Below are 70,818 nucleotides of genomic sequence, written 5' to 3'. Positions count from 1 at the left end.
ATGGGTGTCTGACATTGAAGGAACAGTGATGCTGTTTTAGAAACATGTCTGATCTGAGAGACAGTTTCGAGGAGTGGCACCGAGTGCGCTAAGTAGGCACTGTCTGTGTAGATATTAAGGGGTTGATTGGGAAAGGCAGATAAAACTGCAATAAGAGCCTGTAATTCAAGAAGTTGGGCAGATGTACATTTCGTCTGGAAAGTGACAGTTCTATCAAGGAAGGTGTAAGCAGCTGTTCCTGTGGATGACCCATCAGTAAAGACAACAAGAGCATTGTGTAAAGGCTCCCTTCTAATAATACGAGGAAACACAAAAGGATGTAGTTTGCAAAACTGAACCAATTTATTTGGTAGATAATGATTATCTATATCACCTGTGAATGAGGCACAAGCTATAGGCCAGGTGTCAGTATTTTGTAACAGCCAATTGACCTGAGATTGGGTGTAGGGTTGAATAACCTTATATGACTCTATTCCAAAATATTTTCTAGAATCTTCTCTCCCCAAGATAATCAGGTCAGCTACTGCATCATAATAAGGCAATAGCACTTTTTTGGGTGAGGAAGGAAGATGAATCCCCATAATAGGATTATCTTGCCAGAAAAGACCCGTTGGAGTGATGGAAGTATTAAATATAATGAGCGTTAAGGGACGAGAATAATCAATATTGGTAACAAATTGACCTGCAATAGCATCCTCCACCTTTTTAAGAGCAGCTAATGCATCAGGAGATATAGTCCTGGATGATCGTGGATTAGGGTCTCCTTTTAATATCTCAAACAATGGTTTTAACTCCCCTGTGGTTAATTTAAGGTATGGTTGAAGTCAATTTATATCACCTAGAAGATTCTGGAAGTCATTAAGTGTATTTAAACGATCTCTCCTGATTGTTGCCTTTTGATTAATAATCCTAGGCCCATTGAGCAGGAAACCTATTTAAGTATAAGGGTCTTGTAACTGAACTTTTTCTGGAGCAATTTGTAGTCCTACTGCAGTCAGCTGCTGTTTAAGCTGTGTGAGACATAGTAATACCTGTTCTCCTGATTGTCCTGCTATGAGTATATCATCCATATAATGAAGAATATACATTTGTCTCCAAGAATCTCTAATAGGCTGTAAGGCACAAGCAACAAATTTTTGGCATAAGGTTGGACTATTAGCCATTCCTTGTGGCAATACTTTCCACTGATATCTTTTCATAGGTTCTCTAAAATTTATTGATGGTAGACTAAAAGCAAATCTTTTTTGATCATCTACATGTAGGGGGATGGTAAAAAAACAGTCTTTGAGGTCAATAATTACCTTAAAATATCCTTGAGGGATGGCTACAGGAGATGGCAGCCCTGGTTGTAGGGCTCCCATGAGCACCATAGTGACATTGACAGCCCTTAAGTCCTGTAATAATCTCCATTTACCAGATTTTTTCTTAATTACAAATATAGGAATATTCCAAGGAGAATTACTCTCTATGATATGTCCAGCTGTTAGCTGTTCCTGCACTAACATTCGAGCAGCTTCAAGTTTTTCAGAAGTTAGAGGCCATTGATGAACCCAAACTGGTTCATCTGATTTCCAAGTTATTGGATCTTTGGATCTGCACACAGTTGGGGTGCAGGCATGTCAATGACCGAAATCAAAAATTTCCCAAGCCTTTTCTGTCTATTTGTCCTACATTGGGAATGGGATGTAAAATACCATTTTTGGCCTTTCCTAGCCCTTTTCCTGGTGTATATCCCTGAGATAGCATTTGGGCAGCAACCGTTTCATTGGGGCTGCACATGATTACTTTCATCTGAGATAATAGGTCTCTTTTCCACAAATTAACAGGCAATTGAGGTATGATATAAGGCTTAATGAGACCTGTGTTGTTTTCTTTGTCTCTCCAAGTGAGGTATTTAGAACTCTGCTTTGGATTTGTACTTTGACCAATACCCCTAAGATTAGTCATAGTTTCTGTAGTAGGCCAAGAAGAAGGCCAATCCTCTTGTTTAATTATGGTCACATCTGCTCCTTTATCTATTAGACCTGTAAAGGACTTGCCATCTAGCCATAAGGTCAAAGAAGGTTTTTGATCAGTTATGTGTTGTACCCAATATACATTAGAGGATCCAAAACCTCCATTTCCTCTCCTAGGATTTTGAACTGGGTGTTTGGTTGGAACTAATGGTAACAGTATCAGCCGTGCTATTCTTTCTCCCTGAGTAACAATAATAATGTTGTTATCTGTTTTAGCCATGATCTTAATTTCTCCCAAGAAATCTTGATCTACAACTCCTGGGAGTACTTGTAAACCTTTCATGGTAGAACTACTTCTTCCTAAAATTAAGCCAAAATAACCTGAGGGCAATGAGCCAAAAATTCCAGTATTCAAGGCTTGAGGGCCCATGTCAGGAGTTAAAATGACATGGGAGGTGGAACTGAGGTCCAATCCTGCGCTCCCTGGGGTTGCTCTACTGAGGTCTGAAATGGATTGTTGTTGCTGCTATTGGCTGGAATGAAACTGACTGCCCCATATGCTTGTTTCGGGGCCTGAGGCGGGCCCCTCCTCCCGTTTCCCTGATGTGGCGGAAGGGGATTTCCCTGATTGTCTCTTTTGGACTTGCATTCATTAGCCCAATGTTTTCCTCTCTTGTACCTAGGGCAGAGACCAGGTATTTTGGCCTCAAGAGTTTTTTGTAAATCTGATCTGCAGTCTTTGGCAAAGTGTCCGCCCTTGCCACATTTAAAACAGGCCCTTTTGTTTTTGTCTTTATTATTAAGAAAGTCCCTCACTGTCTGTCCACTAAAAGCAGCTACCATTGCTAAGCCCTGCTGATAAGAAGGTCCTATATCTGAGCACAGACGAATATATCCTGTTAAATCTGTCTTCTTTCTGTATGGTCTTATAGCGGTTTGGCATGCGGGATTGGCATTTTCATAAGCAAGTTGTTTGACATAGTCAAGACCTGCATCAGAACTGCCAAAAATACTACCAGCCGTTGTTATAAGTCTGTGAACAAAGTCAGCAAAGGGCTCATCGGGGCCTTGTTTGACTCCTGTAAGAGACATGCTGATGTCTCCCTTAACAGGCAATTTTCTCCAGGCCTTAGTGGCTGCCGCCTGTATCTGAGCATATGCTCCAGGGTCATACTGCAACTGATTGTCTGTGGTTTCATAATCACCTACTCCAGGCAGCATATCAAAAGTCCACCCATTTCCTGCCTGTTGATTTCTTTTAGCTGTCTCTTTGCAATTTTCAAAATATTCAGACTTCCAAAGCAAGAAGTCACCTCCAGTCAAGGTGGCTCTAACTAAAGTATTCCAATCCTGTGGTGTTAACCAATTTTCTGCTATGGAGTCTAAAATAGTAAGGGTGCATGGCGCTGTAGCTCCGTACTGAGAAACAACAGTTTTTAATTCTTTTATGATAGTAAAATCAAAGCCAGTGTGGTGCCTCCAGGGTTGTCCCTGGTTATCCCTTGTCTCAGTAACAGGGAAAGCACTTAGTGGAGGGGGTTTTAAATCCCTGTTGATTAAGGGAACTCCTCCTCTTGGACACTGTTGTCCAGATAGAATTTGAGGGTGAATATCCCTTTTAAATCCATCAGGACTGGGCACTGACTCATTGCCTGTCTTTAATTTTTGTAACCTGGTAATCAGAGCTTGGTATTGTTCCTCTAGATTTATTTGTTCCTCCAAATGTTTAATTTTTTCTTTAAGGTCTTCCTTTGGATCTATCACCGCCATTGCCATAGGAGCAGAGGGTGTGCGATAGGGATATGGATATGAGAAAACGGACTGTCCTTGTTTAAGGATTATGATATTTTAAGGCTTCCTCATTTATGAGGTCCAAATCAACTTCCTCATCATCTATTTTATTCTCGTTTGAAGGGTCTTTAAATCGAGTTAATGAAGGATAAATTTTAGGTGGAGCTTCGTTCTGATGTTGAGTTTTCTTTTTAACATCTGTGCCGCCTGCATCTGGAAAAGGACTTGTAACTTAATCATCTTCACTCTCAAGGGAAATAAGATCTCCCTCCCCCTTATCCTCGGAGGGCTCTCCCTGAAGATCCTGTTTTGATGCTGCTTTTAAAATGTCCTCTGTCTGAGTAACTGCTGCCGCTATATCAGAATCATTTGTTGTTTGTTCTAAAAGTTCCTTTATGAGACTCCAGTAAGCAAAAGCTGTAATAGGAACTTTATCTGGGCCAAACGTTCTGTGAAAATCTCCCAAAGCATCTCCCACCCTATTCCAACTTCTTATATTAATGTTTCCTTCTGGTGAGAACCACGGACAGGTATCCTTAATAAGGTCAAAAAACTTACAAAGATCATTACTATTAACCTTTACTCCCCGTGTCTTTAAAGCTTCTTTTAATTGCTTAACAAAAACTTTATGCTTACTTAATTCTTGTCCCTTTAGGCGCTACTGTACCTTTAAGAATGGCGCAGCAGGCTCCCGCTGCGATCTTTGTCAAACTGACTTTCACTTTTTTTTTTCCTTCTGCAGAACACTTAGATGCCTCTTCCCTCGCGAACTCCCCCGTATCCAGAGCCACACCGTTGGGCGCCAATTGTCCCGACCCGCAGGACTTCAACGGGAACCTGGAGGGGGGAGCGGGGATTGGGAGAGACAAGAGACACGGGAAATGGAGACAAGACAAAAGCCTGATCAAGTCTCGTTTATTAGGGGAATAAACACACTTAATATAAAGTACAACAGCCAATCAGGGGAAAGCGCGGGAAGGCAAGACTAGTCCTCGCGCCAGAACTCAAATAAGGAAGTGTAGTTGTCCAGTCATGAAGCACCACGCGATCTAGTCTGATGCACCTGGTATAGTCTGACAGTTGTGTGTGCAGGGAGAGGCACGCCCCGCCAGCATCTGGCAGGCACCTTCTTAGCTCAACATGAGGCGAGGCAGGGCGCGTGACCTGCTGGCTCTGGACAGCCAAGGAGTGGGATAGCTGGGTCAAATGGTGGGTCCATTCCAAGCATTCTGAGGAATCCCCATACTGCTTTCCAGAGTGGCAGCACTAATTTGCAACCCCACCAGCAATGTATGAGTGTACCTTTTTCCCCACATCCTCGCCAACACCTATTGTTACTTGTGTTCTTGATAATTGCCATTCTAATTAGGGTGAGATGGAATCTTAGGGTAGTTTTGATTTGCATTTCTCTTATTACTAGAGATGTTGAACATTTTTTCATATATCTGTTGATTGCTTATAGATCTTCTTCTGTGAAGTGTCTGTTCATTTCCTTAGCCCATTTGTTGATTGGGTTATTTGTATTCTTGGTGTAGAGTTTTTTGAGTTCTTTATAGATTCTGGAAATTAGCTCTCTATCTGAAGTATGAGTGGCAAAGATATTCTCCCACTCTGTAGGCTCTCTCTTCACATTACTGATAGTTTCCTTTGCTGAGAGAAAGCTATTTAGTTTGAATCTATCCACTGGTTGATTCTAGCTTTTATTTCTTGTGCTATGGGAGTCCTGTTAAGGAAGTCTGATCCTAAGCAAACAAGTTGAAGGTTTGGACCTACTTTTTCTACTGTAAGATGCAGGGTCTCTGGTCTGATTCTGAGGTCCTTGATCCATTTTGAGTTGAGTTTTGTGCAGGGTGAGAGATAGGGATTTAGTTTCATTCTGTTGCATATGGATTTCCAGTTTTCCCAGCACCATTTGTTGAAGAGGCTATCTTTTCTCCATTGCATATTTTTGGCACCTTTGTCTAGTATGAGAAAATTGTTTTTATTTGGGTTTGTGTCCATGTCATCTAGTCTGTACCATTGATCTACCTATCTATTTTGATGCCAATACCATGCTGTTTTTGTTACTATTGCTTTGTAGTATAGTTGAAGTTCTGGTATTGCGATACCCCCTGCTTTGCTCTTTCTACTGAGGATTGCTTTAGCTATTCTGGATTTCTTATAATTCCAGATGAATTTCATTATTGCTTCCTCTATTTCTGTAAGGCACACCATTGAAATTTTAATTGGAATTGCATTGAATCTGTATAGCACTTTTGGTAGTATGGCCATTTTGACAATATTAATTCTGCCTATCCAAGAACATGGGAGATCTTTCCATCTTCTAAGGTTTTCTTTAATTTCTTTCTTTAGTGTTCTGTAGTTCTCATTGTAGAGGTCTTTCACCTCTTTTGTGAGATTGATTCCCAAGTATTTTATTTTTCTCGATGCTATTGTGAATTTCCTAATTTCTCTTTCTGAAGATTCATCACTTATGTATAAAAATGCATTGGATTTATGAGCATCAATCTTGTAACCTGCTACTTTACTGAATTCACTTATGAGTTCTAAGAGTATTCTGGTGGAATTTCCAGATTCCTCTAAATATATAATCATGTCATCAGCGAATAGGGATAGTTTGAATTCCTCTTTTTCAATTCCTATCCCTTTAATTTCTTTGGTTTGTCTAATTGCTCTGGCAAGAGCCTCAAGAACGATGTTGAATAGAAGTGGTGAAAGAGGGCATCCCTGTCTTGTTCCAGTTTTTAGGGGGAAAGCTTTCAGTTTTTCACCATTTAGAATGATATTGGCCATGGGCTTAGCGTAGATGGCCTTTACAATGTTAAGGAATGTTCCCACTACCCCAATTTTCTCTAGTGTTTTGAGCATGAAGGGATGCTGTATTTTATCAAATGCTTTTTCTACATCTATTGAAATAATCATGTGATTCTTAACTTTTAGTCTGTTGATATGGTGAATGACATTTACTGATTTCTGGATGTTGAACCAACCTTGCATCCCTGGGATAAAACCCACTTGATCGTGGTGCACTATCTTTTTAATATATTTTTATGCGATTTGCTAAAATTCTGTTGAGAATTTTTGCATTGATGTTCATTAAGGATATTAGTCTGAAATTTTCTTTCCTTGATGTGTCTCTGTCTGGTTTAGGTATCAGTGTCATATTGGCTTCATAGAATGAGTTTGGGAGGGTTCCCTCCTCTTGTATTTTATGGAATACTTTGAGAAGTATTGGAATGAGCTCTTCTTTAAAGGTTTTGTAGAACTCGGCTGAGAACCCATCTGGTCCCGGACTTTTCTTTGTTGGTAGGCTTTTGATGACCTCTTCTATTTCATTGCTGAAATTGATTTATTTAAGTTGTGTATGTGCTCCTTGTTCAGTTTAGGTAATTCATATGTCTCTAGAAACTTGTTGATGCCTTTGAGGAGGTTTTCTGTTTTGTTGGAGTATAGATTTTCAAAATAGCTTCTAATTATATTTTGTATTTCACTCGTGTCTCTTGTGATATTTCCTTGTTCATTCCGAATTTTAGTAATTTGAATTTTCTCCCTCTTTCTCTTTGTTAGTGTGGCTAAGGGTCTATCAATTTTGTTTATTTTTTCAAAGAACCAACTATTTATTTTGTTAATTTTTCCGATTGTTTCTTTTGTTTCAATTTCGTTGATTTTGGCTCTGATTTTAACTATTTCCTGTCTTCTACTACTTTTGGTGTTGGTCTGCTCTTTTTCTAGGGCTTTGAGCTGTAGTGTTAAGTCGTTTATTTGTTGATTTCTACTTCTTTTGTTGAATGCACCCCATGAAATAATCTTCCTCTAAGTACTGCTTTCATAGTGTCCCAGAGATTTTGATATGATGTGTCTTTGTTCTCGTTTACTTCTAAGAATTTTTAAATTTCCCTCCTGATGTCTTCTGTTATCCATTCATCATATAATAGTGTATCATTTAATCTCCAGGTATTGGAGAAGTTTCTGTTTTTTATTCTGTCTTTTATTTCTAATTTCAATCCATTATGATCTGATAGAGTACAAGGTAGTATCGCTATCTTCTTGTATTTGCTAACAGTAGCTTTGTGGCATAAGACATGGTCTATTTTAGAGAAGGATCCATGTGCTGCTGAGAAGAAGGTGTATTCATTCTTTGTTGCATGATATATTCTATATAAGTCGGTTAAGTCTAAATTGTTGATTGTGTTATTGAGATCTATGGTTTCTTTATTCAATTTTTGTTTGGACGATCTATCCAGCGGTGAGAGAGGTGTGTTAAAATCACCTAGTATTATTGTGTTGTGGTCTATTTGATTTCTGGACTTGAGAAGGATTTGTTTGACGTACATGGATGAGCCAATGTTCGGGGAATAGATATTTATGATTGTTATGTCTTGCTGATTTATGCTTCCCTTAAGCAGTATGTAATGTCCTTCTTTATCCCTTCTGACTAGTTTTGGCTTGAAGTCCCCATTATCTGAAATGAGGATGGATACTCCAGCTTTTTTGCTGTGTCCGTGTGCATGGTATGTTTTTTCCCATTCTTTCACCTTTAGTCTATGGGTATCTCTTTCTATGAGATGAGTCTCTTGCAGGCAGCAAATTGTTGGATTTTTCTTTTTAATCCATTCTGCCAGTCTATGTCTTTCGATTGATGAGTTCAGGCCATTAGCATTCAGGGTTATTATTGTGATATGATTTGTATTCCCAGTCATTTGACTCATTTTTGTGTTTTGACATGATTTGGTTTCCCCTTTATTTGGCTATTCCTTTAGGCTAGTTCCTCCTGTTGCTGATGTGCATCGTTATTTTTCATCTCTTCCTCATAGAATATTTTGCTGAGAATGTTCTGCAATGCCGGCTTTCTTTTTGTAAATTCCTTTAGCTTTTGTTTATCATGGAAGGATCTTATTTCATCGTCAAATCTGAGTGTAAGTTTTGCTGGGTATAAGATTATTGGTTGGCATCCATTTTCTTTCAGGGCTTGGTAAATGTTGTTCCAGGCCCTTCTAGCTTTTAGGGTCTGGATTGAAAACTCTGCTGATATTCTTATTGGTTTCCCCCTGAATGTAATTTGATTCTTTTCTCTCATGGCCTTTAAAATTATGTCTTTATTTTGTATGTTAGGTATTTTCATTATAATGTGCCTTGGTGTGGGTCTGTTGTAATTTTGTATATTTGGAGTCCTATAAGCCTCTTGTACTTGGTTTTCCATTTCATTCTTCAGATTTGGGAAATTTTCTGATGCTATTTCATTGAATAGATTGTTCATTCCTTTGGTTTGTTTCTCTAAGCCTTCCTCAATCCCAATAATTCTTAAATTTGGCCTTTTCATGATATCCCATAATTCTTGTAGATTCTGTTCATGATTTCTTACCATCTTTTCTGTTTGGTCAACTTTGTTGTCAAGATTAAATATTTTATCTTCAATATCTGAAGTTCTGTCTTCCAGGTGTTCTATCCTATTGGTTATGCTTTCTATGGAGTTTTTAACTTGGTTTATTGTTTCCTTCATTTCAAGGATTTCTGTTTGGTATTTTTTCAGTATCTCTAACTCTTTATTGAAATGATCTCTTGCTTCCTGTATTTGCCCTTTTAACTGTTGTTTGGTGCGATCATTTAATGCCTGCATTTGCTCTTTCATCTCCTCGTTTGCTTCCCTGATTGTTTTAATTATGTACATTCTGAACTCCCTTTCTGACATTTCTTCTGCTGTGCTGTCATTGGGTTTTATTGATATAGTATCTAGGTTTGTTTGGGACATTTTCTTTCCTTGTTTTCTCATATTGGTCAGATGTCAGTGGGACTTTGTGATATTTCAGAATTCTTCTATTGGCTTATATTGTCCCTGTAGATTTCCAGTGTATCACCTTCCTGCCTTCAGTAGCCTGAAGTCTTAGAGTAACTTGATAATGCAGTGCTTTCAAGGAAAGCTGCCCCTAGTCCTCTGCTGGTTCCAGGACTTGGAGCTGGCTCTGTGTGCAAAGGCTCTCACTGGGGGGTCTGCTCCGAGAAGCTAGCCTGGAAAGGCGCTTCCCGCCGGAGGGGGCCGGACTGTGGGCTGCTTGGGGAATTCCCTGGCTGCCCTGTCCTGGTCTCTGAAGCAAATTGTGGGCAGGAACTCGCCGCCCTGGTTCAGGGACTTGAAGCTTGGTTCTGTGCAGAAAGGCTCTCACTGGGGGGCCTGCTCTGAGATGCTGGAGAATTTGGCCCTGTGGGAGGAGCCCACCGCCGGAGTGGGCAGGGCCACCTGGGGAGGACTGTTGCTGCTCTGCCTTACTCTAATAAGCCACCTAATTCCGGGCCTGCTGCCCAGGCAGCGCTTCACTGCTTCACCGGGTGGGGGAGACTCACCCTGAGGCTCTATTTTAGTCTGAGTCTCTCAATGCCTCCCCTTCTTGAATCCTGGGTTCTGGAGCGACTGGAGATGCAGTCACCCTATAGTCCGCCATCTTAGATTGCCCCCTGGAAAAAGCCTGCAGTCGGAGGGGCCAGGGGCTAGGTCCACCTGGAGAGGTCTCTGGCTACCTTGCCCTGGTCCCAGAGGCTGCTTGCAGGCTGGAGGTCTCCGCTGACTTGGGGACTTGTGGCTGGCTCTGTGTAGAAAGCGTGTGTTGATTTTATATCCTGCTAGTTTGCTAAATTCATTGATGAGGTCTAGAAGTTTTCTGGTGGAGTTTTTTGGATCCTCTAAATAGAGAATCATGTCATCAGCAAATAATGACAGCTTGAGTTTCTTTTCCTATTCGTATCCCTTTAATTTCTTTAGTCTGTCTAATTTCTCTGGCTAGCATTTCAAGGACGATGTTGAATAGAAGTGGTGAAAGAGGACATTCCTGTCTTGTTCCCGTTTTTAAAGGGAATGGTTTCAGTTTTTCTCCATTAAGAATGATATTGGCCATGGGCTTAGCATAAATAGCCTTTACAATGTTCAGGTATGTTCCTACTATCCCTATTTTTTCTATTGTTTTGAGCATGAAGGAGTGCTGTATTTCATTGAATGCTTTTTATGCATCAGTTGAAATAACCATATAATTCTTATCCTTAAGTCTATTGATACGATGGATTGCATTTATTGATTTACGGATGTTGAACCAAACTTGCATTCCCAGGATGAACCCCACTTGATCGTGGTGCACTATCTTCTTAATATGTTTTGGGATGTGGTTTGCCAGGATTTTGTTAAAGATTTTTGCATCTGTATTCATCAAAGATATTGGTCTAAAATTCTCTTTCCTTGATGTGTCTTTGTCTGTTTTGGGTAATAGGATGATATTAGCTTCATAGAACGAGTTTGGTAGGGTTCCCTCCTTTTCTATTTCCTGGAATAGTTTGAGAAGTATTGGAATGAGTTCTTGGAAGGTCTTGTAGAACTCAGCTGAGAACCCATCTGGTCCTGGGCTTTTCTTGGTTGGTATACTTTTGATGGCTTCTTCTATTTCCTTGCTTGATATTGATCTGTTTAAATTGTGTATGTCCTCCTGGTTCAGTTTGGGAGGATCATATGTCTTGAGAAATTTGTCAGTGTCTTTGGTATTTTCTATTTTGTTGTAATACAGATTTTCAAAGTAGGTTCAAATTATGTTTTGTATTTCTATAGTGTCTGTTATGATATTTCCTTTTTCATCCCGAATTTCAGTTATTCGAGTCTTCTCTCTCCTTTTCTTTGTTAGTGTGGCTAAGTGTTTGTCTATTTTGTTTACTTTTCCAAAGAACCAGCTTTTTGCTTTGTCAATTTTTTGAATTGGTTTCTTTTGTTTCAATTTCATTGATTTCAGCTCTGATTTTAATTATTTCCTGTCATCTACTACTTTTGGTGTTGTTCTGCTCTTCTTTTTCTAGGGCTTTGAGCTGTAATGTTAGGTCATTTAGTTGTTGACTTTTTATTCTTTTCTTGAATGCACTCCATGCAATGAATTTTCCTCTTAGTACTGCTTTCATAGTGTCCCAGAGATTTTGATATGTTGTATCATCATTCTCATTTACATCTAAGAATTTTTTAATCTCCTCTTTGATGTTTTCTGTTATCCATGTTTCATTCAAAAGCATATTATTTAGTCTCCAGGTGTTGGAGTAATTTCTGGTTTTTATTTTGTCATTGATTTCTAATTTCATTCCATTGTAATCTGATGGAACACAAGGTGGTATCCCTATTTTTTTGCATTTCCTAAGGGCTGCTTTGTGACATAACATATGGTCTATTTATGAGAAGGTTCCATGTGCTGCTGAGAAGAAAGTGAATCTGCTGGTTGATGGATGGAATATTCTATATATGTCTGTTAAGTCTAAGTTATTGATTATGTTATTGAGTTTTATGGTTTCTTTGTTTAGTTTTTGTTTGGAAGATCTATCCAGTGGTGACAGTAGTGTGTTAAAATCAGCCAGAATTAATGTGTTATAGTCTATGTGATTCCTGAAATTGAGAAGGATTTGTTTGATATACAGGGATGCACCATTGTTTCGGGCATAAATATTTACTATCGTTATGTCTTCCTGATTTATGATTCCTTAAGCAGTATGAAATGTCCTTCTTTATCCCTTCTGACTAACTCTGGCTTGAAGTCCACTTTATCTGAAATAAGAATGGAAACCCCCGCTTTTTTACTGAGTCCATGTGCATGGTAGGCTTTTCCCTCCTTTCACATTTAGTCTGTGGATGTCTTTTCCTACGAGATGAGTCTCTTGAAGGCAGCATATTGTTGGGTCTTTTTTTCAATCCAATCTGCCACTCTATGTCTTTTGATTGATGAGTTTAGGCCATTAACATTCAGGGTTATTATTGAGATATGATTTGTATTAGCAGATCTGCACTGCTAGAGGGGAAGATACATGAACAACATGAAAAAACAAGGGAAGAAAATGATCCAAACAAATCTAGATTCTATAGTAATAGAATCCAGTGATACCATGGTAGAGAAATGTCAGAAAAGGAGTTCAGAATATACATAATTAAAATGATTCGTGACCAAAAGATGAGATAGAGCAAATGCAGGTAATGAAAGATCATTCCAATAAGCAGGTGAAAGAGCAACTGCAGAAAGCAAAAGATCATTTCAACAAAAAGATATAGATTCTCAAAAACAAACAAACAAACAAACAAACAACAAAATCCTTGAAGTGAAGGAATCAATAAACCAAATAAAGATCTCAATGGAAAGCATCACCAAAAGACTAGACCACTTGGAAGACAGAACCTCAGACAATGAAGACAAAATATTTAATCTTCAAAATAAAGTTGCCCAAACAGAGAGGATGCTAAGAAATCATGAACAGAACATCCAAGAACTATGGGACATCATGAAAAGACCAGGTTTAAGAATTATCGGGATTGAGGAAAGCACAGAGATACAAACCAAAGAAATGAACAACCTATTCAATGAAATAATATCAGAAAATTTCCCAAACCAAAAGAATGAAATGGAAAATAAAATATAAGAGGCTTACAGAACACCAGATGCACAGAACCACAACAGATCCACACCAAGGCACATTATAATGAAGATGCCTAACATTCAAAATAAAGATAGGATTTTGAAGACTGCAAGAGAAAACATCAGATTACATATAGGGGGAAACCAATATGGAAATCAGCAGATTTCTCAGCCCAGACTCTAAAAGCTAGAAGGGCCTGGAACAACATATTTCATGTTCTGAAAGAACATGGTTTCCAACCAAGAATCCTACACCCAGCAAAACTAACCTTCAGATTTGAAGATGAATTAAAATCTTTCCATGATAAACAAAAGTTAGAAGAATTTACAAATAGAAAGCCTGCACTACAGAATATTCTCAACAAAATATTCCATGAGAAGGAAATAAAAAACAACAATGTAGGTCAGCAAAGGGAGGAAATACCTTAGAGAAAAACCACTCAAAGGAGAAACCAAGTCAAGTTAAAAACCAAAAATATGCCAGCCCATTCTTACTACCACCATAGACTTGCTAACTTTCCTTCACAACGAAGCTGATCAGGCCTTAGGCTTGGAGCCTGCTGCAGGCAGCAGTCTTGGTGGAATACAATACCTGAAAGATTCTTTTGAGTGTATTTTTACTTTGCATTTGTGATCAGTTAGGTTTTCTATGTATGATTGTTGTGACAGCTTGCCCTATTTGACTCCATGGAAATGCTACAGGCCAGGCTACATGAACAATGATTAAACAGATTCCCTTTTACCCTGAGACTCCATGTCATGTAGGAAATGCTTCTCCTGGGGAACACCCGCCTCTGTCTCCACCAACTGTTGCTTAGCATAGCATGTTTGGCAACACAAAATGGCAATTCTTATATAATGTAAAGTTGTTCTCCTTTTAATTCTTATTTTTCCTAATCAATGTACCTGTCAACAGTGATTGTCTAGATGTTAGTGACCATCCTTTAACTTACACCTAAGTAAGGTCATTTTGACCCATTTTCCCCTTCTGCTTGTGATTTCAGATCTCATGATGTTAGTTTGAAATTTTGATTCATAGCAACAGACACTTATGATTGATGTACTGACTTATGGTATAAAACCCCTACGACCTTATGGTTTGGGCTGTTATCTCAGAGATTTTGGGTGCTGTGTGAGACAGTCAGCCAGCTGGCTAATAAGGACTCTCCAAATTGGACTTCTCAGTGGTGATAGGTCTGTTTAAAATTGCCGCCCAGAACAATCGTGATATTAATTTTTCTGTTTTTATTATAATTATTAGCGCATATTAATTTTTAGTTCATATTAATTATTATAATTATTAGTGCATATTGAATAGTGGGTTTCATTGTGACAATTTCACATATGCATGTAACATAGTTTGATCATGGCACCCCCTGTATTTTCCTCTTTCCCTTCTCCCCCTGGTCTCCATTCCCTTCCCTGGTCATCTCTTTTCTACTTTCATGTCATCTTTTGTCCCCCTAGATTTCACATTTGAAAGGAAACAACGTGATACTTGTCTTTATGGGTCTGGCTTATTTTGTGTAACATGATTACCTGAAATTTCATCCATTTTCCTGAAAATGACATGATTTGCTCTTCTTTAAGACTGCATAATACTCCAGTGTGTGTGTGCGTGTGTGTGTGTGTGTGTGTGTGTGTGTGTGTATAAATAGAGATGGACAGATAAAAATATTACATTTTCTTTGTCCACACATCTGCTGATGGGCATCAAGGCTGACTCCATAATTTGGCTACTGTGAACAGTGCTGCCATAAATATGCAGTATCTCTATAAAACTCTGACTACAAGTCCTTTGGACAGATACCCAGGAGTGGTATCACTGGCTCATATTTTTAGTTTTTTCAGGAACTTCCCTCCTATTTTCCATAGGGGTATCCCTATTTACATTCTCGTCAATAATACGTAAGTGTTCCTTTTTCTCTGCATCCTCTGTAATGGTTTTTAAGTTTTTGTTTTCTTGATAATAGCCTTTCAAACTGGGTGTGATGGAATCTCATTGTAGTTGCAATTTGTATTTCGCTGATTTCTAAAAATTTTGAGCATTTTCTATGTTTATTGTCCATTTTGCTTCCTATTTTGAGACATGTTTGTTCAGTTCTTTTACCCATTTATAAATTGGATTACCTGGTTTTGTGTTGTTAATTATTTTGAGTTCTTTGTATATTCTGAACACTAATTCTTTGTCGGGTGAATAGTGGCAAGATTTTCTCCCATTCTGTAGGTTTTCTCTTCACTGGGGTACCTCTTTCCTTTGCTGTGCAGAAGCTATCTAATTTGATATAATCCCGTGTGTCAATTTTTGCTTTTATTTCCTGTGCTATTTGGGTCCTATTAAGGACATCGTTTCCTATACCTGTATCTTCAAGTGTTTCCTGTATGTTTTCATTTAATAGTTTCAAATTTTTCCAGTCTTGATAAAGGTCTTTGATCCATTTTGAGTTGATTTTTGTGCAGGTGAGAGATAGGAACTGAGTTTCGATATTCTACCGGTAGAAGTCAAAAGTTCCCAGCTCCATTTGCTGAAGATGGTCTGTTTTCTCCAAGAAAAGAATCAGATGGCTGAAGATGTGTGTGTTTATTTCTGGGTCATCTATTCCATTCCACTGTTCTCTGTGTCTATTTTTTTATGCCAGTACCATGCTGTTTGGTTACTGTGGCTCTCGAGTATTTTTTGGAAATTAGGTATTGTGATGCTTCCAGCATTGTTCTTCTGATCAGGATTCCTTTAGCCACTTAGGGTCACTCATGCTTCCATGCGAATTTTAGGACTGCTTTTTCTAGTTCTGTGAAGAATGCCATTGGTATTTTGATGGGAATTGCGTTGAATCTATAGATTCTATAATTGCTTTCAGAAGTATGGCATTTTAATAATACTAATTATCCTAATCCATGAATACGGAATGTCTTTCCATCTTCAAGTGTCTTCTTCAATTTATTTCTTCAGTGTTGTAATTTTCATTGTAGAGGTCATTCATTTCATATGTGTCTAGAAATTCATCCATTTCTTCCAGATCTTCAAATTTATTGATATATAACTTTTGAAAATATTTCTTAATGATCGTCTGGATTTTAGTGTAAAATATCTCCTTTTTTCAACTTTGATTTATTTATTTGAATATTGTCTCTCTCTTTTGATCAATTTGCTAAGAGGTTGTCAATTTTCGTTTATCTTTTCAAACAACTAAGTTTCAGTGATCCTTAGTATTACTTGTTTAGTTTCTATTTCATTTATTTCTATTCTTATCTTTATTGTTTCTTTCCTTCTATTGATTTTGGGTTTGATTTGTTCTTGTTATTCTAAGGACTTAAGATGCATCAAGTTATTTATTTGAGATCTCTGCTTTACTAGTGTAGGCTCTCATAGCTATAAATTTTCCTCTTTTGCTATGCTAAGTTGTGTTTCAATCTTCATTTAATTATAGGAATTTTTTGAATGGCCCACTGCTAGTTCAAATATGTACTGTTCAGTGTACATGTCTTTGTATAATTTCTTTTGCTGTTGATTTCTTCTTTCATTCCATTATGGTCTAATAAGATGCAATAAATTATTTCAAGTTTTTTTTTGTATTTGTTAAACTGTACTCTATAGCCTAAAATGTGTTCTATTTTAGAGAAAATTCAGTGTGTTGATGAAAAGAAAGTACATTCTGTGACCAGTGGATAAAATATTCTGTAGAGCTATTAAATCATTTGATTTATATTGTAATTTAACTCTTGTTTCATTGTTTTGTTTTGTCTGAAAGATCAATCTATTTTGGTATTGGGGTCTAGTTCTCCCTTTAAGCCTAGTAGTATTTGTTTTATCCAACATCCAGTGCATGGATTTTTGTGATCATTTTATCTTCTTAATGGATTGTCCCCTTTATCATTATATAGTGACCTTATTTGTTCTGACTGATTTGGGTTTGAGGTCTATTTTGTCAGATATAAGCATAGCTATTCCTGCTTTATTCTGGATTTCATTTGACTGGAATATCATTCTCCATCCATTCCCTTTCAGTCTGCATATGTCTGCCAGTGGGGTGAGTTTCTTGTAAACAGCAAACAGTTGAGTCTTGTTTTTAATCCACTTAGCTAATCCATATCTTTTAATTGCAGAATTTAGGTCATATATTCAGGGTTATCATTGAAAGAAATGTACTAATTCCTATGATTTTTCTGTTTAGACAAATTTATTTTTAAAATGAATTGATTTAAAGACAGATCTTAAGTAAACAATATCGACAGTTCCCAATTTACTTTGGTTCAATTGAAGATTTTGTGACTTTATAATGGTGTGAAAATGACACACATTTGGTAGAAAACACACTTCAAATTCCAATGTTTGATCTTTTCCCAAACTTTAAATTTTGAATCTCCATCTTTTCCTGGGTTAGCTATATGTGGTTCAATATTCTCTTATGGTGCTGGACTATAGTATGAACCACAGCTTTTGGTTTGCCATGCATTCAAAAGGAGAACAACAAACACCTTTCAGGGTACTGTGCTGCTAAACTTTCATATTCAGTTGGTCAGATATATTTCCCATTCATGATGCATTTGTCAGGACATAACCCCATCATAAACTGAGTAACATTTGTAGTACAAAGGAGATGAGGATTAAGCCACAGTCATGTGAGTGGTTCAGGTGTGAATAAAACTTGGCACACTGAGTGATAGTGGACAATAGATTTCCCAAAGATAAAAGAACCTTGATTTTGCACACATGTAAAATCTCAGCTCAGGTCATCAGCTTCATGGAAGGGTCACACCCACCTAAAGGCTGGTGGGTCCAAGGGCTGATGAGAGCGCTCACACAATCAAAGCTTTGCTGGGCATGAAAGTCAAACTCACTGATTCATCTACTTATTCATTTATGAGATCTGCCAGTCCACAAAGGTGTGACTTGGGAAGACTTCTAGAAGTAGGAGTTAACTTTTCCTAGAAGGCTGAGTAACACCTGAGTAACTTCCTGGAGATGAAGTGTGGGTGTGGGAAGAATGTGGAGAGCATCCAGACAAGGTGAGATGCATGAGCAGCTTTAGGGAAGGGGACAGGGCAGACCCCATGGAGAAGTGAGCATGGCCACATCCCCATAGGCAGGTCTGCCATGCCAATGCACAAGTCTTTATCTCCTGGGGAGAGGGGAGATCTGGAGGGATCTGGCTCTGTCTGGGAAAGGGAGGTTGCCATGGTTGCTTTTTTCAACAAATACTTGCTGAGCACACAACTTGTGGCACATACTGGTTGGGGTGCTTGGATACAAGGTACCTGGTCTACTGCCAGGGTCACTTATGACACCTGAGTGTGCCTGAGTCATTCTTCAACTAAACACTGACAATAGCTCACAGTAGTTCTTCAGTCATAGACCAGGGTCCCCTCTGGGGCCCACGAAGCCCCACCTACCTCTCCAGCCCGCCACCTCCGTCCCTGTCTTAGTTTGCTGCTCTAGCAATGTGAATCCTCTTTCACTTCCTCATCGGGCCAGCTCTCCGCCTTCGGCCTTCGTGCCTGCTGTCCATGCTGCTCAGGAGACGCCCCTCCTCTCCCACCCGGACTTCTTCCTCGTTTTTGTTTCTTTTTAAAAACAGAATTAACTTTTTTGTAATGAGGAATGAAAATATGGCTGTGGAGGGAGAAAATCAAATTGAAAAACATTTAAGATATGCAAAGGTCATTTTAAAGCAGTGATTAAAAGGAAGATGAGTAAAACATTAGACTTAGGCCCACTTTTTTTCTTGTACATTTTTATAGGTGCATTATAATTTTTTTTTTCCTGCGGTGCCGGGGATTGAACCCAGGGCCTTGTGCTTGCGAGGCAAGCACTCTACCAACTGAGCTGTATCCCCAGCCCTGTGCGTTATAATTATACTATAGAATAGTGGAATTTATTGTTCCTTGTGTATAACAATATATGACAATATAATTTGGTCAATGTTATTCCCAAGTACCTCCCCTTTCCATTCCATCCCCCTCTCCTGGGTCCCTTCCTCTGTTCTACTTGTCTCCCTTCCATTTTCATGAGATTCCCTCCCCACATCACAAACACACACTTATACCCCCTTTTTTTCTCTCTCTCACTTCCACATGTGAGAGAAAATAAACAAACCTTGACTTTCTGGGTTTGGTTTATTTCATGTAACATAATGCTCTCAAGTTGCATCAATTTTCCTACAGATGACATAATTTGATTCTTTCTTATGGCTAAGTAAAATTCCATGTGTGCATATACCACGTTTTCACTATCCATTCATCCACTGACTGACCTCTGAGCTGGTTCCATAGCTTGGTTATTGTGAATTGTGTTGCTATAAACATGGCTGTACATGTATCACTGTATGCTGATTTTAATTCTTTATTATAATGCCAAGGAGTGGTATGGCTGGGTCATATGGGGGTTCCATTCCTAGTCTTTTTTTTAAAAAAAAATTTATGTGTTCTAATTAGTTATACATGACAGTGGAATGTACTTTGATACATCATATATAATGGAGTGCAATTTCTCATTCTTATGGTTATGCATGGTATAGAATCCCACCAGTTGTATATTATATTTATCCACAAGTAATAATGTCTGATTCATTCTACTATTACTATCCTTCCCATCCCTATACCCCTTCCCTCCCTTCAATCCCCTCTACCTAATATAAAGTAACTCTATTCTCTAGCTCCCACCTATTGTAAATTAGCATCCACATATCAGAGAAAACATTTAGCTTTTGGTCTTTTGGGATTGGCTTATTTCACTTAGCATGAGATTCTCCAGCTCCATCCATTTACCAGCAAATAGCGTCATAGTTCTTTAAGGCTGAGTAATATTCCATTGTGTATATATACTACATTTTTAAATCCATTCATCTGTTGTACCTAGGTTGGTTCCATAGTTTAGCTATTGTGAATTGAGCTGCTATAAACATTGATGTGGCTGCATCACTGTAAAATACTGATTTTTAAGTCCTTTGGGTATAAACTGGGAAGTGGGATAGCTGGGTCAAATGGTGGTTCCATTCCAAGTTTTCTGAGGAATCTCCATACCACCTTCCAAGATGGTTGCACCAAATTGCATTCCTACCAGCAATGTATGAATGTGCCTTACTTCCCACATCCTGGCCAACATGTATTATTGTTCATATTCTTGACAATTGTCATTCTGAATGGAGTGAGATAAAATCTTAGAGTAGTTTTGATTTGCATTTCTCTAATTGCTAAAGATGTTGAACATTTTTTCTTGTATTTGTATATCTTCTTTTGTGAAGTGTCTATTCAGTTCCTTAGCCCATTTATTGATTGGGTTATTTGTTTTTTGAGTTCTTTATATATCCTGGAGATTAATGCTCTATCTGAAGTGCAGATGGCAAAGACTTTCTCCCATTCTGTAGGCTCTGTCTTCTCAGTATTGATTGTTTCCTTTGCTGAGAAGAGTTTTAATCTGAATCCATCCCATTTATTGATTCCTTTCCTAGTCTTTTGAAGAACCTGCATACTGATTTCCATAGTGGTTGTACAATGTAAACAATGTAAAATTGTTCCTTTTGCTCTGCATCCTCTCCAGCATTTATTATGATTTGTATTGGTGATGGCTATCATTTTAATTGGAATGTGATGACCTCTCAGTGTAGTCTTGATTTGCATTTCTCTAATCACTGTTGATATTTGTTAGACACTTGTGTTTCTTCTTTTGCAAAGAATCTGTTTAGTTACTTGCCCATTTATTGATTAGGGGGGTGGTGTTAAGTTTTTTGAGTCCTTTATCTGTTCTGGATATTAATATTCTGTCAGAATAATAGCTAGCAAAGATTTTCTTCTATTCTGTAGGTTCTCTCTTCACACTCTCAATGATTTGCTTTGCTGTGCAGAAGCTTTTTAATTCAATGCCATCCCGTTTTTTGATTTCTGGTGTTATTTCCTGAGTCTTAGGGATTCTATTGAGGAAATTGTTGCCTGCACCTCTGTGTTGGAGTGTTAACCCTGTGTTTCTTCTAGCAGTTGCAAAGTTTCTTGTCTAAGTCCTGGATCTTTGCTCCATTTTGGGTTGACTTTCATGCAAGGTGAGAGATAAGGATCTAATCTCATCCTCATACTTATTATAACCAGTTTCCCAGAACCGTTCTTTTAAAAGCCTGTTTTTTCTTCCAACATATGTTTTTGGCACTTTTACAAGAATGGGAGGACTGCATATGTGTGGGTTTGTCTCTGTGTCTTCTATTTTGTGCCCTTGGTCTGTGTGTCTGTTTTTATGCCGTGTGGTTTTGTTACTATAACTCCATAGTATAATTTGAAGTCAGGTATTGTGACCCTCCAGCGTTGCTGTCTTGGCTTAGAATTCCTTAGGCTTTTTCAGGTCTTTTATTCTTCCAAATGATTATTAGGACTGTTTTTTCTAGTTCTATGAACAATGTCATTGGTATTTTGATGGGATTGCATTGAATCTGTATATTGCTTTTGGAAGTATGAACTTTTTAAAAAAATTTTTAGATGTTGATAGACTTTTATTTTATTCAATTATTTATATGTGGTGCTGAGAATTGAACCCAGTGCCTCACACATGCTAGGCAAGCACTGAACCACTGAGCCCCAGCCCCAGCCCAATATGGACATTTTAACAACATTAATTCTGCCTGTCCATGAACATGGTCAGTCTTTCCATCTTTAAGTGTCTTCTTCAACTTTCTTCAGCATGCTATAATTGTCATTGTAGAGGTCTTTCACCTACATAGTTAGATTAATTATTGGGATCTTGTTTTTAGGCTACCGTTAATGGGATTGTTTTCCTGATTTCTTTATCAGTGAATTCATTATGGGTGTATAGAAAAGCTATTGATTTTTGTATGCAGATTTTGTATTCTGCTACTTTGTCAAAATTGTGTGTCAGCTCTGGCAGTTGAGTGAAGAATTTTGGATCTTCTAAGCATAGGGTCATATCATCTACAGTGATAATTTTATTTCTTCCTTTCCTATTTGTATCCCTTGTTTTCTTCTCTTGCTTAGCTTCCTTGACCAGAATTTCACGTACTACATTGCATAGGAGTGGTGAGGGTGTTTATCCTTTCTTGTTCTTGATTTTAGAGGAAATGACTTCAGTGTTTCCTCATCCACTATGCTGATGACTTTAGGCTTGCGATCCACGGCCTTTATCATTTGAGGTAGGTTCCTTCTATCCTTAGTTTCTTCAGTGTTTTTCTTATGAATGGGTGCTGAATTTCGTTGAAAGCTTTCTCTGTATCTTCTGAGACGACAATGTGATTTTTTTCCTTATTTTATGTGGCGAATCACAGCTATTGATTTTCATAGGTTGAACTATGCCCAATTTCAATCTGAAAGTTGAATTGGTATTTTATATAACATTAATTGCCCTGGAAGACATACCTCTATGCCGCTCTAGTTAATAGTACGGCATTAAAAACCCACGACATCGCAGCATTCGGAATTGTCTCCAAAGGTCACATCCCTGTGGCAGGCTTTCCTCAGTCCCCAGACTTAATGAGACCCTGCTGCCACGTTCTCTCAACCTCATGCTCACTGGACCTGGGATCACGTTTATGGCTCTGGTCGTGGTCGAGTAACCACACCCGAAGGGTTTATGGGTGCTTGTCTTCCCCACTGGATGCTGACACCAGGAAGGCAGGAACCACGTCTGTTTGCATCATAAGAGGCCCAGAGGCGGCAGCGCCACGGAACCTTGCAGGAGGGACTGCAGCCTTCGAGGGTTGAAGGGGACGTTCGGACCCTCCAGCCATTGTCGTACATGGAGGTCAGGGCTGCCTGAATGATCTGGAAAGGTGGAGGAAGGTTCTCGAAGAGGTCAAGATGGACCAGGAATTTAAAGATGAGTAGGAGCTTGTCAGGCAGGAGGAGGGAATTCCCACGAAGCTGGGCAGCGGCACTTGTTGTGTAGAAAACAGCGGGTCACCTCAGGGGCTCGAGGGAGGGTTGGAAGAAGGCTGTGACCTCTTGACCTCACTCCACTGAAGGACTGTGTGCCAGGAACTTCCAACCCGGCCTCAGGTAATTCTCGGAGCTCCTCGGCCTGGGAGGGTGCGCTCATTTGCTCCCTTCCAACGAATAAAGACGCCGAGGCCCAGAGCAGGTAAGTGACATGCCCAGGCCACCAGCCACCAAGTGACTTTCCTGGTTGTACCGTGTCCCCAGCTGCATGCCTGAGATGACCCCTGATGGTTTCTGTGTCCCTCTAGTGTCCTCTCACATCCCCTTGGGCTGGGTCAGGGGAAATGTGATGTTCCGAAGAGCTCAGCTAGATTCCCAGCCCGGGCTCCAGGGCCTCCAGGCACCCAGGACAGATGTGCTTTCTGGTTCTGTGTGTGCCAGAGCAAACTCGGAGAGGGCTGAGCTGGGTTAGCCTGGGATCCTGCCCTTCCCGCCCAAATCAGACCACACAGGCTCTGGCTGCCTGCGGCTGACCCCGAGGCCGCAAGAAAGCCATTCCCTCTGAGCCTGTTTCCCACATCTGCCTCATGAATGTCCATTCTGGCTGCCCGCAGGGCCACCGTGAACAGAACATGAAGGGCACAGCCAGCTGCAGACTGCTGACGTGCCCAAGGGATGATGATGGCCGCCCACTCTGGCCTCTCAGTGCCGAGCCTCCCAGGATGGCCTCCTCCCAGACACCCCAGGACTCACTGCCTGAAGCCAGACCACCCTCAGCTGGGGACATAAGTAGCCCTGGTGCCCCTCGGTGGCCACACATAGATCCTGCAGGGTCGGTTTTCCAGGTTTGGGGCAGGAACCCCATTTGCTAATTAGTTCAGTTGTGGAGCCTGCTTTTGATCACAACCAGGATCTGTGGGGGGGGGGGGGGTTGTGTGTGGGGGGTTTGTGTGTGTGTGTGTGTGTGTGTGTGTGTGTGAGCGCATGCGCCTCAAATAGACAAAGCTGCAGTGACTCCTAGCTGCCACCCTAGGTCACCCTCCCAGGCTGCCCCTGGGCTGGTCCCACTCTCCACATGTTTTGCTGTCCACCTGGAAGCCTGGTCCCCTGTGAATGCTCTGGATGTAGATCATGTAGCAAATACAACCAAGTCTCACATTCACGACTCACAAAGGGGAACTAACACATGGTGCTGTCATCCCAGAGCCCCCCAGGGGGAAATCAGGATCCTCCTCCCAGAAAGGGGAGGCTCAGAGAGGGAATGTGGCTTTCACGAAGATACCTGTCCTAGGATGTGAACTCAGGTCACTCTCACACCAACCCCAGGTACTTGCTGCGGCTCACACCTTCCCCAAAATATCCACCAACAACCAGCAGACTTGGCTTGGGGAGAAGTGGTTGTTTATTAAAAAACAAAGGCCCTTTGCCTGCCAAGGAGGGGACACTGGCAAGTGGGGGAGTGTGGTGCACGATCCCCAAATCCCAGAGGGTAGAGAGGGATCTACAGGAGGCCATGGAGCACGGGAGTCCCAAGAGCCCACGGTGGCCCTCACTGGGTGGCCTTGGGAGGTAGGGACCAGAGGGATCAGGTTAGGATGTGCCCGGGGCCTCTAGCCCACCGAGGTTCAGCCTTAGGCCATGGTCAAGCTCTGCAGCAAGCAAGAAGCCCCTTTATTTACCAGCAGGGTTAGTAATCTTCCCCAAGAAGATCATGGAAGGTGTGAATTTCTCATAAACCATCATCATAAAGGGCCTGTTTATCCTGACATTTTGCGGAGTCTCCATGGGCAGTGTCTGCGCTCCAGAGCCTGCCGCCCCCTGTGTCCCCTTCTCATCCATCTTCAGCTCAGCCTTGTGCACCGCCTGCAGGAACCAAGAGCCAGACACTCAGAGGTCATGGTGGGCAGAAGCAGAGACCAGAGAGGGAGACAACTCAGCCCAAGTTGCCCCAGCACAGCTGTAACCGTGCCAGGGCTCCTGGCTCTTCAGCTGTCATTGCTGAATGATATTTGACAAATAGATTCAGGGGAAGAAGATGTTGTGTTGGGGTTGGGGGTCTGTGATAAGAGGAGGCAGAGGGGGTTGGCTACCCTCCCCATGAATTTCAGGGGACCCTCAACCATGATTATGGCAGGAAGGGTCTGTGGCATCTTAGCTCAACCTGATGGAGGTGGAGAGGGAGCCAGATTCCAGATGTCTCAGACCCCAGATCCACTCTGGGGCCTCAGCATCTGTGACCAGGTGACAGGTTCTGGAGAACGGATGGGCCCCTGAGAGTCACTGATTCCAACAATTTTCCTTGCAGGAAACTGGCCAGTCTCCTCGGCTAGCATCATGGTTGCTGGCGTACCTCACTACAGAAAAGAAATGAGCCACTGAACGTGGCCAAGACCTGTGGTCAGGGGAAGCTGGTGGCCTTAAACATTTGGGGAAGTCTCAGAATTGACGTAGGAAAACTCAAAAGCTAGAAATTTCTATCGACTGTGTGTTTCTTCTTGCTGGTTGGAAGATAAAGCTGAATCTGTCTACTGATTCTAAACAATTGGCCCAGCTGGGTCCCAGGATCCCTCCCAGGGTAGCCAGAGCCTCCCTTCACCCACTGGGCACCAGCCCCTCCCCAAGAGCTGCTGGCACCTGCTGCCTTTGGCCACACCCCTCCCTCCCATGGACCATGCCCCACACTCATGTCCACCTCTGAAATCCTTCCCCCTTTTAACCCGAAAGTAGGCATGCTGGACAGCACACAGGACATTTAGTTAAATCTGAATTCAAGGTAAGTCATTAATACCTTAAGCAAAACTATGTCTCTTGCAATATTTGAGAGGTACTTATGCTAAAAAAAAATCCACTGTTTATCTGAACTTGGAATTTAACTGTCTCTTATTGTACCTGCTAAATCTGATGCCCTGCCTGCCTGGTGCTCTAGGCCCGATAAATGTAGGACTTGATCAGTTTGTTGCATTGAACCAGCTTTCAAAATAGCACCAGAAGAGTGACAGTTCTAAATACTCCAATCAAAGGCTTGGGGAGTCCTTAGGGTCTTCCCGGGATCACCCAACTGGTCAGGGGAGGGCTGGACTCTAGGCTGGCCTGTGTGGCAGGTGGAGAGGCAGCGTCCTTGCTGGCCTGGCAGCTGTGCGGTGCCTCTGCCAGGCAGTGTGGAGCGCCCTCTGCTGGAGGGCAGCAGCAGGCAACCTTACCTCGCTCACTTTGAGGCTGCGGTAGGGGGAGATTCGGGTGAGGTCACCGTGCTCCTCAAAGATTTTACTGATGCCCAGTTGGGACAGAGTGGTCTTCAGGTCATAGGTACCGGAGATATGGAGCCTCGGCAGGAACACGTTGACAACCCTGGGAGTTAAAAGTGACAAGGCTGAGCAGGAAAGCCTCAGCTTTCAGGAGAGAAAAGAATGAGAATTTTCCTCCCAGCACCAAAGGTCTTGGATCTCTATCCAGAGAATAACGAGTGGCTTCTTAACCCTGGGATCCTGGCTTCAAAATACGCTGTAGTCTCCGAACTGCGTCCTGCTTCCTATCCAACTTGCCCAGAGCCCTGGCTGCAGGAAGTGTCCTCTGGCTCCCCTTCCACCCTGCTCATGGCTGCCCTCCCTGAAGTCTCAGCCGTGCTTATGCCCTGGGCCAGTCCTACCCCAGCAGGCCGATGCTAGAGGCAGCACGGCCCCAGACCTGGAGCCAGGCAGACCTGAGCCCGGTTACTGGGGGCAAAGGAGCCCAGCCTTCTGGGCCACTTGTGCAAACAGAAAGATGACTGTCATTCCCCCCGGGGACCCAGGTCCTCTCCCTTCTCTGCCTGTCCTCCGTCCCTACGCCAGAATCTCATTCAGTCTTACAACTTGCAATACCACCAGCCAGCCAGACAGCTCCCAAGTGTACCTTTCCACTGATTCATTCAGCAAATAGTTATTAAGTGCCTACTGTATACCAGATGCTGTTCTTGGTACTTGAGATGAATCTGTGAACGGAGCAGGTGAAGATCCCTGTGCCAGGCCTGTGTTCCAGCAGGGAGGGCAGATCATGGAATCGACCCACTGAAAAGCACGTGTGGGCATATCCTCACACTCAGGAGTGCGGAGGAGGCGGCAATGCCACAGGAAAAAGGAAACATATTCGAACTTTCAGGAATGCTGGGTAAGCCTCAAAGGAGGCCAGGAGCGAGGCGAATGGGGCCTTTTCCCTGAATGACCCTTGGAAACCCAGGAGAGTTTCCACTGGAGGAGTGGGTGGTCCACTCGGGGCTCAGAGGAACCCTCTGTCCACTGCACTGAGGGTACGCTCGTGGCATCGGGATGGGGGTGAGTGAAGAGTCGATGCAGGGTGACTGGCCCTCTGTGGCAGTCAGGTGCTGGGGTCACAGTGATGGAGGCAGGAGGCCAGCACTGTGGGAAGACCAGCTTTAGTGATTTCCAAGTGAAGCCAGAAAACCTGGACGCAGCAGCTCTGTGCCTACCAATGTGGGAGCTTTGATTCCCTTGGGAGAACAAAAACGGAGTTTTTGCTCTGGGAATCAGAGCAGCAGGACCTGGAGTCTACATTCCGACAGGTAATTTGGGGTGTGTTTTAGACACGTGTCTGCTGATGTGGCCACCTCTCTTTGGGGGATGGGGCGTTTTCCTCTCTGGCCTCCCCTAGGCTTTCCCGTCTGGAGGAGACTACAGAAAGCGCTCACTGGAATCGCCACCTGCTCTCTGCTCCCACAGAGGACAGCCCAAGAGGTCTGGGCCTGCCCCCTGCCCACACGTCAAAACAGCTCACCAACCGGACTGCCAGACTGGAGGAGTTCCGAAGGTAGGAACTTTGCTTGTCATGTTCCGGTGAAACGTGATTCCCTCTGGGGACCTCACACAAGTCCCCTAGGCTGCAAGAAGGTATGGGGTTTCCTATGGAGGAGGTGGACATTACTGCTACTGGTCATTCCAGGGCCAGAGGGCCTGGGAGGCAGGCTGTATCCGGTGAGAGGGATACAGAGAGGCCTTAAGTCATGGAGATGCCAGGAATGGTCTCCTGGGGCGGGGCGGGCAGACCAGTCCCAGGACAGGGAGGGCTCCTGGAAGAGACCTCGGGGGCAGCGTGCACGTGCACCTCACGAGAATGCACTCTCAGTTGTTTCAGCCTGATGAGGCGCTTTGGTTCTCTGGGAAGGTTGGTGCCAACCTGCGGGGCATCTCAAAGCACCTCTCCCACACGTGGGCAGAGGAGTGAGGGGAGAGCTCTGGGCCTTGTCCTGAAGCCAGAGAGAGGGCAGCAGTAACCAGGGAGCCTCTGTGTGCAGTTAGTGGTGGTCGACGGCCACGGTCCTGGGACTGTCCAGGGCCATGCTGAAGGGAACGTGCTGCCCCTAGCGCTAGCACCAGCACTGGGCCCTGTGGGCGAATGTCAGAAACAGCCTGGAGGAGCTCCGGGCGCCAGCAAAGCAGCGCAGAGGCCGCGCGAGCACTAACGGCCACGCGGCCACAGTCCAGGTCTCAAGAAGCCAGGACTCGGGGTGAACTGAGGGCAAGGGCCGGCCATCCTTCCCATTCCCTGCCTCTCTTCACCTTCCGTACTCCTCAGGTCCCTGCGGAGGTCCCCAGGACGCCCTGTGAACTCCTCAACTCTGAGGACCACAGGCTGGAAGCGGCCCGTCCCAGTGGGCACCCTGTGTGCAGGGACAGCTGCATTTCCCTGTCAGTGGGTGAGCTGCCGTGCTGGGTTCCCCTGAGGACAGGAGACCGCATGGCAGGATGCTGTCATTCCGTCAGATCTGCCGAGAGCTTCAGAGCTGTCCTCCATCAACCAATCAGAGAAGGAGAAAGAAGTCACATCGGTGTGCGTCCGGGGAGCACGAGGCTGCGCTGATCCACGTTTTGTGCTTTCAAAGGTCCTACAAGGCCAGGGCCACTAAGGCCACATCACAGAAGGGGACCCAGTCTCACCCCAGTCCCTCCAGGGAGGAGAGACGGGCTGTGCACAGCCCTCATGGACGCCCTGCTTTCAGCTCCCTTCCCCAGCACTGTGGGGTCATCAGAAGCATTCGGAATGGGGACTCCCAGGCAGGAGCTTTCAGCTAACTCTAGATATCAGAGACGTGGTCTGCAACTCCCGGAAGGATGCGCTCCCAGTGACAGAGGCACCCCCGGGTGTCCGGTCCACCCTAGCATCATCCCTTTCTCTCTTGGTGCCCTGGGTGCCCAGGTCCCACCGTCCACATAGCAGAGGCTGGGTGAAGACGTGCATTGCTTCTCTCCCTTCCACATAGCCTTAAAGTCTCACCCCAAACCTCCTCTGTGAAGCCCTCCCTGAACACCACCTCCATCAGACTCCATCCGCCACCATCCCACAGTATTAGTACATCTCCAAGGTCAAGTGTTTCCATATACATCTTCTCCAGTCTACCTCCTACCGTAACAGAAGAGGACATCTTCTGGGCATCATAGAGCCCAGAAGAGGACCTGGCCATGTGGTACCAGCTTAATAAGTCTGGGATGAAAGAAATAAAGAGCAGGAGGGAAGGAAGAAGGAGCAGGACACTGTACACCAGGCTCCCTCTTTACCTTTTTGACATTAATCTTTTCCATCTGCCAAAAATGTCCACCTGCAAGCCCTCCTCCAAGTTCTTCATTTTGCCCTTATCGGGAAGAATGAAGGTGGCCGTGATGTTGCCATGGTAGGGGATCTCCAGGAGCGTGCAGGACAGCTTGTCGTCATAGCCCACGTCGTACATGCCCCCGTGGAACATCATAGGCACCTTCACTGACTTGCCTTTGTCCACAAAGAAATTGTCCTCTTTAGTTTCTTTTGGATCAAAGTTGTGTTGCCACCTGGCTTAGGATTGAAAGACAAAGTGAGATGAGTGTCCAGAGGGAAAGGAGGTGACCAGATCCAACCAATCACCAGCCTCTGTCCACACAGATTCAGAGTAAGAGGTCTGGATATTCCAGGGCTCTGAGGAAGAATTCTAGGAGTCCTGCCCTCATCCGTGCCCTGGATACTTCCTGTGAGATGAGCTCAGGTCCAGTGACATGTTCTTAAAGAAACGAGGATTAGGGATGCCCAGGTGAGAGGGGAGCAGCAGACTGCTCTAAGGCCAGGGGCTCCTGGGGCTGAGAAAGCCTGTTTATTATGTCCCAATAGAGGGGATAGGATGATAATTAGTGGGACTCTTTGGGTGTGACTTGAATGAAGATGCCTGACTATTTTAAGTCAGCCCGACAGAGCCACTCACATGGGGCCAAGAACCGATGGGATGAGCAGCCCTTGGGAGCTCGCTGGAGGGCAACGAGCACTCAACTCTGGGCGTTCCACCTCTCTTTTTGGATCCTGAGAATGCCTTGATCTCATTGCACATGAACTCAGCTCTGTGTCTTTTCTAACCTGCTACCCTCATAGATCTCAGTTTCGTGTCCTGAGGGCCAAACCCCTGAGTTCAAATCCTGCTCTAAAAGAATGACCTTGATAAGCGTCTCAATCTCCCTGGGCTTCAGCATCCCTAATTTGCAGAATAAGGACATTAACAGATACCTCACAGGTTCACTTTGAGACTTGGCAGGATAAAGCAATTTAGTTCGATAACCGTATATAGTGATTATTGAATGGATGATAGTCATCATCAGCATATCAGTGTCACTATTGTTCCTGATGTAATGTAGGGGATGTAGGCACTTTGAGAAATTCCAAATTCATTTTTCTTTCCCTCTGGCTTGGACAGACTGTGATCTTGGACTGCAATTGCATTATTTCCCCTCAGTAACCATCAATCTCCTTCTGAAATGTGGGAGACCTGGCCCATGGTATTGAGAGTCCAGCGGTGATCTTGTCTGAACTGAGGGGTGCTGGCCTCCGTGACTTTTAACCCCTGTGTGTGCACGTGGCCTGAGTGTGGTTGTGTGCAGAAAGGGGAGACAACGCTTATTTCAGTTTCCCCTTAGACACAGGGAAGTTAGGCAAGCTGATGAGGAGAACCAGGCACCCTCCAAACTGATTATCACCATCACCAAGATCCAATCACCATCCTAGGCATCTACTTGGTGTGGTGGAAAATACCTGGCCCCAAAGCCAAGAGAAAGGGTTTCCAATCCCTACTGCCACTGACTAGCTCTGAAGCATGGATAAGTAATTAATCTCTCCCTGATTTTCGCTTTTCTCATCTAAGAAATGAAGATGAGAATGTCGCTCCAAACTCTTCATCTAGTGTCACATTAGGATAATCAGTGATAATGAAAATGTAGGAATGGAAAGCAATTTATACTTCATGAAGCACTTTTCACAAACATTTCACCTCAACTCCTAATAGCAACCGGATGGGCTGTATGTTGTGGTATTCATTTTAATGACAAAGAAAGTGACAACAGTGCTTACAATGACTAGCATCCACTCGCTATTCACTATACACAGTCACTGAAACTTATCCAACTAACTCTCAAAAAAACCCTGTGTGGTATCCATCAATATCCTCATTCTACGAAGTAAGTGAGAGATTAGTTACATAAAAATTCAAGGTCACAGAGCAAACAAGAGGCCACCCAGATTTTTAATCCATGTCTATTGATCATCCCCTCCTCTGCATGCCAACATGTCTCAAACCTTACCTTGAAAGAAAATGTAGTTTGCAAGAAGCATCACAGTGCCAGGGTCTATACTCCTGATCAGGTTTTTGATTAACCCCTGGGTTTTCTGACTGATATGGTTGTTGATCTGCTGCTGAGTATATTCCAGCTCCTGGAAGTTGGTGGGCACTATTTCCGCCTCATACACGTTTTTGGTCTCTCTCAGGAAGTCCCTCTGTGGCTTCAACTTCTGATCAAGGAACAGGATGTTTCCAATCTCCAGTTTGATGTCCCGCTTCTCCTGGTTCAGCTTGTGGATGAGGTAATAGAAGCCCTGGTGAAGGTCTCTCTCTGGCATGTCCCTGAAGTTGAAACCCTGCTTGATCTCATCCAGGGTGGAGTCCTGGGCACCCAGTGACAGCATGGAGAAGGCAATGGAGATGCTCATTGGGGAGAAGAAGATGTTCTGCCTGGAGCTGCTGGAGGCCAGCTTCTTGAGCAGCTTGAAGCCAAACTCCATGTTGCGCTTTGCCAGCTCATGGGCGACCCTCTTTGCCTTCAGCCCTTGGACCTGACTCAAGTCGCCATAGCTAATTCGAGAGACATTGGGCTTGAGAAGCCCTTCCGTGGTGAGAAGGCCACCCAGAAACAGGGCCAGGCCCAGTGGGAGGTTCATTGTCCTGTTGAGTAGTAGATCTCAGGTTAGCTGAGAAAATCAAAAGAAATTCACTGCCCTGTTGTATGTACACGGAAGACCAGATGGAAGACGAAATGCAGTAACTAACATGTGCTGTAGGTAGTGGCTGCTGAGTGCTCTGGCATCCAGCATGACATTTAGCCTGAATCGTCTCTTAACTGAGCTGGAGCTGCATCACTGCTCTGCTCCTTGTCTCCCTGGTCCTGGTTCCCTCACTTCCGAGCGACAGCTCTCGGTGTTGTACACTCCTTCCTCATCTTATGGTAGCAGTGTCTCAGTTCCTTTGAGGAACAACTTCCTCCACTTAATTATAGGAATACCACAGTGTGGGCATGGGACCCAGAACACCTGGTCATAATTCATTCTTTGTGTCACACTCATTGGTTAAGAAATCAGAGTGTAACCAAAATCAGATCAATCCATGTCTTTCCTGTAGAATGCAAAGACCTCTTAACTGTGGGGTCATTGGCTTAATGATATAGCCCCCAAAACTGAATGTGGCCATGACTTCTACATGGAGAGAAGACAGAGAGAGATGGAAAGAGAGAAATGGATGGGGGCACCTAACGATACCTCTGGAGTCCTTGATTCAACCTTTACCTAATGCCCACCCACCTCCATTTTTCTAAGTTGTAAGAGCCAATGTATTTCCATTTTAGGGTTGGCTGGTTTGAGTATGATTTTCTTCCCTTATAGTCCAAACGATTCTGACTAATTTGCAGAAATCATACTCTTTGTGTAAGATTACATAACTTGTAGGTGACAGACGTTCTCTCTGGGAGAACTCTGGCCTCCAGTAAACCTCCTTCCCTACACACCCTTTCTAAGGAAGGGAGGGGGTGATGTTATAGAGAGGAAAAGCCATATCTGCCTGGCTATAGGACTGCTCTCTCATCTCAAGCCTCTCAGCTTGACACCTCCCAGTGGCACTGTGAGCTTTTAGGAACAAGAATTTCATTGGATGTTTTCCTTTAATCTACCTCTCCTCTAAGGCTGCAGAGAGCCACCAAAGCCTGGTGTTCCTCAAAGTGTGTTGGTTTCTCTAGTTGAGCACACTGCTTTCATGGACTTGTACTAATTTATATGTAAAGTGAAGGCAGATCTCTTTGCTGGCTCTTCTGTGACATCACTTACAATGTTTCCCCTGTAATTTACATCTCCAGGAGTCTATAATCCCTGGGAAAGGACGAGCCCCTCAGCAGGGAAGCTGTTCCTGGCTTCAGACTGGTTTCCCTGGGTGCAGGTGCATGTCAGGAACTGACAGTTGTCATAGGAGGAGGCTGCAGGGAAGTGAAGGGACCAGGACTAGAAATAGGGGGAGCAGAGCAAGGTGCAATCCTGGTGACATCCAGCCCTGGTTGGTTCCCAGGGACAGGACTCAGGAGAGCTCCCCTTTTGCAGTGAATCAGACAGCTGGTGACTATGATCTGTCCCCAGGGTACAGGACATGGCTGGCATATATAATTTTCTGGGACATTAACTCCTGTCAGCCAATGAGGATTTTCTGGACTAAGGAGGGTCACTATGAGCAATAGCAGCCAACCCTCATAGTCCAACTGGGCAGCAACAGGGTCCCCTGCAGCTAAGTCCCCTGTGCCTGGATCAGGCAGGTTCTTTCTGCTTGACTGAAGGAAGGGAAATGGGTGGATGGACACAAGCACAGGGCCTGTACCTAGAAGTCCCTGGACCCGAGTTCTTCCTATAGGGAAGGTACCAGCCTCTGGGTCACGGTGGCGATGGATCTTCAAGGAGTGTGTTGTGCAATATGGAAAAATCTAGGAAACACTACCCAAATGTTCCCGCCCCTACTGCATTGTCTACCCCTCCTTCAGGGAGCCTGTGCGCCTCCACACCCAGCTCAAGGCAGGACCTGATTGGTGGAGGGCAACCTCCATATCCTGTTACTGATTGGTTCCTAATCCAATCAGGGCAAGTTCAGGGAAGGGCATGTGACTCGAGTAGCCCAATGAGGGTGAACTTTAGGACTGTTTGCTGGCTTGAGTGCTGCCCTCTGTCTTCCTTGGATGTCCTGGACTGGAGACTGACAGCTAGTGTCGGGGACTCCAGCTGCCCCAGGGGGAACCGAAGACAAAACCAGAGCACAAAGCACATGCATGGCAGGGGCTTTGCAGAGAAACTGGAGCCAGAGCCCACCCTTCCCGCACTCTTGCTGTGAGGCTGAGTTACATGGTCAAGGAACCTGAAGCCAGAAGGGTCCTGACAGATACTATGTGTATACATATTTCAATGCCAGGACAGTCAAGTAGGAGCTCCGTGCTCTGGCCTCATGTCCTCACCGCCCTGTGGCATTCAGAAAAGAACTTCCTGAGCCCAGAGTTCTCTAAGCACTCCCCAGGACTACTGTTTGGTAAAAATTAAAAATAGTTGGCGATGAACAGAAGCCCCATGAGCTGTCTGAAAATAGACTATAGGCGAGAAGTTGGTAGAATCCTTAAGTATGCTTCAGATAAATAAAAGAAAATAGAAAATGGAAAGGAGCCCATCTCAGGAGTTCCTGGGCTGGATGGTTTACATAAACCTGCATGGATTAAAAATAGAAGCTTCTGCTATTCCCAGTAGACTGCCAGCCATGCACGCACTATTTCCCAATGCCTAGGAGGCCAGGACCTGTCACTCAAGAAGCTGGCAGAACATCCTCTGCAGGAGGGTTGCCAGCCACCTGAGAGGCAAAGCCCTGTGGCAACAGGCCAGAGCTGGGCACGCCAGCCAGGACAGGGCGAGCTAACTGGTGCTGCGGTGGAGTTTCCATGGCGACCCCCCGAAGTTGTAAACGACTATGCGGTTTCAGGAGTGAGAACTGATCAGAGAATTACAAGTCCCGACATTGGTCTCCTCCCACATATGCATTAGGGGCACCAGGCACATCTCTTAACCCTTTAGGGTATCAATATCTTCATCTAGTACATTGGGTGCAATCCAATGTAATAATAATCCAAATAAGCTGTGTAGTTTGGTCTCTTCCCCACTAGATGCTGCTGATCAGCTGGTTGTCCTACCCTGGGGGACATGGTGCACTGGCTGGCTGGGGCTCAGCCTCCTCTTACCTCCACAAGCCTGCATCCCAGCAGTTCCTGGGCCTCTCTTCCAGCATCCCTCTAAATGTGAAGGGCTGGCCTTTCTTCCACTGGCCCACACTGGCCCCATTCTGGGCCTTTCCATGTGTCATCACAGACGCTAAAGTGACCCACATTTGCCAGATACCTGAACAGGTTCAATTTTTTGTTTCGACAATTAAAATAGCTGAGCAACTGGTTATTACCCAATGAATTGATAGGTTACTCTTCTGAGTTGAGTAATTCTTGGTTGGGTTTTAGTTTGGAATGTGTGTGTGTGTGTGTCACTTGAATTAAATAAAATAAAAATAAATCAAGAAGAAAAAGGACAAGATAGAAACTGAACCCCATGGGATACCAGGGGGCAGACAGGGCTACTAAAATAAGTGTCTTTATTCCCTGACTATTCCAGTCCCGTGTTCCCTATTAATTTAGAAAAATAATTTCCTTCTTCTGTGAATAGATGAAAGTGTCTCACTGACCCATGAGACAGACCTACCCAGGTGATAAGCCATGTGGTCCAGCAGCACAGGTGACTGGAAATGCTCACACTGCAGAAAGGGGGTCCCCACAGAGGGCAGGGGGCACCACACCACCTCCCTCTGTCCTGACAAGCTTAGTCATTGGAATCCCCCTCTAAATGAGATATAGCAGTGGGTTTAATAATCCATCCTCAGAGTCCATGCGGGGTTATTTTCAAGACCTCCCACGGACACCAAAATTCTTGAGTGCTTAAGTCCTTCTGTGAAATAGCATGGTATTTACATGTCACCTACATGCCCACTCCCAAGTGCTTTAAATTACCTCTACGTTACCAATAATACCTAATTTGGCATGGTGGGTTAGTAGTTGTCATACCGTATCATTTAGGGAACAGACAAGGGAAAAAGGTCTGAACGTTTCAGACTTGCCCTAAATATTTTTGACCTGAGGTGGGTTGGCCTCCAGGCATGCTACCGAGGGCCCGCTGTGATGAGATTGGCAATTTTACAAAGTGCTTCCTCATTTATCACCAGCGGGTTGGGGAACAAGACCTGAGCCACCAGAGCACACGCAGGCCGTGGAAGGCCTGTTCACACACAGAGGCAGGGGCCACTCACTCCAGAGGAAAGGCCTCCCCTTGGCTCCTCCACTAACTGGCTAATGTTTACTTTCCAGCCTCTCTTCTCTGTGATGAAGCTGGCTGGCCAGGGAAAGTTGCTGTGACATCCTTCCTCGAGTCAGTGGGACAAGGTCTAGGAAGCTCAGACAAGTTCCCATCCCCAAAGTCTTCAGCCCCAAAGAGAGAGCCTCAGGCCACCAGAATGTGCTCTGCGCAGTGTGGACACATCAGCCATTCCCTCCTACCCTGAGGAAGCCCGAGCCCTCTGAGACCCCAGCTTAGCTCAGGTCCTTTCTGAGTCCCCGACAATGGGATACCCTCATTGTCCTCCCTGGGGCTCAGAGATGTGAAGGGACTTTCCTAGAGGTATGCTTTGGCATTCCAAAAGAAGACCGTCACCAAAGCCCTGGACTTGAAGAGACATCCTAGGTAGGGTCTGTGGTCGACCCATTTCAAAGGAATGAAATTGTTCTAAGAGAAAAATTATTCCAGACCTATTAAAAGTCAAATAATTATTTTTCAAAACAAGTTTAGAGCTAAGTAGTGGTAAGGTACCTCCTCTTCCCTCGGTGGGAAGTGGGAGAAGCCCCATAAGAGAAGACCACTGACCATTGCCACGTCCTTTCCCCTCCTTTTTGAGAAACAGGATGGAGCACACCCCACTTATTAATTTGCCCCGCAGAGTTCTGCTTTCATCCTTTTAGGAAATACTTTTTGTGCCGTTACCCTGAGCCAGGCACTGGGCCCTGCGACAATAACCCAGGAATGGTCTGTATAGACACGGCAGGTAAGCAAGCACGTCGCACTCACGCCTGAGCAGTGCAGCCCACGCCAGCCCCACAACCGTCTCCAAACCCTGAAGGACTTTCCAGTTCTTTGCCTGGCCTGGTCCTCCTCTTGAAGCGACTTCATTCTAGAATGAGGGCATACAGGGGCTGAAAAGGCTGATGGCCATTAACTTTAGGACTGCTTGAGCTATAAAGGGGCAACCAAGGCCCAAGACGCTGGGGTCACGATGGGTGGCAGTGAGGGTCAGAGTGGAATCCAGTCAGTGGATTTTTGAAGGCAGTTCTTCAAAATTGCTTTAAACAGATGACTTGGCCTCACTCTCTCCTGATCTGGTGGGTTGACAGATCCAACCTCTGTCCTGGGAAGACCTAAAGGTACACAGTCAGCTCACATGCAAGGCTGACTGTGGCCAGAGCCAGAGGGCAGAGGTGGACTCCTATTGGAAGGGCCACCTCATCTCTCCAAGACCACCTCTGGCCTCACACCCACTAGGGCGGTCCCTCTAACAAGTGCTGGATGCCAAAGCCCTTGGGAACGAGCCCAGGCCTCCATGGAAGCTGCCCTGCAAAATCTCCCCCTGGGAGCTCCCCAGCTGGGGGAATGGCTCTAGAATTTTCTGCAAGACACTCTCCTTGGACAGTACTACAGCCCCCTCAATCTGCAGCTAGCTTCCTGAGGAATACTCCAGAATCCCTGGGGAGATTTTGTACTCACAGTACCTCCAGGAGGGATCCGGCGTGCCGGCCAAATGGATCTGCCCTTCTTGCTTTATTATTTATATGTCCATGGCCTCCTGGAAAGGTCAAGTACAGGCCAATAGAATTAGCTGGCCTGAGTGGGCAGGGGATGGGGTTCCCTGGCCACACCACTTCCCCAGGGGCTTCTCCTTGCACAGGAGGCCACGGTGTGGCGTGTGGGGACGACGCCCACTGGGCTGGGCTTTCTAAAGAAGTCCATTCAAGTCTTTTGCAACTACTCTATTTCCCAATCGCTGTCTGGGTCTGGAGACTGGAATATTCTACAAGCGGAGTAGCCTGTAGTCCTGACATTGACCATGCAACCCCAGGTATCCTTTGACATCCAGGGAAGAGTGGCACTGGGGTCTTCTTCTTCATCCCCTGTGGCTTCTTCTGTGATTTTTCCTGTGCTTCAAACTCTCAGCTCTGTTACTGTAGCTCACAGGGAGTCGTCTTGGGAAGAAGACCAAGGAGCCACGATAGACCATTACGTGCGTAATTTCCGTCAGGGTAACAGGGATTCAGCGTTAGTGACCGGTCCAGAAACCCGGGAAGCGCCTGCCTTTGTGTTTTCTGTCGGTGCTGAAGAGACGGAGACTTCAGTCGGGTCCTGTCTCCTTCCCTGGCCTCTCTGCATTTTCCAAATCGTCTTTAAGGAGCGGGTTTTACTTTGGAGCTAACTTTGAAATATTTAAAATAAAATGAAATTCTTATTTTTAGTTCCATCACCTAGAGGGAGACACGTGACAGTGTTGGAACCTCCCAAGCCCACTGCTCCTGTGGTGGAAGAACAAAGAGCTCAGGGGACCGGCGGTCAGTGGTCTCCTCCGTGAACTCCAGCGAGCGGGAACGTCGCTCGGGTTTCCTTTCCCCTCTAGTGATGCTTCCCAGGAGCCACCGCCAGGCCCCAGAAGAGGGTGCAAAGCACGGTCCTCCTCTCTTTGGAATGCTGCTTTTAGCCAAGACCTAACTCTCACCCCAGAAGCTTTATAGAGAAGGTGACCTCGTGGAGAGGGGGCCCTGGTCGGGCCCATGCCTGGTTCAGCTTTGAACAAGTCCAAAGAGGTCGTGGGTGGGGCTTCAGAGCTCCCAGGATCCGAAGGAGACTGAAGGAGCCCCTGGGCCACCAGCCTCCCTCACTCGGGATGTGTAGGTCACATGGGACCAGACCAGCTGAGCAGCCTCAGTGTCCAGGCTGCAGGGGTGCCCCAGGTGGGAGGAGGGGCTGAGGCCAGGGCCACTGGTCCCACAGAGCAGAGGCTCCTCAGTGGAGGACAGGGGCCAGCCAGCTGGATGCTGACCCAGAATCCGGGTCTGCACCCCTGGTTTGGGAGGAAGAACGCTGCCTGCTAATGACAGGGTGAGGCCTGCGTGAGTCCTGGGTCCCCGCCTGCCAGCTGCCTCCAACCTCTCTAAGCCCCAGGGCAACTCCTACAGGAGGTATGCAGCAGCTGTCCCAGCAAGGAGGCCACTGGGTGACACGGGGGTCTCTGAAGATGGCCGGGCCCTGGCAGTGCTCAGAGGCCAGCAGGTGCTGGCTGAGGGCAGCCCCAGTGAACTGCAGGCCAGAGAGGGGCTAAGTCTTGGTGAGGAGCTGCCCAGCCAGCCGGGGAGAGGAGCCTGCAGGATAGAAGTTGGTGGGAGGGGTGGAGAGATGTCTGTCGGGGGACCAGTCCCCTCCCAGTGCTCATCAGGGGACCTTGGCCTAGACTTGAGGCTGCCCCCAACCACCTGTACACGGGAAGACTTGAGCCCCATGGGTTTGGGCCTGGGGTATGTGGGGGGCTAGGAGGACACAGGTTGATTGTCCAGCCTGGGGTTTTGCTATAAGTTGATGGACAGAGACACTGGCCTGAGGCCAAGGAGGGGCCTGAATGTTTTTCTTACACCACCACCTTGTGTCAGGGCGAGAGGACAGCTAAGAATCTTCTGTCTCCCCCTTCCTGCTCATTTCTCCTAGGCAGGGAACCTGTGAGCAAACTCCGAACACGTTAATATCCCCAGCTGGACTCCAAGAGCCCGGCTCTGGTGGGGCACGGGAGAAGGGAGACAAGAGCCTTTTCTGGTAGGGGGAACCCGCTGACCCTGCCTGGGATGCTGAGGAGGGCTTCCTGGAGGCCGCGCTGCTGAGGGAGCTCCTATCCTCAGCCTTCACCTGCAGAACCCCTCGTGCCACACAGACCAGTGTGTCCGAGAACTGCAGCCCCAAGGAAGCCAGAGGATGGGGTGGGCTGAAGCCAGGGAGGGAGCTCTCATGAGCTTCCTCGAGGAGGATGGGAAACATCCAGGGTTGGGAATCTCTGCTGGAAAGCAGAGGAATTCCACACATTTCTGGAGATCATTTGGGACATCTTTAAAGCACTGAGCTTCTTGACCCTGCCAGGTATCAAGACTGGCCAGAGCGCTATCTCCATGGAGACCATGAGGTGCTGGGGGCAGTGGATTGAGAATCCAGGACGGAGCACCCAGGAGGAGCCACCTGCAGCTTAGCGGGGAGAGGGTCCTCTCAACCAGTAGTGCTGGAACCCCTGGATGTCCACATGGGGAAAACTCACTGTGACCCATTTCACTCGACATATAGAAATCGATGTAAGAAAGTGTAAGTCTGCATGTGAGGGGCTTTGGATTGGCCCAGGTGAAACTAATGATGTCGATCACTTCTGTTTTTACCAAAAACCCTGCAATGATCAAAATAATAAATTACTCGAGAAAATATAGTGGACTCTTTTCCTGACCTTGAGATGGGCAAAAATCTTCCTAAATAGCACAGAAGAAGTACTAACTATAAAAAAATGTATAAGTTGAACTTTATTAAGAATTTTGCTCATCAGAGTGCGCCCAAGAGCCAGGCACAGTCTTATAATCCCAGCTACTTTCAAGGTTGAGGCAGGAGGATGGCAAAATTTGAGGTGAACCTCAGCAACTTAGCGAGACCCTGTCTCAAAATTAAAGAAAAAAAAAAAAGGACTGGGCATGTAGCTCAGTGGTACAGCACCCCTGGATTCAATCCCCAGTGGGAAAAAGTAAAAGAGAAAGAAAGAAAAGAAACTCACCTAAGAGAGGTCAAAGGTAACTTACAGAGGAGGAATGGAACGTACAACCAGGACTCATGCCTGATTTTAGATCAGTGAGAAAATGACCACTTTAAAAATAGGCAAAAATTTGAATAGATCCTTCACAAAAGGAGGGATCCCAGTGACCGCGGAAAGGTAGGTGCTCAACCTCATCAGTCATCGTGAACATGCAAAATAAAACCACAACCAGCTACCGTGACACACCTAGGAAATAGCCGAAATTAAAAGAACTGACGCTGCTGGCTGGAGCCAGTGCACTCTGTTCCTATACAGCAGGCGGGGGTGTGACCTGGCACCAATGCTTTGGAAAATCACTTGGCAGGAATCACAAACGCTAAACCTTTGCCTGCCCTTTAACCCATTCCTGGCACCCAGGGCCCATGCCCAGTGGAAACTCTGCTTGTGGGTTCGTGGAGACTGGACCTTAGTGCCCCACGCAGCTTTGTGCACTAACCCCAGAGGGGGAGCCACCCAAATGCCAGGACCATAGCATGCAGGAGAGAGGGCTTCTCAGACACCATTCTGGATCATCGCTCCCATTTCCCTGGTCCAGTCTGTGTTTCTCCTTGGATGCCCCAGATGACACTCAATCGGGGCAGCCATGGAGACCATGACCAAGCGGGTAGGCACTACAGAGCCCAAGTCACGAGAGAACAAATTAAACTGTCCCTGGGAGCAGTAAGGTGAAGACTGAGCTAACAAAAATGTGACTTCCTTCATTGAATTGAGCTCCAGCTAGGGAGTTTAACCAATGCATAATGTCAGTGAACAAATGATCCATTTTAAGAGAAGATTAACATCTTTAAAGCAATCTCCAACAAGATCTGTTTCCCTAAAGAAAGTTCAGTGCAAAATAATGAAAACCTTTCCAAACAAAAAATCTAAGCAAATAAGAAAAAAGGAGGAGAAATATAATTATATCTTGGAAATTTAGAAAACATTCTGTAAATAGCAAAATCAAAAAGGAACTCACATCCAAGACAGCCATTCAAAAGGTGAACAATATTATAAATGTCACGGGAAACAAACGACTCCAAAAATAAAATTTGGACATAAAATTTAAAAGAATTGGAGGAAATCTGTTTATGTGGGAAAGAACTTGATCAATACAAACACAAGAGCCAGAAATACACATACTGTCCTTGTATAATGTCTTAAAACTCTGCAGCAAACGCAAGATGCAGACAGGTCAGAAACCGGCCCACGTGCGTGATCCAGCGCTGACATTTTCAGCAACGGAGATTCTGACACACCAGTGGTGCCACCTGCATCTTCGGAGCGAAGGCGGAGAACGTGGGGAAATCACGCACCTCGCAGCCTGTGAGTCGGGGCTTCCGTTCTTCGTTCGTCCTTCGTGGTCGTCTTCTTCTTCATTTGCGTTGCACTCCCTTTACCTTGCTCTCTCCTTCCTCTTGGAATCGTGAGCCAATGCACTTCCCCACACATTGCTAGCAGACACGGTTTCTGATGGGTTCCTATGTGCTGTTCATGGGGACTCTTCCAGTTCTGTGCTGCTGGACCTGTTTTGCATGTGAGAAAACTGAGGTCCCAACGACCAGATAATTAGCAGACCCAGGACTCAAAAAGCAGGTCTCCTGGTTCTGGATCACTTGTTCAAGCATCACTCTGCAAGACCATCAGGGAAGTTGTGGTCGTGGCATTTGGGGTGGTCAGCTGACTCACCCAACTGCTGCCCAGATTGGCACTCCGGCCCCTGGGCCAGGCATGGAAAGGACACAGGATGTCTGTCTGTCTGAGCGCTCTCCGGGGTCCTTGGTTCTCTCTCCTAAGATAGATGGATCTCTCTCTCTCTCCACCTCCCTCTCTCTCTCTCTCCACCTCCCTCCCGCGCGCTCTCTCTCTCCCCCTCCCTCTCTCTCTCTCTCTCTCTCTCTCTCTCCCTCCCTCTCTCTCTCTCTCTCCCCCTCCCTCCCTCTCTCTCTCTCTCTCTCTCTCCCTCCCTCTCTCTCTCTCTCCCCCTCCCTCCCCCTCCCTCTCTCTCTCTCTCCCTCCCTCCCTCTCTCTCTCTCTCCCCCTCCCTCCCCCTCTCTCTCTCTCTCTTTCTCTCTCTCTCTCTCTCTCTCTCTCTCTCTCTCTCTCTCTCTCTCTCTCTCCCTCCCTCCCTCCCTTTCTTTCTCTCTCTCAACTGGAGCTGATCACACAGACCCTCTTTTCTCCTTGGGTTGCTTCCTCGGCCTCCCCAGATCCCGCAGTTCCCCTCCTTCTGGTCCTCTTTCTGCACCAGTCCTATGGCCTCTGGGTTCTGCTGTGTTCCCCTTGACTCCCCAGACCCATTTGCCTCCTCTGCAGACTGGGTGGGCTTCTGCCAGGCCAGCTGCTCCTGCCTCTGCTGCCCCCACCCCACTGGCTCAGCAGGAGGCCCTGTGCGCTCCACACCCAGATTGCCACAAGCTGGAGTTCTCTCCCTCACCCCTGCAAGAAGCTCAGCCCTGCTTTTTCCCTCCCCACCCAAGTGCATGAGCACTGTACTAGATACATGTGGGTGCTCTGTAAATCCTCTAAGGGCATCTGGCTTGGCACCCAGTATGCCTCCTGGAGTCAGGTGAGGCACACAGCTCTATTCCATCCCCGATTCCATGGACTGACCCTGTGATGCCTATGGGTAGAATCATGCACCTGCTCCCTCCTGGGAGCAAGGGAGGAGAGGCGTGGGTGCCCTGGCACTGCTGTGGAATTCCAGCTGCCTGGCACATATGTTTACCAGCCAGTCCCATCTCACAGGTGCAGGCTGAGAGCAGGCACTTGACCCCACTCTCCAGCTCTGAGAGGTCCCTGGGCAGGGGCCTGCGTTAGGATCCAGGAGGCCCGGATGTACCAGGTGACTGGGGAAACCATTCCCTGCTGCAGTTCTCAGTTTATCCACCTGCATAACGGACAGCAGGAAATTGCATTGGCTCTATGGCTTTCTGAACAGTCGACTGTTTGGAAGTCATGTTGTCAATTGATTTCACTTCAAATTATACAGACCCAGTGCTAAATGTCATTCTAGCCAAGCAAGATTCTGGGATAATAAACTATGTAAGAACGGAACACTGCAGGAAAAATATATGGGAGGAAATTTAAATTGAAAATTGCAAAATAAAAAGTCCTTAATTGGTTCGACTACATTTTTCAGATAAGACCACCAATTTGACTTCATCAGTGTATGCTTATGTGCACTTGCATGTGCACACACACACACACACCTGTGCAGGTACAGGTGCACACGTCTGATTCTTAATCCGTGCAGATTAGATAACTGAAGTCTGGAGGGCGAGGAGCCTGTGACTAGCACACAGCTCTCAAGCAGAGGTGCATCTTCTTGGGACTGTTTTAGTATAAACATGGTGACCTCCAGCGGGAAACCCTGGGAGAAGTTGAGGAAAAGCTGGGATTGTCCCCACTAGCACACCTAAAGCCACCACTGAGCTTGGGAGGCTCAGCCGTTTCCTGATGGTTCGTGCAGCCTGGCAGGCGTGGGGGCTACCCCTGGAATCACACTGGCCTCCCTCACGTGCCTTCCCCTTCCTCCTCTTCTGCTTCCTTCCAAGGTGGCAGAGCTAGCGTTGAACACGGATTGAGCATCTATAACGTGCCAGGAGCATCTATAACCCCAGGTCCCCTCCTGCCTGAGCTCACAGACCAGGAAGGGACAGACACTGCTGCTGGGTCTGGGCCCCAGGTCCTATGGGACCACTGGAAGTGCCGGTGCAGTGGTGCTCCTTCGTGACCCGGGAGAACAGGGAGGACTTCCTGGAGCGGGCCATGTGCGTCTGTCTGAGCTTCCTGCTTGGTTCCAGCAGCCCAGCATGCTGGAAAGGTGGCCTCGTCAAAGCCACAGGAGGCTGTGGGAAGTCACAGGCAGGTCAGCCTTTGGTGTCCCCCCTCTCTAAGACCCTGGAGCGAGCCCAAGGGAAGTCCAGGCACATGCACAGTAGGCAGAGGCTGGTTTCCATCCAGCTCTCCTCCCGGAGCCACAGGGGCCCCTCTGCCAAATGCCACATGCAAGTCCCACCTGCCTGGAAACTGGGCCAGCAGCAGGGTGGCGCCTTCCGGGCGTCGCATACGGAGGAGCAGACGTTCCACAGTGTACCTGGCCACGTCCCACTCTCCTATCACGCTGGCCTGGGGCCATAGAGAGAAGAGCAGCAGGTCAGAGACGAGGAGGGCAGAGAGGACTGGGTGGACGGGGTGGGGTGCTGACTGCAGAGGCCCATGGAACTCAGCAAGGCCTTCCAACCCTGCTGGCCCAGGCAGCCCCCTCTGAGGGTCATTGTGACGGGGACCGTGAAGGGAGGCAGGTCCCACAGTCACAGTGGGCTCACTCCTGCATCAGTGCATCTGCTGAGCCACCTCACCCAGGTGACGTCACCTCTCTGTGCTCAGTGCTCCCTTCTGTTCAATGGGACTACTGGGGTACTCGTGTCACCTCCTTCCCCAGGTGTTAACAATGCTATCAAGCACAATGGCTGATCTGAAGGAAGAAAATTAAAAATAATTAATAATAATCCTCATAATAGTGATGATGGTGATTAACAGGAGTAGTCACGATGATGAGGACAATGAGCTGATTCTGCTCATCCAAGTCACCTTCCTGCATCTAGACAGAGTATGTACATCCTTAATCCTGCCACAGGACCTGAGAAGGACATTCTGTGCCATTAAAAAGACGTGTGCTTTAAATCCATGCCCATACTGCAGGAATAGAAGCTTAGGAGAGGTCAAGATCTGCAGAGGAAGAGATGTTCCTATTTCCTGTGCTCTGGGGCAGTTATAGGCCGGAAAAAGCTCATTTCTGAATTTTCAGGAAAACGGAAGGGCTGTTGATCCCAGATCAAGGGAAGGGCCCATCCTCAGGGCTGGGAAGCCCAGCGGCAGGGTGAGAGGGGTGAGGAAATGTGCATACAGAGGTGCCTGTTCCCCAGGATGCTCCACGCACTCTCAGATGGGCTCAAGACCAGCCACCAGCCAGTAGCTCAAGAGCAAGGAGCGATATACCCCAGGCACTTGGGATGCAGCCATCAAACAGCTTGCCCTGCAGGTAGAAGGGAAGATTCCCTTCACCCATCCTTGTTTCCAAGACTGTCCAGGGTAAGAGGAAGCCAAGCGGTACTGCTAAGTAGGTCACCTTTATTTGCAAAGCTCCTGTCTGAGCTGCCAGAGGTTGCTGGTACCAGACAACCCTTTCAGAGAGGCCTGTCTCTATAACCCAAGACAAAAAAGAATGAGTGCTTTTGGAGAAAGAATATAGGGATTGAAAATTACTCTTACTAAAATGCAAATGACTGATACTGGGAAAGAAAGAGGTGATACCAGGAATCTGAAGCAGGAGGAAAGCCCTGGAGGGGAAAGATTACAGAGCAGACAGATGAAGGGGCGCAGACGGAGACTCGAAAAACCAGATGTGCTACTTCTCAGCAGGGCTGCCTCCTCGACTCCCTTCATCTCCCGGGACCTTGATCTCCTCTCGTGCGGAACTGGGGAATCGCTTTTAAACGGAGCGACTGAGCTAGTGCACTAAGAGGACAGTGTGAACCTCCATCAACCGTGCACAGGTCGCTCCCCACCAACTGGACTAGTAGCTTCATTTTCTTCCCTTTTGGGATACACTAAAAAAACTTTTGGTGGGTGCTCAGATTGAAATCTGTGATGTTGGGATTGAAACCGCATCCTGAGGTCAGGGCTCCAGGTGTCGGGGGCTGGCTGGTGGCACTGCAGCCAGGCGGCTAGTTTCTGACGTGCCTCAAGACCGGCATGACCTGTCCCCTCAGCAAGCAGCCCACAGGCCATTCGGGTGGCTCCCAGGGCCTGGCAGCGGGCCGGCGGCGTGGCTTGAGAGGTAGCCTGGTGCGGGTCCGCCCTCGGTCTCGGGTCCCCGCCTGCTCACCTGCGAGATGGGGCTGACCACACCCACAGCCCCACGGTGACTGACGTGATCCCCGTGCAGCCTGGGGCTGTGCCCGGTGCCGGAGTGCTCTCAGCAGCCGGCTTTGTTATTGTGGTCATTATCATCATTATCACCACACACCATTTGAATTGTTGCTTGAGATGACGCGGATGATGGAGTGACTTGTTTGGGGCAGTGGCTCTGGAGCTCTGGAAAGCAGAGCATTTTCACAGACCGGCCACATCACCTCCCCACACCTGCCCGCTCCCAGCCAGGCACGCTCTGGCTGCCCGGGCACGCAGGGCCAGGCCAGAGGCACGTGCCGCAGGAGTGTGGGCAGAGCTGGACCAAGTCTCCAGGCGGCACCTTCAGCCCGCCCTTGGCAGCTGTGACTCACATCCCAGGCACGATGGCGGAGGTGGAGTGAGGCAGGAGAGGGCAGGGTGGGCAGGCCCGTGGCCCGGCACCCGTGGGGGCTTAGAAGCAGCTCTCAAGGGCTTAAGTTGGACATGAGGACTGGGGTGGGGTCCATGCAATTTGAGTTCATACTGGTGTCCAGGATGGGGGTCCGTGGGTTCTCTGAGCTGGCAGGTCTATTTCCAGCAACTTGATCTTGACCAATGTAGAAGTCTGGAGGGCACCTGGGTTGGTTCCATAGTTTCACTATTGTGAATTGAGCTGCTGTAAACATTGATGTGACTGTGTCACTGTAGTGTGCTGATTTTAAGTCCTTTGGGTATAAAACTGAGGAGTGGGATAGCTGGATCAAATGGTGGTTCCATTCTAAGTTTTCTGAGGAATCTCCACACTGCTTTCCAGAGTGGCTGCACCAATTTGCAGTCCCATCAGCAATAAGGGGTGAAGTTTTGAATCCACATTCACTGGGGTCAGGGCTTCTGTGGCCACTGGGGTACAGGGGGCACCCAGCCTGTGGAGTGGGGTGGGGTGAGGAGGTGGAGAAGAGGTTGTCTGGATGTTGGGACCAGACTGTGGTCCCAGAGAGGCAGAGGCCAGGTGAGGGGCAGAGTGTGTGCTCTGTGGCCAGGGAAATGGGACTCAGCCGGCTGTCATCCCGGCCGCTCAGAATGGAGTGGCCTACACACGGAGCAGGCCCTCGCGGGGGTATGCAGAGTGAGTGCATGTTCCTGCCAGGAGAAGCAGAAGACCAAGGAGGTGAAGAGGCCACAGGTCCACCTGTGTGCCCCACCCTGCCCCTGCCCGCACGTCCTGAGAGGCACCCAGGTAGCTCCTCCGCAGGTTCCGTTCCTCTTCCTGGAGTGGCAGCCTTAAAGTAACCATCTCCCGACCGTGAGTCCTGCTTCAGTTCCTCCCCTCTCTGGGTTGATTTTTATATTACCACCAAGGGGTTTTTCTGCAAACATGACTCCTATTTGATCATTCTCCAGCTCAAAAGCCTTCAGTGGCTCCCTACTGCCCATGGAAGGAATCTTCTTAACTTCTCATCTAAGGTTCTCTGCAATCTGGTCTCAACTTTTGCCTCAGCTTGAAGACCCTCTTCAAGCTTCTACCACACCAAAACTAATGGATACAAAGATTGCTGCTGGGTGCCTTGGATTAGGCCCTCCCAGGAAGCTTTGGTCCCATTACCTCCCATCTGAAGCCGGCCTGGTCTCCCAAGGCCAGCTCAGGGGCCCCTCCACCCGGCAAGCCAGGGCTTCCTGATGCTTGTGGCTTGCCCCGGTGTCTCTCCCTCCTCCTTATGGTGGCTGTGGCTATGTCCTGGGGTGTTACCGTTAGGAATTTATTTTTAATATTTTTGTTCATTGTTCTGTTTCCCTAAACAGGATGCAAGGGAATTAACTTGGAGAGTGTCTTTCCCCTGCATTGCTCTTCCCCCACGCAAGGACCTCATCCTCTTCCTTCCCTGATCTCACTCTGGCTGGGGGACTCGCGTCCAGCTGTTCTCTGTTCCGTGAACCCCAGAGAGGTTCTCCCTGGGTCTCAAGCGGCACAGAGCCCTCTCCATGGCTCCCCCGCACCCTCTCACCCTCAGCGCTTCTGAACAGCCGGCTTGCTCACTGTGGCGTTGCTGGTCTTGCCGCTGGGCCTTTGGCTCCCGTGTCCAGCGCCTGGGGCTGTCTGTGGCCGTAGGCCTGCTGCCCGGGAAGGACCACACCGAGGGGCCCAGCGTGTTTGCTGAGGGCGAGCCCAGAGCTGGGGAGACGGGAGCGAAGCTGCATTCTCCGGCACCGGTGGGCGGCAGGGTGGAGGGAAGGCCCATGGTCTGAGGTCAGACCCCCGTCTGCACCCAGCTCTGCCCCCAGCCAGTTAGCTCGGCCCTGGGCGATCACGGCGCCTCCCAGAGGCTGTGTCGGATCAGACTCCGGGACAGTGGGAAGAGGAGTGTGGAGGCCAGCTCCACCCAGTGTGCCTGGGGATTCATCAGCCACTGCCACCAAGGTTGAGGCTGGCCAATCGGTGACAGCCAGAGATGGCGGTGCCTCAGAAAGTCCTCAGCTGTGGGATGTGAAGCTTCTGGAAATTTCTGTGTGCCCTCATCTTTGCCAGATTTACTGTCTCCTGCACACTGACTTTCTCCATGGCAGCCCAACCACACGATGTAAAAGGTTCCGGCAGGGATAAGGTCCCCAGGGTGGGGGCGGAGTGGGTGAGAAGTTTGTGGAAGGCTGGCAGCCCAGGTCCGCTGGTCAGCCCGGAACCACGACTGGTCAGCAGGGCATTTGATGGGGCAGGGCCCACATCTCTTTGCAGTCCTAAGGTGCCTCAGCCCCTGGAAGGTGCTGATGCTCTTCCCCTGGCTTGGGAAGTGGAAACTCCCGCGGGAGCCGTGGTTGGCATGGATGCCGCTTGCGAACACAACGCCAGCAGGCGCAGGAAACAGCTCCCAGTCCCCGGTGCTAGCACAGTGCGCTGGGCTATGCCTGCACATCCACCTTCCAGACCTGACGCTCACTTCTCTGGTGGGCATGGAAGCTGGAGCTGCGCAAGGGGTTAGAATCCTGAGGAGCGTCGTCCTTCCTGGCTACGTGGACGCACCTCCCTGGATCTGCCCCTCGACCTCTTCCTAGGCCCACACCTCACAGGCTCTGCTCCAGCACCTGCACCGTGGCTCTGCCTGACCCATGCCCCTACTCCCACAGCCTGCGTGACCCCTTCTGGGTCAGGTGTCCCTCCCTGGGTCACACGCCTCTGGACCCAGAGTCAGGGCAGGAAGGTGATGACAGCAGCTCCTGCAAGCACCTGAGCAGAGGTGGTTTCTTAGGACAAGAAGGCCACCACCATGTCACCTCAGTGACCACTCACATATGCGCACACCCACTAAGATGAGGAAGTGGGGGAGGGCCTGGCGTCAAGAAGAAGAACCGTCAGCCTGTGGGTGGCGGGCATCCACACACTTGCCTTCCGGGACAGGGCACGTGGCTCTCGGGACCCAGAGCGGGCTGCAGCCAGTCCTGTGGCTCTCAATGTGAAGGCGAGCGCTTCCACTCCCACACTCTGCCACTGGCTTCAGAGTCGGGGACAACGTCCAGTACAGCTCTGCTCCTGGGTGGTGTCTGGCATCGACCCTGTGCCAGCGTTGCCCCTGCCCTTGGGGAGCCGACTCTGGAGTCAGGGAGGATAGACGGCTCAGGATCCAGCTGAGCACCTGGATGCTGGATGCTCAGAGGCGCCTGCGTACCTCTGAGCTGGTTTTCCGGTATCTTCCCACATATCAGGTGGATGTTCTCTTCCAGTCTCCCCCACCTGCTTTCCCAGCCATGGGAGTTTGTGTTTTCCCCCAGGGGTGAATTCTTTCCAGACTCTGGGAGAACGCCTGGCATCCTGGGCCTGGGCCTTCTGCCCTGGCATGGAGCTGCGCCATTTTGGATGAAGGAACTGGTTCTCAATGCTGCCAGCTGGCTTCTCCTCGCCACCTGCCTACCCTCTGTCCCCTCCGAACCAGAAAGACACCAGGTGGGAGGCTGGTAGGGATGACCTACCCAGACACCCCAGGGCCTCCGTGATTATCCAGGGAACTCCCAGCTGTGAGGCCCCAAGTCCTCCAGAGGCAGGTCAGGCTGAAAAGCTGCTTGGAAACGTGTGGATGGACCCACCGGGGTCTCCCAAGCCTCCACGGCCCCTGCTGGGAAAGGTTCCCAGGCAGCACACTTCCCAGAATCCTATGGTGCTCCCAGTGGGAGACAGGAAAGTAAGGGCAAAAGAGAACATTGTGTCATTGTGTTTAAGCAGGGGAGATGAGGGGGCAGTCTAAAGACTGTGTCCTCAAGTGCAAATCAAGTGGCAGAAACGTCCAAGGCTCCTGGAACACCCCAGGAAGCCACAGCTGTGCTTCTCTCAGACCCTGCTAGCAAAGCAAAGATGCCACACCAACCTGGCTTTGAATCCTGGCTGCAGTCCTGATTGGCTGGATGTGTCTGAATGGAATGTTTAACTGCTTTCCCGAAAATGGACTCCACATACCCTTTAGGCTGCCAGCAGAAGTAATTATGTAAATGTTGAGTTTAAGGCTCAGAATCTACTTTTACCAATAATAGCAAAGTGGATACAACTTACCACCTCTTAGGCTTATTATGAAGATCAATGAGGTCATTTAAATGGATTTTGTGGTTTTGTTCTTTTGTTCTTGCCTGTATCCCTTGAACCTTGTACAAGACGGCACATAATAATTATCTGTTGAATAAATGAATGAATAAGTATTATTTCCTTTGCTAAAACCTCCTGCCTATGACAGAAAATCCAAGTTTGTTAAATAGAAACCATCAGAAGTGCTATAATTGCAAAGTCAACACCTGCTACTCTCAATTCTCCCACCACCAACCTGCTCAGTTTTTTCTGCTGTGTTCATACTTGGAAAGAGCCAGAATCCTTAGCTTTCACCCTAACAATACTGTCCTGTCTATGCTCTCTGGGTCTTGGACTTGCAATATCTGCTTTTCATGCACCAGAGAAAATTTTATTCAGCTTTAAACTCCAGTTTGGATATCACTTATTTCAGGGGAAATGATGGTGGTGCTAATGGTAGTGGTGATGGTCAAGGTGATGGTGGTTAGGTGACAGTGGGGATGATGGGGATTGTAGGAATGGTGGTGGTGGTGGTGGTGATCATGGTGGTGGTGATATGATGTTGGTGATGTTGATGGTGGTAGTGTTGTGGCGATCATGGTGATGGTGGTGATGGTGGTGTGGTGGTGATGGTGGTGATGGTGGTGATGGTGGTGGTGGTGGTCGTGGTGGTGGTGGTGGTGGTGGTGGTGGTGGTGGTGGTGGTGATGGTGGTGGTGTGGTGGTGGTGGTGGTGGTGGTGGTGATGGTGGTGGTGGTGGTGGTGGTGGTGGTGGTGGTGGTGGTCGTGGTGGTGGTGGTGGTGGTGATGGTGGTGGTGATGGTGGTGGTGATGGTGGTGGTGATGGTGGTGGTGGTGGTGGTGGTGGTGGTGATGGTGGTGGTGGTGGTGGTGGTGGTGATGGTGGTGGTGGTGGTGATGGTGGTGGTGGTGGTGGTGGTGGTGGTGATGGTGGTGGTGGTGATGGTGGTGGTGGTGGTGGTGGTGGTGGTGGTGTGATGGTGGTGGTGGTGGTGGTGGTGGTGGTGGTGGTGGTGGTGGTGGTGGTGGTGGTGGTGGTGGTGGTGGTGGTGGTGGTGGTGGTGGTGATGGTGGTGGTGGTGATGGTGGTGGTGGTGGTGGTGGTGGTGGTGGTGGTGGTGGTGGTGGTGGTGGTGGTGGTGGTGGTGGTGGTGGTGGTGGTGGTGGTGGTGGTGGTGGTGGTGGTGGTGATGGTGGTGGTGGTGGTGGTGGTGGTGGTGGTGATGGTGGTGGTGTGGTGGTGGTGGTGGTGGTGGTGGTGGTGGTGATGGTGGTGGTGATGGTGGTGGTGGTGATGGTGGTGGTGTAGTGGTGATAGCGGTAGCATTGTTAATAGTAGTAATGTCTGTGATGATGGTTTCAATGGTGCAGACACTAAATCAGTCCTCATCCTAATAATTATTTAACTGTGTAAAAAAGGATGAAGTATATTATCTTCCCTTTCATTCTCCTAAAATTCAGCACATTCAAATCTCCAGGTGTTTCATCTTTGACCTGTTCCAGGTCGTCTCTCTGAGTGGGAATAGAAGCTTTGAGGTTCCTTTGATAGATGGGTAAGAGGAACCAGCAGAGCATCCCAGACAGGAACAGAGCATAAAAAAGTGGGGCTCAGGCACTCGGGAAGGAATTTCCTCCGTTGGCCAGTCTTCAAACCCGCCATCCATTCATTCATTTGTCCACTTCCGAGTTTTCTTGACCGCCTTCTCTATGCCTGGCCTGTGGTGGGTACTGGAAATTCAGTGCTAAACAAAACACCTTCAGGCCGCCCTAGTGCAAGATCCCCCTGGGGAAGTACAGCGGCTCCCCTCCTTCCATCTGGAATCCGGTGAGGGAAATGTCCACGATTCAGCTCTGGCTTTGCCATGTCTGGTGGTCTGCTGACCTAGGTAATTAGGCCCCCCAACAGATATTTAATAGAAGGAAAAAAAGAGAACTCATGATTTCTTGACTAAACTCTGTTTTGTTTTGTCTTAGGGGATGAGTTCTTGCTGTGTGGCCCAGGTTGGCCCCAGGCTCCTGCCTCAGCCCCCCGAGTAGCTGGGACTACAGGCGTATGCCACCAGCTGGCGTCCCGCTGCCCTCTTAAATGGTAGGAACTGTGGTAACAGCCCAGGGTGCTGGGGTCTTGGGGGTCTTTGGCATTTCAGGTTTGGCCCTTGGAGGGGGCAAAAGGGCAGGGAGAAGCAGACAGGGGCAGCTGTGGGGTCCCCTCTGGGATGAGATCACGGCCCAATGGTCAGCACAGGCAGGCCAGTGGGGACAGGAGGTGCTGGCACAGCATGTGTACTTCAAGTTGGTGTGACCACCCCTCAGGGGCTTCCCACGGCTCCATCTCCAATCTTGGGGGCAGAAAGGGCCAGCAGCTCCGTCGTCCCCCTGGAGGATGATGGCAGAAGCCAGCAGGGGTTTCTTTGGCTCCATTTTGCCTCTGGGGACTGTGGTAGAAAACAGATTCTTCTGTCACGTCTTGAGTGACTTTGGTCCTTTGCATCCTTCCCAGCCGTTTCTAAGCACATTCTCTTGAACTCTGCTTCTCTTTTCCGTAAGTGGGATTTTAGTTTGGGGGCACTTGCATAAGATGGCCTCCTGAAGAAGCCTGGCTTCCCGGCTGCCACTCTGTTCCCAGCCAGCTCTGTTCTGACTTCCTGGGCAGCCCCTGCATCTCCCTGGTTCCCTGCTGGGTCCAAAGAGAGAACAAAAAGGCCTTGATCCTTGCAAGAGCCTTTGGGAAGAGCGTGTTTTCTCAGCAGAGCATGTCAGCCAGGAGGCTGCCCTGGCGCGCCTCGTCCAGGGCCCACCCCCATGCGGGCCGGCCACCCTCTGCCTTCCCAGAAGCGCCCACGCTTCAGCGGAGCTCTGGCTCCTTCTCCTCAGGGTCCAGAGGCTCCTTGGCCAGGGCCGACCTTGCTCTTGGAAGCTGCCTCCACCCAGCTCTGATAAGGGCACATAAATCAACTCCTCGACCTAATCCCACCCCTCCCTGGAGCCTCCCCAGCTTCCACCCGGGCAGAAGAGGCAGCACCCTCCTCTCCTGCGCCAGACTGACCTGCATGCTGCCTGTGACAGGGACCACAGGCCACACTCACCAGCTGCCCATCTTCCTGGTTCCAAACTCACTGCCACAGCCCCTGGCCCTCTGACTCTGTGCGTCCAGCCTGGAGCTGGTGGGATGGGGGCCCTGCCTTCAGCCATGGGAGGTGGTCAGCAGGCAGCCTCCAGCTCTTGTCTTCTCGGAGGCTGCCCTTCCCGGGACAGGTGGCATCCAGGAACCGAGCAAGATGGAAATTTAATAGTCCGGCCACGTTAGCCCAACAGGGAGCTCTCTAAGCGATGGCTGCTCACTAGGGGACCTCCCGGGGTGGGAGAGCTTTGTGAGGTGGCATTGCAGCCTGGCGTGTCCACCTGCCTCACCTGCTCCTCCCACTTCCTCTCACAGGTGTGGATTCCTGACAAAACTCTTGTACCCCAAGCTCCGTCTCCGCACCTGCTTCCCAAGGACCCAGCGCTGACGCTAGCTTCCTTCGTCCATTCTTTCATGCAGCCAGTATTGATCACGGGGTGTCCACCTTGGGCGGACGCCATCGTGGGTGCTAAGATCTGGTCGCAGATGAGGTGGGAGCTGGGGACCAGTGGAGAGGGAACGTCTAGAAATCAGTAGACACACAAATAAACGATGGGAAACACCAGTCACACCTTGACCCCTGCTGCTGCTCCTGGCCGTGACCAGTGGGAACCTGAGAGCCCCAGACCTGGGCCTCCACTTCCTTGGGCCTCAGTACAGATGCTGGCTTCGGAAACGTCCGCTCATGACCGTAGTGAGTGGCACCCTCGCAGTAACAGCACTGGTGCGTGCCATTCCTACCATGTCCCTCTCTAGCCCATGTCACCCAGCACTTGCCCGTCATCTTCTCCCCTCACACCCGCGTCACCTCTGCAAGGACGGACCTGCTGTCATCCAGGGCTTGGAGCTGTGCCTGCAGGAGTAGGTGCTCTCTAAGTATTTGTGGGAAGGAAGGTGTCACTCACAGCTTTTTATCAGCTTTATTGGGAAATAATTTCCACTTTAGACCACTTGGGCCTTCAAAGTGCACGATTTAACATTGTTTCAGCAAATCGGTGGCCGGCGGGGAAGCAGAACAGACCGCTGTCACGAGGCAGACCTCTTCCTCCGCTGACATCAGACGTCTCATCTTCTGCTGCTGGAAGCAAACACCACAGACTGCGCAGTTACCAGCAGGAGAAGTCCCTTTGGCTCTCAGTTCTGGGAAGCCCAAGAACACGGTGCCACGTGGGAGGGCCCCAGGGTGCCGTGACGTGACAGGGAGTGGAAAGGGTGTGCCACACGCCGGACACCCGTGACGCGCGACCCACACCCCGCGGGACACTTGTGACGGGTGCAGCAGTTTGCTCCACGCGTCCGCGCGGAGAGAGGAGAAAGGCACAAGTTTCAACAACGAGACAGACACGACGCGCAGCTTTTGTAGGTAGTGTGTTTCCACTTTTATTTTAGGAGAAAATGTAGGCATTACACTAAGAAATGGAATCACGTAGAGGCTCACACCTCACGAATGGACACACGAAATGTCGTCATTGAACAAAACCCGGCAAATTCATCACATGTAAAAAGTTAAGCTGCTGCGGGTGACACGCCTGTTTTCATTTCATGTCCTTTATCCAGAAACTTCCCGCTTCCCATGCCCTGGCTCTTTATCATCAGCCTGGCAGCTGCTACACAGCAGTGTCCCCAACCCGCACACGGCTGGTTCTGGGTGAGTTCTGGACCAGGTGGGCCAACAGCCTCCTCCCCGGGAGTCTGGACTCCACGTTAAGGGAGGCTTAGTCCTGCTGCCCTGGGACCGAGGAGGTGTAATTCAGCACTGTGGGTGGCTTGGTTCTGCCGGGTGGACTAAGGAGATGATGAAAGTCAGTTTGAAGTAATGGAAAGAAGACGCAGCGCAAAGGGAGCTGGGGAGAAGGACAAGCAGAAGGGAGAGGTGGGGGCGTGAAGGTGAGGCTCACTGGAACGGTTCCAGGTGAGGGGGCACCATGGAGAGTTTTCTGGAAGCTTCTCTCTTCTCGTCATTCCCTGCTCCTTGTGAGCCCCGGGGGTCCTCTCCCTGGGTTGCAGAGGTACCGTGCTTTGGGGCTTTGGGGCTCTGGTGCACGGTCTGTTCTGCCCAGACACTCCCACCTGGGCCCCGGGTTAAGAAGCAGGACTTGGCCAAAGCCCCCACCTTGTTCTGTCCTTTATGCCCGTCCTGAGTCCACCACTCCTAGCTGAATCATAAATATTTTGGGAAAATTTGGCTACAAATTGCCAAAACCCCAGAAGCCCCTGAGCCAGGGCCTGGATGTGGTAAGGCCCAGAGCTTCCCTTTCTAGAACAGTCTCTGCCTCCTGGAGGCTGGCCCTCACACTCGCTTCCCGATGGTGGCTTCTTCGGGAAATGTGGGGTCTCTAAAAAGTAGTAATGGAGAGGAAGGCCAGACTCACACCAGCTGGGACTAGAGGTAGCGGTTTGGTGTTGTGTACTTAGCCCTCTGTTAAGAGGGTAGATCTCACATTAGGGTTATTTAAAAAGAGACCCACAAAGGGACAACAGGAAAGGCGTGGAGATGAGGGTCCCCTTTACCACCTGGGTTGTGTGTCGGTGCCCCAGGGTGTGTGTCAGCTGGGTTGTGTGTTAGTGCCCCCCGCTGTGCTCACGCTGTAGGTGGGACAGGGCACAGGCATGTTTTGCTTTTGCACATCCACCCTATCTCATCAAAGCTGTTTTCTTAAGCACTTCCTGTCCTCACTGAGGCACCTCGGGGAGAGGGACTTTGCAAGACCCACTCAGATCACGCAGCCCTGACGACATCAGGACCCCTGCAGATGCCACTCCAGGTGCTCGTGCTCCCCAGGTAAAATGGGGTGGCATTTGCTCAGAGCATCCCCTCCGGGACCCTTCAGATCATTCTAGATGACTCACAATATGACGTGCAAACATCGCAGCTGCTATGCTGGATTATTCTTGTTTGTGTTTTATTGTTGTGTTTTGAGTTTGGTTTCTACTAAGCACTTGAGACGATCAGTTTTGAGGCAGAAAGTAGGAACTGGAAAAACGTACGTCTGTCCTTGTTGTAGGGGGCGCGGGTACACAGGCAACTAAAAAAAATAAAATGAAAAAACTTTTTCTAAGTATTTTTGACCCAGGGTTGATTGAAGCCAGAATGTGGAGACTGTGCTCCAGAGACTTTCCCAGGGCCAGTGGCCGACAGGCACACCCAGGTACCTCACTCCCTTGTCACCCCCACCAGGACGTGGCCATTCTGCCCATTTTAGAGATAAGGAGTACGAGGCTCGAGGTTAAGTGACGTGCCCGAGGTCATGAGCTGATTAAATAAAAAACCTGGACCCCCTCAGGCCCCTCGGACTCACCCCTTGGCCCCTTCTGCCCTTTGGGAGTCTGCACCGAGCATGCCGACCGGGGTCTTAAAGAATTTGCAGCCTTGGTCACCCTAGGGGACTGAATTGTCTCCAATGTTAGTGTGAAAAATCGCTTTAGGTGCTGAATTTAGAACCACAGGCCTCGCTCCTCACCTTGGATCAGTCCCTAGAGAGGACCACGTGGGCCGGCCCTGTGGAAGGGTCTAGAAGAGTGGAGGCTTGCAGAAAGAACCCGCGGAGCCTGTGGGACCCCTCACAGCTGGCAGAGCTGCCTTACCCGGGACAGAGCACGTCTCGCAGGTGCTGAGCCACTAACTCCACCTCCAAAAAACTCAAGAGAAGGCTGTTGGGAAGGCCATCGGCGAGGAGGCCACACGCCCGAGACAGCGCTTAGCTGAACTGAAATGCCAGGTGGGGGCTCGTTCCATTTATTTTGCTCATGATACAACCTCCTATCCAAGTTCTCGATCTTCTTTCCAGAGACTACAGAACAGACCAGTGTCAATAAAAGAGACAGATTCAAAGAGCTGAGGATGCTCCGGACAGGGTTCAGGAGATGATAAAGTTGTAACAGCGTATGGAAAGTCACGAAGCCCTTTGATGTGTCATCGTGTGCAGTTCCCTCAATGACCCCCTGAGGGGGCTATTTACCTATCTCAGAGAGGGAGCCCATGTCACCTTACAGCACAAATCGGAGATCACATGGAGGTGAGGAATAAATGCTAACGTCAGCCACGAGTCCAGATTCCCCGACTCCAGACCAACCTCTGCACCACTTTTTGGTACAAAGGCTCTGCAAATGCCAGTTCAAATAAATGGAATCATGGAGGACGAAGGCAGCTGGTCAAAGATGGAGTGGTCTGCACATACTCATTCGTTCTCCAAATACATAATCTGGCAACGTGTTGTTCCGCTCTCTCTGGGTTAAACTCAGAAACAGCAAAGATGACTGAGATATCTCTAAACTCTCGATGGTCTCCCAGGCTCCTCAAGGACTGGAAAAGGCACCTGCCAACACTAAGACCAGGGACTCATCGGTTTTGTTGATAATCTAGAATTGATGTCAATCAGCTGCATTTGAAAACAAGTTGGCAATTGGTATATATTTTTTATATTTTTAACAAATGAGTCAGGATGAGTGAGGGTATGCTGTGATAACAAATGAACCCAGCATCTCAGGGGCTTACAACAATGGTTGGTTTGTTACAGGCCTCCTTTCAAATTAAAAGCCCCAGATTGTTTTCTTTCCTTCCTTCCCCATTTCCTGGTAAGGTATGTTTTCTCTATTCCAGCTTCCACATGCTGAGAATGGGAACAGAAGCTGCCCAGGCAAGCATCAAGGAAGGAGGAATTGTAATTAGCCCTAGGCTAGCATGGCCTAGCAAAATTGATATTGATTTATAGGAACCTCTGTTCCTATAAATTGCAACCTTTCTGTAGAAAGGGAGAAGACAGATTAGCTGTTCCCATTTTGGGCCAAACTGTGATTAAAGTAACTTTCCTTTTCATGTCATTTCGTCTTATTTCAGATGAGGGCGGTTGACCAGATCCAGTTATCCAGGACCCCTGCAGCCTCTGGCCTGGGCGAGGGGACCAGGTTCTTAATCAGGCCACAGGTCAGTCACAGACAGGCTGCTGGCCTATGTGTTCACTCTGGAACCAACTCTTTCCTAAGTATCACCAATGGCAGCTCAGTGGTGAGAAAACTGTCACAAGCGTTGCGTGGCACGTGAACTCCAGAAGTGACGCATGTCACTCTGTGGGCATGTCATCGTCCAGGGTCAGCACATGATCTTTTCTAGGATGGGTGAGGGAGCTAAGCTTCCCCAGGTTCCAAAGCACTGAAATTCTTTGCTTGGGGGAAAAAGAAAAAAAGACATAGATCAGAAAATTCTGTTGCCAAGTGTTTTCAAGTTTACAAATATAAGAATTTTTATAGGCAGTGCATTTACATGACTTTCAGCAACACCACAGAACAATAAAATGTTTCCAAATATCTGTTTTCAAAAGATGAGGTTGTTTTTAATACTTTGAAAAATGGTACTTTTTGGCTCATAATGAAAACCTATCTTTTACATCAAAAAGAGATTCTTTTTTGGAAATAAATCCATGTGGAAATGAGCTCCACTTATTCTCATTACAAAAAAAAAAAAAAAGTCAACACTTGAAAAAACCATCCTATGAAAAAAGAAAAAGTATGGGATTTAAACTGTCCTGGGCTTTGTGCAAGATAAGCAGAAATTTCCACGTGGTATCAGGGCTCTCCAAGTAATCCCTCCTTTGTGAAGATTCCACTTAAGGCATTCTTTTATTAAATATTTCACTATATTGATAATATCTTTTCAAATCAGGACTTTAAAATGAGCCTCACTTCCATGATAAATAATTTAAAGACTTCTTCTTAAAAAGTCACACACCTGAATGATGTCGCGTATCTGCTCTTGGACGCCACTCCAAGGAGATTCTCAAGTCCTAAAACTTCCATAAACAGCCCAGCTGCGCTCAGCCAGCGTGCAACTGCACCCACCCTCTTTCCCCTTAAGAAGACTATTTTGACTTAAGAAAGAATGTAGTGTTGGAAAATATGTATTCCCCAGTACACCTTTCCTCTAGTGTTTTCCCCCAGATAATAGGCCCTTCGGCATTGCTCGCCGCTGAGACAGAGGCGCAGAATCCCACGAAGGTCATAACCAGAGGCGGATCAGACGCAGCTGCCGCAAAGCTCTGCGCACTGATCCTCCAATGGCGCCTCGCTGAGTTGTGTTGAGCTGTACTGGATCAAAAAGGGGGTGCCTTCTGGCTGGTGGCCATGTGGCTTTGCGTCATTTCCACGGTGTTACCTGTTTGGGGCAAGACGGACAGGATGTGGACTTTTGCATTCGCTGTTAATGAAATTCCCAAAGAAGCCTTCCTGGAGGCTGGTCACGCCCCTGCCTTGCACGGATGGGTCCTGTTTGGATAGATGGCGAATAACTAATGAGCTAGCCACTTACATGTGTTGTTATGTTTATTACTATTTAATAGAATTGAAGAGTTTCCTAAACTTTGTTATTAAAATTCATACAGTTTTGTAATGTTTCAGATTGAATACTACCTGATTTTAGACATTTCTGGAAAAAAAAAATGTACCTACATTGTTCTTAGTTCTTAAATGGCTGACTCATTGAGCCGGTTCCAGGTAATATTTAAAGGAATGACATTCACCCAGGAGGAGGGAATCTTAAAATTATGTCCAGCCTCAGGCAACAGAAAACCTGACCCAAAGCTAGCTTGAACAAATCCGGAGGTTTGCTGCTTCTCCTGTAACAGAACGATGACCCGGCTTCAGCAGTGCGAATGTGCCAGGGACCAGTCTTCACTGTCGTCTTGCCCTTTCTCCCCAGATCTCAATGTAGATGCCACATATCCAGTCATTACATCTGCATTCCAGAAAGGAAGAAGGAAGCTAAGAAGAGGAAGCCAGAAGGAGGAGAGGTAGTTCTCATGTTAGAAAAAGGAACTTTTCCCCAATCCTTAGAAGATGTCGGCTCAATTCTCTTCAGCCAGATTTCTGTTCCATGATCTCCCTAATTCGTAAAGGAGGCTAGGAGAGGTAGCTTTTCCTGGGGCACACAGCTCTTGCTCTTTAAACCAGATTTCTGTGAGCAGGAAGGAAGGAGGGAGGGGCCAAGGGAGAAGCAGCCAGCGGGGTCTCCAAGGCGACGGCTGGGGAGTGACTGGCCATGACTTTAAGCATGATTTTCAAGGGGTGTTCAAGTCCCCCTGAGCACCTTACCTGGCTTCTTGCCTTGGACTGCTGGAGCGCCTGGTGGTGGGCAGATGAGGGGCCAGGGAGCCGGACGTGGAGTAGGACAGGCCATGGGGAACCCACACCAGCTCCACCTCCACAGGGCTTCTCTGCAGGAGCCTCTAAGCAGGTGGTCCATTTGGAGAAGCCGGGTTTTAACCCCTGGGACCACGATCTGCACGTTCTGTGGGTGCCCCAGCCGGGCACGCAGCACCTGCGCCAGGACCAACGGGCTGAACTGAGGCTGAACTGCCCTCCGCCTACCCAGGCTTGCCGTCAACGCTTCTTGGATTCACACACAACCCGTTCACTGATTTCTTTCCTTTTCGTTGGATTAGTGAACGTGCTAATATTTTCTCCTCCCCCCAAGGAGTCCTCTTGCCTGCTCTTCTGAAGGCTGAGGCTAGGGGGCAAGACAGACAGCAAACAGATAAACAGGCACAAGACTGTAGGTAGAGATGGTTGCTTCTTGAGAATTAGGACCTTTTGATGTGGAAGGACTCTGGGCAGAGTGTGGATGAACCTTTCCCCAGGTGTCACAGAAGGCCTGCTGGAAGAGGTCACACTTGCGCAGAACTGAGTGACAAGAAGGCCACAGCCTGGAGCAGTGCTCCTGGAAGGAGAAATGGGATGTGCAAAGGCCCTATGGCACTGTCGTGCCAGAGCCCACACATGGCTGGCAGTGGAAGCATATGTTGAGGACTGGTCGGACAAGACAAATGCCCCAGCACATCCCAGTGCACCTCAGCCCAGAACGGATCCCGCCTTCTTAGCCAGGCTCCAGGACACAGGCTGAAAAAGACTTCTTCCTCCTCATCTGCAGTTCCTGGCTGTGTTCCCATCGTCCATGCCTGAAGGAGGGGACCCTTAATGGGAACCTTTGATTCAGGCAGGGTTAGAAATGGGCAGTGACGGGGGACTTCCAACTGCCTTCTTCCAAACTCTGTTTGTTGTTGTTGTTTTTTTTTTTGATTTATTTATTTTTTAAATTTATTTTTATGTAAACAAATGGGATACATGTTGTTTTCGTTTGTACATGGAGGAACAGCACACCATTTGCATATTCATACATTTACATAGAGTAAATGATGTTTGATTCATTCTGTTATTTTTTCCTTACCCCCCACCCCTCCCACCCCTCTTTTCCCTCTACATAGTCCCTCCTTCCTCCATTCTTGCCCCTCCCCCACCCCCCATTATGTGTCATCATCTGCTTATCAGTGAGATCATTTGTCCTTTGGTTTTTTGAGATTAGCTTATCTCACTTCACATGATATTCTCCAATTTCATCCATTTGCCTGCAAATGCCATAATTTTATTATTCTTTATAGCTGAGTAATATTCCATTGTGTATATATAGCCATTTCATTATCCATTCACCAATTGAAGGGCATCTAGTTTGATTGAACAGTCTGGCTATTGTGAATTTAGCAGGTATGAACATTGATGTGGCTGTATCTCTGTAGTGTGCTGATTTTAAGTCCTTTGGGTATAGGCCGAGGAGCGGGATAGCTGGGTCAAATGGTAGGTCCATTCCAAGTTTTCTAAGGAATGTCCACACTGCTTTCCAGAGTGGCTGCATTAATTTGCAGCCCCACCAGCAATGTATGAGTGTACCTTTCTCCCCACATCCTCTCCAACACCTATTGTTGCTTGTATTCTTGATAATTGCCATTCTAATTGGGGTGAGATGGACTCTTAGGGTAGTTTTGATTTGCATTTCTCTTATTACTATAGATGGTGGACATTTTTTCATATGTTTGTTGATTGCTTGTAGATCTTCTGTGAAGTGTCTGTTCATTTCGTTAGCCCATTTGTTGATTGGGTTATTTTATTCTTGGTGTAGAGTTTTTTGACTTCTTTATATATTCTGGAAATTAGTGCTCTATCTGAAGTATGAGTGGTAAAGATATTCTCCCACTCTGTAGGCTCTCTCTTCACATTGCTGATAGTTTCCTTTGCTGAGAGAAAGCTTTTTAGTTTGAATCTATCCCAGTGGTTGATTCTTGCTTTTATTTCTTGTGCTATGGGAGTCCTGTTAAGGAAGTCTGATCCTAAGCCAACAAGGTGAAGATTTGGACCTACTTTTTCTTCTAAAAGATGCAGGGTCCCTGGTCTGATTAAAGGTCCTTGATCCATTGTGAGTTGTGTTTTTGTGCAGGGTGAGAGATAGGGGTTTAATTTCATTCTGTTGCATATGGATTTCCAGTTTTCCCAGCACCATTTGTTGAAGAGGCTATGTTTTCTCCATTGTGTATTTTTGGCCCCTTTGTCTAGTATGAGAAAATTGTATTTATTTGGGTTTGTGTCCGTGTCCTCTATTCTGTACCATTGATCTACCTGTCCATTTTAGTGCCAATACCATGCTGTTTTTGTTACTATTGCTTTGTAGTATACTTGAAGTTCTGGTATTGCAATACTCCCTGTTTCATTCTTCCTGCTAAGGATTGCTTTAGCTATTCTGGGTTTCTTATTCTTCCAGATGAATTTCATGATTGCTTGCTCTATTTCTGTAAGGTACATCATTGGGATTTTAATTGGAATTGCATTGAATCTGTATAGCACTTTTGGTAGTATGGCCATTTTGACAATATTAATTCTGCCTATCCAAGAACATGGGAGATCTTTCCATCTTCTAAGGTCTTCCCCAATTTCTTTCTTCAATGTTTTGTAGTTTTCATTGTAGAGATCTTTTACCTATTCGAATAGATTGTTTCCCAAGTACTTTATTTTTTTTTTGAGGCTATTGCAAATGGGGTTGTTTTCCTCATTTCTCTTTCAGCTGGGTTGTCGCTTGCGTATAAAAATGCTTTAGATTTATGCGTGTTGATTTTATAGCCTGTTATTTTGCTGAATTCATTGATGAGGTCTACAAGTTTTCTGGAGGAGGTTTTTGGATCCTCTAAATATAGAATCATGTCATCTGCAAATAGTTACAGCTTAAGTTCCTCTTTTCCTATTCCTATCCCTTTAACTTCTATGGTCTGCCTAATTGCTCTGGCTAGAGTTTTGAGGACAATGTTGAATAGAAGTGGTGAAAGAGGACATCCCTGACTTGTTCCCGTTTCTAAAGGGAATGGTTTCAGTTTTTCTCCATTAAGAATGATGTTGGCCATGGGCTTAGCATAAATAGCCTTTACAATGTTCAGGTATGTTCCTTCTATCCCTATTTTTTCTAGTGTTTTGAGCATGAAGGGGTGTTGTATTTTGTCGAATGCTTTTTCTGCGCCAATTGAAATAACCATATGAATCTTATCCTTAAGTCTATTGACATGATGGATTATGTTTATTGATTTACAAATGTTGAACCATCCTTGCATTCCAGGGATGAACCCCACTTGATCGTGGTGCACAATTTTCTTAATATGTTTTTGGATACGGTTTGCCAATATTTTGTTAAGGATGTTTGCATCTATTTCATCAAGGATATTGGTCTAAAATTTTCTTTCCCTGATGTGTCTTTTCCTGGTTTCGGTATGAGGGTGATATTAGCTTCATAGAATGAGTTCGGTGGAGTACCCTCCTTTTCTATTTCCTGGAATACTTTGAGAAGTATTGGAATGAGTTCTTCTTTGAAGGTCTTGTAGAAGTCGGCTGAGAATCCGTCTGGTCCTGGGCTTTTCTTGGATGGTAGATTTTTAATGGCTTCTTCTGTTTCATTGCTTGATATTGATGTGTTTAAATCGTGTATGTCCTCCTGGTTCAGTTTGGGAGGAGCATATGTCTCTAAAAATTTGTCAATGTCTTTGGTAGATTCTATTTTGTTGGAATACAGGTTTTCAAAGTAGCTTCTCATTATATTATGTATCTCAGTGCTGTCTGTCGTGTTATTTCCTTTTTCATCACGAATTTTAGTAACTTGAGTCTTCTCTCTCCTTCTCTTTGTTAGTGTGGCTAAGGGTTTGTCTATTTTGTTTACTTTCTCAAAGAACCAACTTTTTGCTTTGTCAATTTTTTGAATAGTTTCTTTTGTTTCAATTTCATTGATTTCAGCTCTGATTTTAATTATTTCCTGCCTTCTACTACTTTTGCTGTTATTCTGTTCTTCTTTTTCTAGGGTTTTGAGCTTAAATGTTAGGTCATTTAGTTGTTGACTTTTCATTCTTTTCTGGAATGCGCTCCATGCAATGAATTTTCCTCTTAGTACCGCTTTCGTAGTGTCCCAGAGATTTTGGTATGTTGTATCATCATTCTCATTGACCTCTAAGAATTTTTTAATCTCCTCCCTGATGTTTTCTGTTATCCATGTTTCATTCAATAGCATATTATTTAGTCTCCAGGTTTTGGAGTAATTTCTGTTTTTTATTTTGTCATTGATTTCTACTCTCAGTCCATTATGATCTGATAGAACACAAGGTAGTATCTCTATTTTTTTGCATTTCCTAAGGGCTGCTTTGTGGCATAACATATGGTCTATTTTCAAGAAGGTTCCATGTTCTGCAGAGAAGAAAGTGAATCCGCTCATTGATGGATGGAATATTCTATATATGTCTATGAAGTCTAGGTTATTGATTGTGTTATTGAGTTCTATGGTTTCTTTGGTTGGATTTTGTTTGGAAGATCTATCTAGTGGTGACAGCAGTGCGTTAAAGTCACCCAGAATTATTGTGTTGTGGTCTATGTGATTCCTGAAATTGAGAAGGATTTGTTTGAGGTACAGGGATGCACCATTGTTTGGGGCATAAATATTTACTATCGTTATGTCTTCCTGATTTATGTTTCCCTTAAGCAGTATGAAATGTCCTTCTTTATCCCTTCTGACTAACTTTGGCTTGAAGTCCACTTTCTCTGACATAAGGATGGAAATCCCCGCTTTTTTGCCCATCCTTTCACCTTTAGTCTGTGGATGTCTTTTTCTATAAGATGTGTCTCTTGCAGGCAGCATATTGTTGGGTCTTTCTTTTTAATCCATTCTTCCAGTCTATGTCTTTTGATTGATGAGTTTAGGCCATTAACGTTCAGGGTTATTATTGAAATAAGATTTGTATTCCCGGTCATTTGGCTTATTTTTGGTTTTTAAGTTGGCTTGGTTTCTCCTTTGAGTGGTTTTTCTCTAAGGTATTTCCTCCCTTTGCTGACCTCCATTGTAGTTTTTCATTTCCTCCTCATGGAATATTTTGTTGAGAACATTCTGTAGTGCAGGCTTTCTATTTGTAAATTCTTTTAACTTTTGTTTATCATGGAAGGATTTTATTTCATCTTCAAATCTGAAGGTTAGTTTTGGTAGGTATAGGATTCTTGATTGACAACCATGTTCTTTCAGAGCTTGAAATATGTTGTTCCAGGCCTTTCTAGCTTTTAGAGTCTGGGCTGAGAAGTCAGCTGCTATCCATATTGGTCTCCCCCTATATGTAATCTGATGCTTTTCTCTTGCGGCCTTCAAAATCCTATCTTTATTTTGAATGTTAGGCATTTTCATTATAATGTACCTTGGTGTGGATCTGTTGTGATTTTGTGCATTTGGTGTTCTGTAAGCCTCTTGTATTTGATTTTCCATTTCATTCTTCAGGCTTGGGAAATTTTCTGATATTATTTCATTGAATAGTTGTTCATTCCTTTGGTTTGTATCTCTGTGCCTTCCTCAATCCCAATAATTTTTAAATCTGGTCTTTTCATGATGTCCCATAGTTCTTGGAGATTCTGTTCATGATTTCTTACTATCTTCTCTGTTTGGGCAACTTTATTTTCAAGATTAAATATTTTTTGTATATCTTTTTTTCCCTGAAAATTTGAAGGTTAATCCAAACTGGCATGTTTTAGAATGTTCAAGAAAAGAAATAACTATGTTTAATACCAACCTTTTAAATTTCATGAAGATTTTGGCAGGAATTGTTGTATATAGTATAAGCATTAACAAAACAGAGAATTTCTTTCTATAAAATATAAAATGCTCAGTATCTAAATCCAAAAAAATAAAAGATTAAATATTTGTCTTCATTGTCTGAGGTTCTGTCTTCCAAGTGGTCTAGTCTCTTGGTGATGCTTTCCATTGAGTTTTTTATTTGGTTTATTGTCTCCTTCATTTCATGGATGTCCGTTTGGTTTTTTTTTTTTTTTTTTTTTTTTTTTTTTTTTTTTTTTTTGAGAATCTCTATCTCTTTGTTGAAATGATCTTTTGCTTCCTGTAGTTGCTCTGTCAGCTTAGTGGTATTATCATTCATTGCCTGCATTGCTCTCTTATCTCATCCTTTGCTTCGCAAATCATCTTAATCATGTATAATCTGAAGTCCTTTTCTGACATTTCTTCTTAACATACTGTCATTGGATTCTATTAATATAGAATCTAGATTTGTTTGGACCATTTTCTTCCCTTGTTTTTTCATGTTGTTCAGGTATCTTCCCCTCTAGCAGTGCAGATCTGGGGTATTGCAGAATGTGGCTGTTAATGGGATGAGAAAAGAATATACAGAAGTTCTAGAAAATAGGAAGGGTGAGAGTGTAATCAAAAGAAATCAGATGTTAGCATGCAAATAAGGGAGAAAGAGACTCTGAGGGAACAGGTAAACAAAAGGAAAAGAGAGCAAGAAAAGTAAAGAAATAAAAACTTAAATTTTTTAAAAAGGAGAAAAAAGAAAATCTACTGTATAACAGTCATATACTAATGAAACCTCCCAGTGTTCAGTAGCCTGATGCATGAGAGGTACTGGACAATGAGCTTCAAGCCTCCAGCAGGCGTCTCAGGATGGGATTTGCCCCACCCAAAGATTGGAGCTCTGACTTCCAGGATTATCCAAGATGGCTGCTCTGGCTTCCAAAGGTGTTGGCAAATGGGGAGCTGCAGCTCACGGATGGACGTGGTCAGCTGGAGGTCCTGGAGACAGGATGCCGTTGGTCCGGCATGGGTCCTGGAGATCTGGTGTGTTTGGTGTGGTTGTGGGGTCCTGGAGGCCGGGTGCAATCAGTCGGTCTGGGGTCCCAGTGATAGGGCGCAGTCAGTTGGTCTGGGAGTCCTGGAGGCAGGGAGCAGTCAGTCAATGTGAGGCAGGGAGTGATCGGTCAGGTTGAGGGATTCTGGAGACGGGGCTCAGTTAATCCAGCCAGGGGTCCTACTGGGCCTTGCTGTTGTCTCAAAATGGCAGCAGCCATGTGTAACCAAACCTGCATGTACTGTAACAGTGGACTTCCAGGGGACAACAGGCAGCTGGTGCTCTACTGGTGGTGGGCGATCAGTTTGCTGACTGTTGTCGGATGATCAGGAGGTGAACCTCGTGCGTTGGGTGATGGATAGGTGTAAGGCGGGTGATGGACAGGCGAGAGGCAGGCAAATGGCGGATGATAGACGCCTTACGGTGAGCGATCTGCTCTGTTTGTTCTTAATGCAGCTTCTGGGTAAAGGCACAGCAGAGTCACATTAATTGAGAGCCTCTTATGGTCCAGGCGTGTCGCGATCGTATTTAATGTGCTCCAGCATCAGTGCTAAGGGGTAGGCGTCCTCACTTCTAAAGAAGGGATCAAAGGTTCAAAGAGCTGAGTGTTGGGCACTGTCACTGGCTGTTTAGAGACGGGGTTGGCACTCATCTGTCCTGAGACCTCTGAGGATGGCATCCTCCCTAAAGACCCTGGCTAGCCTCAGAGTGCCTGTTCCCTTGCCTCCCCCAGAGGGGATGGACCCCTCTCTGTCCCCTCTGTTCCCCTCTCTGGGCAGTGACTCTGGCCACCTTCTGTAACTCCTTTTTCTACCCTGCCCCCAATTTCCCACCTCTCCGCCCCTCAACCAACAGCATTGGCCCCTAGTGCGATTCCTAGGCAGAGAGAGGAGGGAGTGGACACTCTCAGCCCCCAACTGTGCTCAGCACCCCGCCATCCTCAGGCCTTCAGGGCCTTCATCTCCCTGTGGAGTTGGAATCAGCACCTGTTCTTTGTTTGGGGTGGGCAGCCTGTTGGAGAGCCTGTGACGGCTAAGGGTCCTCCCTCCTGTTCAGCCCCCTGACAGGAGCGAGTAAGAGGTGGGAGCAGGAGGCAGGGGCTCAGACCAGACGAGGGACTGACAGTGGCTCCTGTTCCCAGTGCCGTTAGCCCCATGGTCACCTTTACCTGGTGGAAATGTAAGGGAGACAAGCAGGAGACCCGAGGGCTGAAGTTCACCAGTCTCAGCCTGGAGGGATGAGAACAGAACGACCCCACGCCCTGGGGCAGCTCGCCTGCTGGGTCTCCTTGTTGGGGTCTTTAGCCCCCTTGCTCTTCTCAACCAGCGCCAAGGGAAGGGGACACTCCCCAACAAAGCCAGACCGGGAAAGGAAGGGCCAACTGACCGCCTGCTCCCAGCCCTCCGGGCGGAGGGCAATCAGACGCGTCAGGGAGACCCGTCACAGCAGGAACTCGTTTATTGAGGAAGTCACGTAGCTTTTATATAGGGTGGGGGCTAGGCGGGAACCAATCAGCTTAAAGGTCAGCAAGGCAGGGGGTTCACGCAGGCGAGTCCCATAGGACTATATGGCAAGCAGGAGCTGATCACGTTGGCGGACCTGTTGTTAACCAGTCCCTGACGGTGGTCCGATTTGTCGTCATTAACCTTTGAAACCGCCTTTGAGGCCTTGATCTTGCTCACCCGCCAGGCAGTAAGGAGTCAGCCTGAGTCAGCTAACGTGCCCTTAGTCCCACGTCTCCTAACTGAGCCCTGCCCGGTGGTCAGCTCTCCGGAGTTCCCAGAGCTCCCTTATCTCAGGAGATCACCCAGTGCTCAACGCTGTTCCCTGAAGTCCATCCTGGTCAGCAACGCGTTCGCTGCCTCCCTGCAACGGGACATAATGTAACAAAAAGTTAAGCCTCGAAACCCCTCCATTAGCTACTATCTTTCTGATGGACATTTTGTTGTTTCTGTCACTCTGAATGTATCCTTTTTTCTTTCCACATTTTTATTGGTGCATCTGAGTTGCACACAATGAGCTCTGTTGTCACATATCATCCACACACACAATGTCACAGTGTAATTTGCCCAGTATCACTCCCTAGCACCCCCTCCCTCCCCTCTCCGTCCCCTGGTCCCGTTCCTCCACTGATCTCCCTTTCTTGGTGTCTGTCTGTCTTACAGTGAGTGTATTTGTAAGAAAGCTCCTCTCTAATATGATCTTTTCCTCCCGGTATTTCCATCTTCCATTCCGGG

General features: G+C 46.9%; 1 protein-coding gene and 1 long non-coding RNA gene across 4 annotated transcripts; both read right to left on the bottom strand.

Annotated features, from left to right (window-relative positions):
- Nucleotides 1-24,416: 24,416 nt before the first annotated feature.
- Nucleotides 24,417-38,091, bottom strand: SERPINA12 (serpin family A member 12). 3 transcript variants are annotated; one of them, XM_079127425.1, is made up of 5 exons: nucleotides 37,954-38,091; nucleotides 31,615-32,252; nucleotides 29,581-29,851; nucleotides 26,233-26,380; nucleotides 24,417-24,895 (listed from the first exon to the last, which is right to left on the bottom strand). In XM_079127425.1, exons 2-5 carry the CDS (start codon nucleotides 32,246-32,248, stop codon nucleotides 24,704-24,706), a joined length of 1,245 nt encoding a protein of 414 aa, XP_078983551.1. In that variant the 5' UTR covers nucleotides 32,249-32,252; nucleotides 37,954-38,091; the 3' UTR covers nucleotides 24,417-24,703. The 3 variants fall into 3 exon arrangements, with proteins under 3 accessions (XP_078983551.1, XP_078983550.1, XP_078983549.1); XM_079127424.1 differs by having other exon boundaries at nucleotides 37,949-38,088; XM_079127423.1 differs by lacking the exon at nucleotides 37,954-38,091 and adding an exon at nucleotides 35,335-35,459.
- A 6,882-nt stretch (nucleotides 38,092-44,973) lies between these two features.
- Nucleotides 44,974-54,793, bottom strand: LOC306652928. Its single transcript, XR_013761584.1, has 3 exons — nucleotides 54,546-54,793; nucleotides 51,287-51,585; nucleotides 44,974-45,170 (listed from the first exon to the last, which is right to left on the bottom strand). It is a non-coding gene; the product is annotated as an uncharacterized lncRNA (long non-coding RNA).
- Between the last annotated feature and the right edge of the window lie 16,025 nt (nucleotides 54,794-70,818).

The sequence above is a fragment of the Sciurus vulgaris genome, assembly GCF_902686455.1.
Source record: "Sciurus vulgaris genome assembly, chromosome: 2".
Classification (NCBI taxonomy): domain Eukaryota; kingdom Metazoa; phylum Chordata; class Mammalia; order Rodentia; family Sciuridae; genus Sciurus; species Sciurus vulgaris.
This window is presented reverse-complemented; position numbering and strand designations above follow the sequence as displayed.

What these genes read in the sequence shown, in the direction of transcription:
- SERPINA12 (XM_079127423.1), bottom strand. Translation starts at nt 35,456, where the DNA reads ATGACACATGGAAAGGCCCAGAATGGGGCCAGTGTGGGCCAGTGGAAG. An exon ending in AAACTACATTTTCTTTCAAG is followed by an intron (nt 29,852 to 31,614) that starts GTAAGGTTTGAG and finishes TTCAATCCTAAG; the next exon opens with CCAGGTGGCAACACAACTTT. An exon ending in AAAAGATTAATGTCAAAAAG is followed by an intron (nt 26,381 to 29,580) that starts GTAAAGAGGGAG and finishes TTTAACTCCCAG; the next exon opens with GGTTGTCAACGTGTTCCTGC.